The 72,089-nt window shown below is 41.6% G+C and overlaps 1 protein-coding gene across 1 annotated transcript; it reads right to left on the reverse strand.

The window, feature by feature from the left end:
- Positions 1-18,330: 18,330 nt before the first annotated feature.
- On the reverse strand, positions 18,331-60,392 carry si:zfos-911d5.4. The gene is made up of 7 exons (XM_034194333.1): positions 60,269-60,392; positions 59,832-59,944; positions 59,650-59,750; positions 57,923-58,071; positions 53,791-54,019; positions 53,404-53,624; positions 18,331-20,011 (listed from the first exon to the last, which is right to left on the reverse strand). The coding sequence occupies exons 2-7, from the start codon at positions 59,936-59,938 to the stop codon at positions 19,844-19,846; spliced, it is 975 nt and encodes a 324-aa protein (XP_034050224.1). The 5' UTR covers positions 59,939-59,944; positions 60,269-60,392; the 3' UTR covers positions 18,331-19,843.
- Between the last annotated feature and the right edge of the window lie 11,697 nt (positions 60,393-72,089).

A 72,089-nucleotide genomic window follows, 5' to 3' on the forward strand; every position in this document is an offset into this window, starting at 1 on the left:
CAATTTACATTTTGCATTTGAAGTGGCATAAACAAATTAAAATGTGTGAAATACCAAGGGGCCCAATACTTTTGGACGGCACTGTATAATGCTGTTCTATGTATATACAAGGGGCGATTGAGAAGTTTTGAGACACTCAGAAAAGTGGGGCCTGTTTCTCGAGACTGAAATTTTGACTCCCTGGGTGCAATGGTGAGAAATCTTGGTTTCTCAGAATGCAAAAAGGTGGAGAACCATACCCTTCTTTTTCTGGGTCGGGCTCAAACATTGTCACCCCTCGTACGTTTGGGGAAGAAAGAAGGTCCAAGTTTTAGGTTGCGCTCTTTCTCACTGTACCGCCACTGACCTAACATGACAACTGAATGCCTTTTGCTACTTGGTCCTTGGCTACTGCTGAAATGTGGTGAGGAATATCAGCTATGATATTTCGGCCATGTTGTGCATTTCTTTTGCCATATTTGAGCGCAGTGTTAAAGATCCCATTACAATCCCGGTGCATTCTTTACGGACAATTCCAAGGTCATGCAGATACAAAATTCTTGGAAATTGGCCAAAGCACCTGCAAGGAGTGGTAAATCTAGCAGCAATCTAACAGTGGACCAAGACCCTCTTTTTAGAAGGAGTTGAGACAGAGTAAAGCCTGCAAATAAAAGCCAAAGCAAGAGAATGGAATAAAAAGGAAATACTATGTACATTGTACTCAAGGGAAAAAAACAAAACATGCTCAGACGTGGAAAAGTGCACTGGAAGGGTTATTCAAGTCGGAATTCCAAGTTGGAAACTCAGGCAAGGTCTGTGTAGACTGAGCTCGTTGAGCTGATGTCACAGCAATATGGCAGCACTCTCAGTTGGCGGGAAAAGTAGTTACTGTTTCATTGTATTTTATGTTTATGCTGTATTTAATGGTGAGTTTTATGCAATAAACTTATCTGATGCGTTCTGACTTACGTTGTGGGTCACAAATCCATGACAATCCCTCTCAAGATGGCAGATGAAATTGGGCAGTGCAGTCTTGTTTGAGGGCGGGTGCTAAAGGGTTAAAAATAAAATATGACAATAATCCTACATCCAGGGACAGCCCTCTCTGAGTTTTTGGGCAAATTACACGGCAAACAAAGTGAAAATACTAAGAAAAAAGTGTTGATATGGTGGGAAGTGGACATGTGGTTTGTTTATGACCCAGAGCTCAAACATGTCAAGGCTGTTTTGCAGGCGAGAGAACGGAGCTACTCTGGTTAGCTGTGTAGTCTAACACTTATGGACACAACCTCTCCCATTTGCCTTATCTTCTCTTCTCCGCTGGGAGCTGAAAAAAAACAAAACCCTGCACTTTTCGCGACTGCTTCAGTGATTGCAGCCGAGAACAAAACAGTACACCTTCTTTCTGTGTGAAGTTATGCTGTGTATGTATTGTGCAACGGGGGCAGCTGTCCCCGTAAGTGGTCAAATCCTGCGATATCACGCAAGGGATCAAATGAGACTACACTGCCCTATTATCATGGAAGAAGCTCTGTTTCTAGTCATGAGTTTGCTGCAGGCAGCCATGTTTTTCTGAGGTGATGTGCTGGAGTGCAATACTAAAATTTCACTCAACATAAATACTGGAGCACATACTTCTATGGTTGGTCAATCTTATTGCAAAACAGCACAGCGAGCCATATTATCTTAGATATTTGGATTAAAATGATCAAAAAGGAGCTAGTGGCCTACAAGCAGCCTGCCGGTGGGTGCCTACCTGGATGTTAGCTGTCACTCAAATTAACCACAATTCAACCATACAGTTGTCATGAACGGGGAAACAAGCTATAGAGACCAAAACATTTTTTTCCCTACCAGGCTGTAAACATGTTTATTTCTACTGTAAAGTTTGAACATTTTTAACATGCACATCTATGGGGAGTGACTCCCTTTTGGAGCCAGCCTCAAGTGGTCATTTAAAGAACTGCAGGAGAATTTTGGTCCTTTGTTTCAGATATACGCTGATTAAACTTATACAACCCCTGGCAAAAATTATGGAATCACCGGCCTCGGAGGATGTTCATTCAGTTGTTTAATTTTGTAGAAAAAAAGCAGATCACAGACATGACGCAAAACTAAAGTCATTTCAAATGGCAACTTTCTGGCTTTAAGAAACACTATAAGAAATCAAGAAAAAAAATTGTGTCAGTCAGTAACGCTTACTTTTTTAGACCAAGCAGAGGGAAAAAAATATGGACTCACTCAATTCTGAGGAATAAATTATGGAATCACCCTGTAAATTTTCATCCCCAAAACTAACACCTGCATCAAATCAGATCTGCTCATTAGTCTGCATCTAAAAAGGAGTGATCACACCTTGTAGAGCTGTTGCACCAAGTGGACTGACATGAATCATGGCTCCAACACGAGAGATGTCAATTGAAACAAAGGAGAGGATTATCAAACTCTTAAAAGAGAGTAAATCATCACGCAATGTTGCAAAAGATGTGGGTTGTTCACAGTCAGCTGTGTCTAAATTCTGGACCAAATGCAAACATGGGAAGGTTGTTAAAGGCAAACATACTGGTAGATCAAGGAAGACATCAAAGCGTCAAGACAGAAAACTTAAAGCAGTATGTCTCAAAAATCGAAAATGCACAACAAAACAAATGAGGAACGAATGGGAGGAAACTGGAGTCAACGTCTGTGACCGAACTGTAAGAAACCGCCTAAAGGAAATGGGATGTACATACAGAAAAGCTAAGCGAAAGCCATCATTAACAGCTAAACAGAAAAAAAAACAAGGTTACAATGGGCTAAGGAAAAGCAATTGTGGACTGTGGATGACTGGATGAAAGTCATATTCAGTGATGAATCTTGAACCTGCATTGGGCAAGGTGATGATGCTGGAACTTTTGTTTGGTGCCGTTCCAATGAGATTTATAAAGATGACTGCCTGAAGAGAACATGTAAATTTCCACAGTCATTGATGATATGGGGCTGCATGTCAGGTAAAGGCACTGGAGAGATGGCTGTGATCTGCTTTTTTTCTACAAAATTAAACACACATTGAACAGACATGACACAAAACTAAAGTCATTTCAAATGGCAACTTTCTGGCTTTAAGAAACACTATAAGAAATCAAGAAAAAAAGATTGTGGCAGTCAGTAACCGTTACTTTTTTAGACCAAGCAGAGGAAAAAAATATGGACTCACTCAATTCTGAGGAAGAAATTATGGAATCGCCCTGTAAATTTCCATCCTCAAAACTAACACCTGCATCAAATCACATCTGCTCGTTGACATTAACCCTATGTCATGAAATTGACCCTATGTGTCTTTTTGCAAGGAATGTTTTCACAGTTTTTGCTCTATGGCAAGATGCATTATCTTCTTGAAAAATGATTTCATCATCCTTAAACATCAGAAAAGTGTCCAAAATATCAACGTAAACTTGTGCATTTATTGATGATGTAATGACAGCCATCTCCCCAGTGCCTTTACATGACATGCAGCCCCATATCATCAATGACTGTGGAAATATACATGTTCTCTTCAGGCAGTCACCTTTATAAATCTCATTGGAACGGCACCAAACAAAAGTTCCAGCATCATCACCTTGCCCAATGCAGATTCGAGATTCATCACTGAATATGACTTTCATCCAGTCATCCACAGTCCACGATTGCTTTTCTTTAGCCCATTGTAACCTTGTTTTTTTCTGTTTAGGTGTTAATGATGGCTTTCATTTAGCTTTTCTGTATGTAAATCCCATTTCCTTTAGGCGGTTTCTTACAGTTCGGTCACAGACGTTGACTCCAGTTTCCTCCCATTCGTTCCTCATTTGTTGTGCATTTTCGATTTTTGAGACATATTGCTTTAAGTTTTCTGTCTTGACGCTTTGATGTCTTCCTTGGTCTACCAGTATGTTTGCCTTTAACAACCTTCCCATGTTGTTTGTATTTGGTCCAGAGTTTAGACACAGCTGACAGTGAACAACCAACATCTTTTGCAACATTGCGTGATGATTTACCCTCTTTTAAGAGTTTGATAATCCTCTCCTTTGTTTCAATTGACATCTCTCGTGTTGGAGCCATGATTCATGTCAGTCCACTTGGTGCAACAGCTCTCCAAGGTGTGATCACTCCTTTTAAGATGCAGACTAACAAGCAGATGTGATATGATGCAGGTGTTAGTTTTGGGGATGAAAATTTACAGGGTGATTCCATAATTTATTCCTCAGAATTGAGTGAGTCCATATTTTTTTCCTCTGCTTGGTCTAAAAAAGTAACCGTTACTGACTGCCACAATCTTTTTTTCTTGATTTCTTATAGTGTTTCTTAAAGCCAGAAAGTTGCCATTTGAAATGACTTTAGTTTTGCGTCATGTCTGTGATCTGCTTTTTTTCTATAAAATTAAACAACTGAATGAACATCCTCCGAGGCCGGTGATTCTATAATTTTTGCCAGGGGTTGTAGCAGTATGAGGATTGTCTGTGCGTTCGTGTGAGGAATGGAATTATAGTGACACTCGTGCACACTCAGTGTGGCTTCCATTCATCTTGTTCTATACATGAAATGATTATTGATGGTTTTTGCCCTGCAGCATCTCCATTTGTTTTTCAGATTTATGACAGGCAGCAGGATGGCGGATGGAGGTTTATTCTGCATCCATGCCGGCAGCGTTGCACGCACACGGCATTGATTACTATACCTCACCGTAATGTGGTGCACGCCACATCTGACAGGACTGTGTGGAACAGGGCAAAGGGCGGGGCTAATTAAACAGAATGATGGATGCAGTGATCCTCAGCACTGACCTAACAGTCATAGGAGGCGGCATGTTTACTCAGACACATCAACTGTGCTGAATCGGCATCAAACTAAGAACCTGATCATTGAGGTGGTCCAAAAGATTGAACCGTGACAAAAATAAGACAAAATCAGCTTAAAGTGAAAAAACATTTGATGGAGTGGCAGTTTAATTTATCTAAAAATTTACAACAAAAATCATCATCATATAATTTGAGGTGTGTGTGTGCGTTTGTTTGTGTCAACTACAGAATTGCCCTTAAACTGTTTTAGCAAAGACAAAGGTAATTGGGGTCAAAGGTTAAAACTGGTCCCCTCCCCCCTCACTCATGTCCACCATACTTGAGATATATGTGAGTGAGTTCTGGGGCCTCATGTACAAAGCGTGCTTACGCACAAAAACCTGGCGTACATCCGTCTCCACACCAACGTTCAGATGTATCAAAAGTGAAATGACTGGGAATGTGCGGAGCATCGCCAAAAATCCTGGCTGGCGTACGCACGTTTCTACAGCTATTGTTCCACTGTGGACATGTAAAGGTGATGCTGGGAACCGTTAATAGTGTGAAAACAAGAAGTCATCAGAGTGATGTGCACATCAGTGACACAGTGATGAGCAATTAATGCACCTGTGTGTTTGTGTAAAATGGCACTAACAATGGCTGCGTAGCACCTTGCAAATAGTGCAATCCGGCAGGAGCATGTACTTGGGGAACGCGAGGATTTACTTACAAATGACGATAGTTGGCTCATAATGCGATTTCGTTTACCAAGGCCTCTATTAATGGAGTTGCGCACAGAACTGCGGCCGGCCCAGAGCGCAATACGGTGATGAGGCAGGGGTTGTCTGTGCGCACACAGGTGCTGACCGCGCTGGGCTTCCTGGCAACAGCGACATTCCAGCGTGAGCTGGCTGATCGGTCAGGCGTGTGCCAGTCAACATTGCACCGAGCCATGCCAGCTGTGTGGAACACAATCATCCAAATCTCATCCAGGTACATCACATTCCAACATTACAGCGCATTTTGCAGCTACAGCCTTTTTCCCTAATGTGATCAGAGCTACTAACTGTACACGTTGCTATGAAGGCGCCATCACATGATGAATTTGTTTTGGTTATTGGGAAACATTTTCATTCCTTCAATGTTCAAATTATGTGTGGTGCGCAAATGCTTACCAGGCACAGTGCGTGAGGGGGGTCTGCTTGGTGGTTAAATAATTTATCCATGTAATTGTTCCTAACGAAAACCAGCGTGGACACATTTTGACATGTGAGCATCCAAATGTTTTTTTTCTTTTATTATTATCATGTTTTCTTTTTCTTAATGGTGTAACTACAGAGCCTCTTAACGAGCCCCCGACTGAATAAAGTATTTGTCAATAAAAGTGTGTGTAATGTTAATGTCACACACTGTCAGCCGCCGTGCACCTAATACCTTTTTACTTCGATGTGTGTGCGCAGCTCAGTTCAGCATTTACACACAAATGTACTTTAATTTCCGTTTTACATGACAGCAACCTGAAAGAACAGCAATCTAACCACAGCTTTGGTTGTTTCTTTAATTTTTATACACAACAACACAGAGACAATGGCAGACGTCAACAAACATGCAACACTCCACACTTATGGTGCCGTCAGCATGACACAACCAAGCTATTTGAATACATTTGCATATTCAGATGGAGGCGTGGCCAGGGAGGAGTTTGGTGAGTGTGCCCATGTGCTGAATTCTACGTTCAGTGGGATGTACAAATCGAACGTCCGTGAATTCATGCCTATGCATAGTTTGAGACATCTGAATATATTTGTGCTTACGCCTGATTCAGGGTTTCAGCGTACGCCAACTTTCAGTAGAAAGTCAACGCAAGTCTTCGTACATGAGGCCCCTGGTGTTGCCTAGGCAATATCAAATTTACCAAATGTGAGTCATTGGGGTCAGTTGTCAAAATGTGCATGACACAGATGGAGGTGGATTCTGGAATTTCTCAACAAGGACAAATTTGCCAAAGGTCAAATCATTGAGGTGAAGGTCATATCTGCTGGATGATTGCATGTCACTGAAGTTTGACACCAAATTTTCCCTTTAAAAAAATTCAGCTTGGCAAAGGTCATGGTGTTTGATTTTCAATACAATTTGGACCAAATGTGGCAGACAGTCGAGGTCAGCCAGAGGTCAATCATTTAGGTCACGCTAAAGGTCATTGGGTCAAATCTCAGTTTGCTCTTACTGTCTTTATTCCCACAGGTACTTTTGTTTCGCTGCAGACAGTATGAACTGAAGATATTTCATGTTTTGTGTGGCCATCTTCATGTAATTTTTTAGTGCACATTCATTCTTGCATTTAAGGCCTACATCATATAAAAAATAAAATTATGATGCTAAGGCATTTACCACTTTTTAATGTTGCCATTCTTTCTCACAACACATTTTGGCACTGAGCATATCTAGCGATGAAGTGTTTCGAGTGTTATTTTATTTTGTCCCATTCTTCCTGTAAACACATCTTTAGGTGGGCAACAGTATGAGGTCCTCAGCATTTTTCATTTCAAAATTCTCCACACTCACTCACACTCTCTCTTGCTCTCTCACTCACACACACACACACACACACACACACACACTACCAGGGCTGTAGGCAAGCCAGTCCAGTAGTCATATCAGTCTTTTTTTTTTCTTCCAGCTATGCCTTTGTGTGTGCAGAATGTGGTTTTGCATTATCTTGTTGAAAAATCGGTGTCCCTGGAAACAATGTCATCTTCAAGGTACGATATGTTGGTTTAAAAACTCAATGTAGTTTTTTGTATTATTGCTGCCATTACAGAAGACTAAATTACCTTTGCTAACAACACTGATGAAACCCCATACTACAACCCCTGGCAAAAATTATGGAATCATCGGCCTCAGAGAATGTTCATTCAGTTGTTTAATTTTGTAGAAAAAAAGCAGATCACAGACATGACACAAAACTAAAGTCATTTCAAATGGCAACTTTCTGGCTTTAAGAAACACTATAAGAAATCAGGAAAAAAAATTGTGTCAGTCAGTAATGGTTACTTTTTTAGACCAAGCAGAGGTAAAAAAAAAAAAATGGACTCACTCAATTCTGAGGAATAAATTATGGGATCACCCTGTAAATTTTCATCCCCAAAACTAACACCTGCATCAAATCAGATCTGCTCGTTAGTCTGCATCTAAAAAGGAGTGATCGCACCTTGGAGAGCTGTTGCACCAAGTGGACTGACATGAATCATGGCTCCAACATGAGAGATGTCAATTGAAACAAAGGAGAGGATTATCAAACTCTTAAAAAGAGGGTAAATCATCACGCAATGTTGCAAAAGATGTTGGTTGTTCACTGTCAGCTGTGTCTAAACTCTGGACCAAATACAAACATGGGAAGGTTGTTAAAGGCAAACATACTGGTAGACCAAGGAAGACATCAAAGTGTCAAGACAGAAAACTTAAAGCAATATGTCTCAAAAATCGAAAATGCACAACAAAACAAATGAGGAACGAATGGGAGGAAACTGGAGTCAACGTCTGTGACCGAACTGTAAGAAACCGCCTAAAGGAAATGGGATTTACATACAGAAAAGCTAAACGAAAGCCATCATTAACACCTAAACAGAAAAAAACAAGGTTACAATGGGCTAAAGATAAGCAATCGTGGACTGTGGATGACTGGATGAAAGTCATATTCAGTGATGAATCTCGAATCTGCATTGGGCAAGGTGATGATGCTGGAACTTTTGTTTGGTGCCGTTCCAATGAGATTTATAAAGATGACTGCCTGAAGACAACATGTAAATTTCCACAGTCATTGATGATATGGGGCTGCATGTCAGGTAAAGGCACTGGGGAGATGGCTGTCATTACATCATCAATAAATGCACAAGTTTACATTGATATTTTGGACACTTTTCTTATCCCATCAATTGAAAGGATGTTTGGGGATGATGAAATCATTTTTCAAGATGATAATGCATCTTGCCATAGAGCAAAAACTGTGAAAACATTCCTTGCAAAAAGACATAGGGTCAATGTCATGGCCTGCAAATAGTCCGGATCTTAATCCAATTGAAAAATCTTTGGTGGAAGTTGAAGAAAATGGTCCATGACAAGGCTCCAACCTGCAAACCTGATCTGGCAACAGCAATCAGAGAAAGTTGGAGCCAGATTGATGAAGAGTACTGTTTGTCACTCATTAAGTCCATGCCTCAGAGACTGCAAGCTGTTATAAAAGCCAGAGGTGGTGCAACAAAATACTAGTGATGTGTTGGAGCGTTTTGTTTTTCATGATTCCATAATTTTTTCCTCAGAATTGAGTGATTCCATATTTTTTCCCCTCTGCTTGGTCTAAAAAAGTAACCGTTACTGACTGCCACAATTTTTTTTCCTGATTTCTTATAGTGTTTCTTAAAGCCAGAAAGTTGTCATTTGAAATTACTTTAGTTTTGTGTCATGTCTGTGATCTGCTTTTTTTCTACAAAATTAAACAACTGAATGAACATCCTCCGAGGCCGTTGATTCCATAATTTTTGCCAGGGGTTGTATGACAGGCCCTGGCTTTTGGATTTATTGTTGATAGTCTTGAACACACAGCATCCATTTCCTCAAAAAAAAAAAAAAAAGATCTGGAATATTAATTCGTCTGACCACAATACACATTTCCACTGTGTCATGGCCCAACTCCGACACCAAACTCAGAGAAGTTGATGCTGCTTCTGGACAAGGTTAACATAAGGCTTGTTCTATACACTGTAAAGTTTTAAATTGTATTTCTGAATGTAACTTGGTATTATCGTGCTTGCTTGACAAAGGTTCCTCAAAGTAACCCTTTGCTCATGTGGTTATATCTGCTATTGATGAATGACTGTTCTTAATGCATTGTCGTCTGAGGGATCAAAGCTAATGGGTATTCAGCTTAGGCTTGAGCCTTTGCCCTTTACGCACTGAAATATGTCCAGATTCCTTGAATTGTTTAATGATATTATGCACTGCAGAGGCAGAAATATGCAAATCCCTTGTAATCTTTCTTTGAGGATAATTATCTTTAAACAAACATACACACATACAGTAGTGTTCAGAATAATAGTAGTGCTATGTGACTAAAAAGATTAATTCAGGTTTTGAGTATATTTCTTATTGTTACATGGGAAACAAGGTACCAGTAGATTCTCACAAATCCAACAAGACCAAGCATTCATGATATGCACACTCTTAAGGCTATGAAATTGGGCTATTAGTAAAAAAAAAAGTAGAAAAGGGGGTGTTCACAATAATAGTAGCATCTGCTGTTGACGCTACAAAACTCAAAACTATTATTACTATTATGTTCAAACTGCTTTTTTAGCAATCCTGTGACTCACTAAACTAGTATTTAGTTGTGTAACCACAGTTTTTCATGATTTCTTCACATCTGCGAGGTATTAATTTTGTTGGTTTGGAACCAAGATTTTGCTCGTTTACTAGTGTGCTTGGGGTCATTGTCTTGTTGAAACACCCATTTCAAGGACATGACATCTTCAAGTATTTTGACATATCCAAACTGATCCATGTTACCTGGTATGCAATATATATAGGCCCAACACCATAGTAGGAGAAATATGCCTATATCATGATGCTTGCACCACCATGCTTCGCTGTCTTCACTGTGAACTGTGGCTTGAATTCAGAGTTTGGGGGTCGTCTCCCAAACTGTCTGCGGCCCTTGGACCCAAAAAGAACAATTTTACTCTCATCAGTCCACAAAATATTCCTCCATTTGTCTTTAGGCCAGTTGATGTGTTCTTTGGCAAATTGTAACCTCTTCTGCACGTCTTTTATTTAACAGAGGGACTTTGCGGGGGTTTCTTTGAAATAAATTAGCTTCACACAGGCGTCTTCTGTCACAGCACTTACAGGTAACTCCAGACTGTCTTTGATCATCCTGGAGCTGATCAATGGGTGAGTCTTTGTCATTCTGGTTATTCTTCTGTCCATTTTGATGGTTGTTTTCCATTTTCTTCCACGTCTCTTTTTTTTGTCCATTTTAAAGCATTGGAGATCATTGTAGATGAACAGCCTATAATTTTTTGCACCTGCGTATATTTTCCCCTCTCCAGTCAACTTTTTAATCAAACTACGCTGTTCTTCTGAACAATGTCTTGAACGTCCCATTTTCCTCAGGCTTTCAAAGAGAAAAGCATGTTCAACAGGTGCTGGCTTCATCCTTAAATAGGGGACACCTGATTCACACCTGTTTGTTCCACAAAATTGACGAACTCACTGACTGAATGCCACACTACTATTATTGTGAACACCCCCTTTTCTACTTTTTTTTTTATTTTTTTTTTTTACTAACAGCCCAATTTCATAGCCTTAAGAGTGTGCATATCATGAATGCTTGGTCTTGTTGGATTTGTGAGAATCTACTGGTACCTTGTTTCCCATGTAACAATAAGAAATATACTCAAAACCTGGATTAATCTTTTTAGTCACATAGCACTATTATTCTGAACACTACTGTATGTGTGTGTGTATATATAAGATGGATAAATAGTCAGTTTGGCTATGGAGTTTTAATGTAATTCACACCTCGAGCTGTTGTAGACACCACACCATGCTCAAAAGGGTTTACAATGATTTTACGAGAATTGTGCCATAGTTCCACCGTTGCACAGGAACTTGCGTTGGAGCACAGTGCTTGGACTGTTTTCTTTTCTTGTGTACAGCAGTGATAGAATAAGCAAATTGGGTGAGTTATATTGATCACTGGTTTGGTGATGGAATTTCAATTTTATAATACGATACACTTTGTCCCCAAGAACAAATTTGTCTTGGACTTCAAATGCTCTGCAGACATTTGTCTAATAAATAAATACAACAAACAGTACACTGCTTGCATGCTTACGGAAAATTCACCAGCATATTTCATGTTGCCAATAATCTAATATACAATTAAAACTGCATACAAGAAAAAGAAAATAAAGTTAAAGATAAAAAGAATGCTCAGTGGGAACAAGAGGCACCTGAGCTCAATTTTGAGCTTCATGGCAAAGGTTGTGAATACTTTTTTTTTTTTTTTTTTTTTTGAATTTGCAAAAATCTCAAAAGATCTTTGTTCATGTTGTCATTATGGGGGCAAAAACAATTTAATCAATTTATTATAAGTCTAACATAAAAAGTGGAAAAGGTGCAGTGCTGTGAATACTTTCCGAATATACTGTACATTTCTGTACAGTATATTCCCTTCACGCACATCCCAGTACCACCAGTATGTCCCACAAATCTTGCTCCTCAACACATCTAGCTACACTGGGGGGGAAAATGCCAATTAAAGTTACAAAACTGAGGGAGGGAATAAAGAGTCATCACAATACGTATTGTATATAGATGGGCATGGACCAGGTCATGGCCTGTGACCTCAATTAAAATTAAATCACTCTGTCCTTGACTAATCCCCAATCATTGCTTCAGTTATGGTCTAACTCAGATCCAAACTGTTTGACTTTTCGTCACACACACAGCTGTAACCAATAATGCCACATGCACTACTGTTGCTGTGCACAACACCAATAAAGAAACAGACTTTTTAAAATTTTTGATTAGACATCAAATATATAAAAGCCAAAGTCAGTGTGGACTTTTTGTTGGTGCTGTAAATGTTGAAATATTGTAACACTGAAGCTCGAATCTGGATGTATCATCTTGTGCAGTATCAAAGTTTAAGAATATAAATATGTTGCTGAAAGACATAAGTAGGATGCACCTGTAAGGAGGAACAGCGATCGGCCCCCTGACGGCCTTTCTTAGCTGCAGAATGGAGATAAAATGGATGTAGCACAGGGTTAAGAGCACTCACAAGAAGGAAATGCATTAATGTGACATTTTGTCAGAGTGAAAAGTCTTTTGATGCATTTTACAACACAGTAAAGTGTCGCCGTCGGGAACATATAATTGTGTGCTACATTTTACAGGCTTTTTCAGTGGCGACAGTGTGAGGATGAAAGGAACCAACCTTTATTCTGTTGCGCTTTCAGAGTGTGAGAGCCCAACAGTTCATGCAACGCTGGATGTTTTTTAATTAAGTACGCAAAAGTATCATCAAGAATCTATGAAAGGTTTTGTTATTAACACATCAGCATGCGTTTCAGTAAAAGAATGGATCTTTCAGTTGTGTATTCAGAAACGTAAAAAAGGGTGAATAGAAGCAAAAGTAGGGTTCTGCTGAACTCAGGCATTTTTTTTAAATCTTGAAAAAAAAAATCCCCTCTTCTAAAGCCACATGACAAACAAAAAAGAAAAAGGTATACAAGAATTAACAAAATGGAGCTTTGTTGCCAATTATGGTTGCAAATGAGGCTCCTGGGGAGCTTTTTGTGCTTCATGTCAGCTGAATGAATATTTAGTTGACTTAACAGCTGCAACAAATATACGGTGCAACCGGAAAGTATTCACAGCACTTCACTTTTTCCACATTTTGTTTTGTTACAGCCTTATTCCAAAATAGATGAAATATATATATATATATATATATATATATATATATATATATATATATATATATATATTTCCATCACAATTTCACACACAATACCCCATAATGAAAATGTGAATATAGTTCTGAGATTTTGGAAAATTTATTAAAAAAAAAAAAAAAAAAAAAAAAAATCACATGTACGTAAGTATTCACAGCCTTGGCCATGAAGCTCTAAACTGAGTGATCAAGGGAGAAGGGCCTTAGTCAGGGAGGTGACCAAGAACCTGATGGTCACTCTGTCAGAGCTCCACCATTCCTCTGTGGAAAGAAGAGAACCTTCCAGAAGGACAACCACCTCTGCAGCAATCCACCAATCAGGTCTGTATGGTATAGTGGCCACTCCTTAGTAAAAGGCACATGGCAACCCACCTGGAGTTTGCCAGAAGGCCCTTGAAGGACTCTCAGACCATGAGAAACAAAATTCTCTGGTCTGATGAGAAAGACTGAACTCCTTGATGTGAATGCTAGACGTCATGTTTAGCGGAAACCAGGCACCATCCCTACAGTGAAGCATGGTGGTGGCAGCATCATGCTGTGGGGATGTTTTTCAGTGGCAGGAACTAGGAAAACTAGTCAGGATTGTGGGAAAGATGAATGCAGCAATATACAGAAATATCCTGAATGAAAACCTGCTCCAGAGCGCTCTTGACCTCAGACTGGGGTGACAGTTTATCTTTCAGCAGGAAACTGACTCTAAACACACAGCCAAGATATCAAAGGAGTGGCTTCAGGACAAGTCTGTGTCCTTGAGTGGCCCAGCCAGAGCCCAGACCTGAATCTGATTAAACATCTCTGGAGAGATCTGAAAATGGCTGTGCACCGACGCTCCCCATCCAATCTGATGGAGCTTGAGAGGTGCTGCAAAGAGGAATGGACAAAACTGCCCAAAGATAGGTGCATCAAGCTTGTGGCATCATACCAAGAACACGTGAGGGTGTAATTGCTGCCAAAGGTGCATCAACCATATATTGAACAAAGGATGTGGGCATACTATGTATATGTGTTTTGTTTTTTTTGTTTTTTTAGTTTTTAAACATTTTTAATTAATTTGCAAAAAAATCCCCCCCAAAAAAACTTTTTTCATGTTGTCATTATGGGGTATTGTGGGTGGAATTTTGAGGGAAAAAAAATGAATTTACTCCATTTTGGAATAAGGCTGTAACATAAAAAGTGGAAAAAGTGAAATGCTATGAATACAATCTGGATGCACTGTAGACTTTCTGCTGCTTCACACTAAGGAAAACAGGAATGAGCACTGGTACCAGTGAGTCTCTAAACCTATGTGGGACTAAATTCACAGAGTGCAAACTTCATCTCCACAAAATCCCAAAACAGCTCATCCTGCAAGATTGGTCCCCAATCATACCATGACATTTATGCCAAATGAGATAAAAAACAGTTATTTTGTTCACACACTGACTAAAATACCAATAATAATCATAGAAATGAACCAGTTCAGTGCTCAGAACATAAATGCATCAGTGTGCTCAAGGACTCCCAACACATATGCAACAGCGATGTTCTTCACTGATAACTGTCCAGAAATGCCCATCCTTCACGTCCACACTGCCATATGCAGGTCCCCAAGTCCTCAAAAACAAAACAAAAAAGCCATCAGCTGACTTGCCAGCTCAGAGGTGGAGCTGAAAGGACAGAGGTCAGAGTTGGACACCTGGTTTGAGCACAGGCTTTAAGACCTCTGTTACTGCATGTTCGAACAGCTGACTGTTTCCGGATGTTCATGTCAAATCAGATCTGGAAGAAACATCACAAAATGACATGCACATCTTCAGTGTGCTTCTATTGTGTGAAGTTTTACTGAAATCCACTAGCCATTTTAGGAGGCTCTGTGCTCACAAAACTCAAGGACAGAGGGGACACGGCGATACCAATAAGGTTACATTTCCTAATTTACAGTTGCCTACACTGTGCTACGGATTTTCCCAAATTAAATACATGATCAGGTTTTAGTTTTAACAGAACCCTCATTGATTCAGTTTCGAGAGAAACTGCAGGCGGGATCGGTTTACCTTGTTACCTTGTCACAGTGTGTTCTGGTCTGATCACCGTGTCCATTTCCGCTCAGCTTCCCCTCCCAAACGCCACCACCCGGCCAAACAGAGTTCCCTTTGTCCCTGTTGCCAGTCATCCATCCCTAATCCCTGGTCTTCCACCACGCTGGAGACGTGCCGCATGCTCTTGGAGAGCACACTGCATTGTTGATGGATGACCTCCAGCTCCTCAGAAAGGCTTTGAAGAACCCCGAAGGCCCAGTAATGACAAACGATACCGAATATGAGGTCACAGCTCTTTTGCACTGTGCACATTTGGGGGGGAGGAAGATGAATCTACTGTTAATCAAGTAGGACTAAATACATATATAAATAAAATCAGGTTACTTTATTTCATTAAGTGCAATAAATCAGCTTTATTATGACACCAAACAATAAAAATACACACAAGCATAAAAATCCACAATGACAAACACAAACGCACTTAAATCATATCAGTTTAAATATTAACCATATGCATGTCAGTTTGATGTTTTACCCACATTACTGACAAACATTTTAAAATGTTCCAAGTCGAAAGGTGATATTTCAAACAGCTGAGTTAATTTTATTACACTATAAAAAAAACCCCAAAAACATCTTGGTGTTATGTTAAAACTTCTTGGGATCCATCACAGCAAACAAGACACTGGTTTCCTCTTACAACCCAAATTGTTGACATTTTAGTGCAATTAAAAGGTCAAATTGTCTGCATGTATTTCTTGGTGGTGTGTCTATGTGTTATTGTGAAGAACAAAGCAGCTCCCTATTCAGCTGCATAATGACATTCTGATTTAAGACAGAGGGTAACTGATTATCTCAAATGAATTTGTCTTTTTAAATTGGATTTGTTAGTTAATTATGTCTTCTCTGCAGCTGATTGCAAAACTGCTGTCATAAACAACATATTAACAAGGATGTCGTTTCAGGTACGGAACATTACGAGCAGTAGTACTGAGTGACAGACAGAACTCAGCAGTATTAGTTTATTGTAGTACTTAATTACCAGAGTGATGTCCGAAATGAGGGCACACTGCATTGTTGATGGATGACCTCCAGCGACTCAGAAAGGCTTTGAAGAACCCTGAAGGCCCGGTAATAACAAACAATACCGAACACAGGAAGAAATTTTGTGAGCAACATTCCAATTACACATTTAATCTCAGGTAAGGACTGTGACAGACCGCGTCAAGGTTACACTTAATTGAGTAAGCAGGGTATAGAAAATGGATGGATGGATCTCAGGTGAGGGAAAATAATATTCAAAACAATGAATTTTTTAAACAAATTCTTTTGTGCCCCACCCCAAAATTTTGTCCTATAGTCAGACTTAATGCACACATCCTGCTCAAAAATGTATCCAGGTAAGCTGGTGTCCTGATTTAACTGCACTAAAACAATAAAATTATGAAATTTGAGGAAAAAATTGACAAACGTCTCTTTCACGATGATTGATTATGAATTCCAAGAAGGTTTCAAGCGTGACACTTTACCTGCAGACTGAAAACTCAACCCAAATGCACCCAGGAAAAGTATGAAGAATGTTTTTAACTTTACCATTCAATTAAAATAAACAGTAACTTCTGCCAATTGCATATATTTATTGACATGGTACTTCAGCTTGGTTTGATATTGAAAGTGCTTTATATTTTGAACAGCGTAAATTTTTTTTAAAATAAATGTTAAACACATTACAGTACAACCAGCATAAACCTGCCACTTATTGGAATTATGTTTATAAAGTCCATAAACAGCTCAATCTGTACAAGATTTAGCAAATTAACACAGGTAACCAAGCAGCTTAAAAATAGATATTAAATTTGGTTTGGAAACTCAAGCTCTCCCCCCTCTCCCCCTTTGCAGAAACAACCTCTTTTTGTTCCTGTTGCTTTAAATGAAGAGGAACTGTACTTGCCACGCCCTCTCTGAGAATGGAGGCAGAGCTGTGGAAGTGTAAAAGTGTTACGTTGTTTCAGAAATGATCTTTGGGAACAGAAACAGACTTTGTACAGTCAGACTGTGAGGCTGTGTCCTCAGGTCAAAAACCTAGAGATTAAAGATGAGCTTGAGTACGGTGTAATGATGTTTCAGGTGGAGAGACACCACTCATACCACTGAAACAGAGCTTGTTCTATTGCATTAGCTAAAGGCACTAATATCTTGATGGAAATAACATAATTTTGGCTACTACCAGGCACACAAACACAATTGCTAGCTGTTAGCACAGCTGTATAAGCCTACTAACAGATGGAAGTGACTCCAACGCAGTTGTGAACAGTGCTGGTGGCTCTTGAATACGTCATCATCCCCTACGTGTGACAAAGAACATTAATAAAGAGCTGCACAGTTAGCCGGCCAAACAGGCCGCAAATCACTGCCCATTTAACCAACACAGGCAGCCGCATCCAGGCCCTCATAATGCAACAGGCCACCGGGCTTTAGCCACCACAATTAACACACTTCATACCTGAAGTGATTCGACACAATGAGCAACGGTAATGACTCGTTAATGGGTATTATAAACGGTGGACCAGCTCTAGACATTCAAAAACAAGGGAGAGAGCTAATCACGCTAACTGTTTGAGTCACCCCCATTAACACTCGTACACTGCCTATAAAAAGTACTCACCCTCAGCCGGCTTCTACGTTTTAAGTCTTACAACATCAAACTAGTAAAATTTAATTTTCTAAGTGGACAAAAATCTCAACATATTCAAGGAACAAGTACTTACTGTCTTTAGTACAACACACCTAAATCAGTACTTTTAAAGCAGGTTCATAACTATTTGGACAGGTGCACTTTTGTAATTTTGCATCTGTGCACCACATCAGTGGAGTTAAAATTAATTAGACAATATGTTCTTGCAATGTAGAGCTTTTAATTTTGTAGAGCTTTTAGCTTTAATTCAAGGGGTTAAACAAAAATATTGCATTAACCATTTAGGAATTACAGCCATTTTTACACAGGTACCTGATTTTAACAGGCCATAAGTAATTGGACTAACTAAATATCCATTTTTTTTTAAACACACATCATTACTTTTCTGTAGATAAGTCAGGGGATGAATACATGAACACAGAGTATGGTAAATCTGTCTGGAGTAGACTGTTCTCAAACGCCGAGTGACCATACAAGAAAGACTAGTGAGGGAAGCCACCAAATTGGGCAGTTTTTGTCTGTTGCACCAACGGTCACAGCTTCATAGTGGAGTGGAACAGAGTAGAATTTTAAGACAAGCAGAGAGATCAAATCTAGGGTTGAAACTCCCATGTGCCTTCTGTCAATCTGTAGCTGAATTTCACATCTTTTTAAGAAAACCATTATCTGTGCCACTCCACTGTCAAGCTGTGTAACCAGTAAAGCAACCAACAAAAGTGGAAGAAAGCAAAGCTTCTACAGTTACAGCCACAGAAGCATATTAACTCCTTCAGAGTTTTTATGGGTGTCTTGGTGGCTTCCCTCACTAGTGTCTTCTTAGAGGTTCATCCTGTTTTTGATTGGGGCCTAATCCATACAGATTTACCATACTGTTTACTGTAGCTACAGTATGGTGAATACATGTTCACATATCCATTCCCTGACTTGTCTCAAGAAAACATGCTGTAAAAGTGATTACTTTTATCAACAACCTTACATTAAATTTTTTTCCAATTATTTCTAGACTGAAAATGTAGGAGCTGTGGATAAAAATGGCTGTAATTCTGTGATATTTCATTCAAACCTCTCAAATTAAAGCTGAAAGTCTGCATTACAAGCACATCTTAGTTGTTTCAGTATAATTTCACTGTGGTGGTGCACAAAGATAAAATGATAAAAAAAAAAAAAAAAAAAATTGCATCCTGACTGGTGTACACAACAGCCATATGCAAATGTCTGATATTTTCACACTGCTTCTTCATCTGTCCATTAGCTTGATATCCCAGAAACAAATGAATGGATGTTAAATTAGTTTTTGGTGGAGAGATCAGCTATGATCATTTTTAACATATTTTTGTTAGTTTTTAACAATATATCCCATTGATTTCCTTCTGGTCATTATTTGGATTTGCTAAACAGCACCCCCACTATAAATCAGGTAAGGACATGATGGCCTTGGTGGAGGCATGTATACTGCCAATGTTTTGATGTCTTGTAGTTAAAAAAATAGACAAAGTTTCTTACATTTGAAATTATATATTGAGATTATTATTATTTTGATGTCATAAAACAATAATACATAACATATGTAAGCCTAAGAAGATGAGTATTTTTCTTACATGCCGGATGGAGGATTCAAATGTGGCTTGTATGCTCACATGCGGACATTAAACATGCAAGTTATTAGGATAATACACCCCCCCCCCCCCCACACACACACAAAAAACAGAAAAAAAAGCATTTAAGCAATATACATAATAAATATCCTGTAATCCAGGTTGAGCTGACTTTGTAGGACACACCTGTGATTAAGTCTGGTTCAGCTCTGTGGTGGAGACGTTTCTTTTCTACTCACACACCGTCATATGCTGAGTGTGATGCTTTCTATGCTGCTGGCTGGGATTTTGGAATCAGTTTCCTCCCCCCTGATCCGGAAAATCACACAGGTGTTGGCGGGTATGGTGGCGGTGGCGCTCGGGGTCTTACCGAGCCAGCCTTGAGCTCCACGCTTGTACATTTTAACAGTAACCTGTGGACGGGGAAGGCAGAAAAGGTCATTGAGACTATGCCTGTAATCGTCATCTGGAAATGCCTTTTGGCTACAAAAGTCTGAAAATGACACTTGCTGTTTTTGGTTGTTCTGGAGATGTGCTTGGGTCACAACCCTGACTGAGACCTCCTGACCTTTAACTGCTGCTAAAGAAACACGTCACTTTCACCTTTGGCCTCTTCATTTACAAGCTGCTGTGATCCTCTTCTGCCACAGAAAACCCTGGACTCAGTGAGGGAAAGTCCTACCACATGTCCGCCCACTAAACCAGCTGATTCTAATCAATTCAGCTCTTCAGGCAGGCAGACGAGCTAATCAGTGAAATCACCGTTTCAGGTGCACCGGTAGAAACAATACATGGCAGGACCTCTACTCACTGAAACCATTTCCACCTCTGCATGTAACTGACACAAGACCACTGTTGTTGAACTGTTCCAGCATGTTTCTCTTGAATGTTTTGGAAATATTTTTACGTAATTTTTCAGCAAATATGTGTTTAATATTAGTGCAATGATGAATGAATGTTCATAAGAGAATCTGATTGAAAAAAGGAAAAACAAAAAAGCTTCGTGTATGTGTGTTTCACAGAGACTCCATAACCTAGTTGCTGGGTACTGATATCAAAGTTATTTTCAAGAATCAAGAGGGTCTTAACTATCCAAATTATTCTTCTGTCTCACTTAGGCTCAGTTGGTTCCTGTTATTGCAGTCCAGTGGTCGAACTATTTTTTATGTTTTAGGACCATCTGTAGATGTTTGTGCCATGATGGTCCACATTAAGTTATTTTTAGGTCTTGGAATGTTCAGGGGAGCATCTCTCAGCTGGTTTATGGCATTATAGTCACTGATTATCCAAGTTCATTGTCAGTCTTGATGGTGGTAAAAGCTTGTTTTTTATCATTATGAATCCATTTAACTGACAGTTTTAGGTTTTGGGAGGGTCACATAGCTGGTTCCTGTTATGGTCCTGATTAACCAAGTTTGTTTTTGATCTTGGGAGAGAATATATTTAGCAGAATTAGAGTTTTCAGCACATTTTTGCTGTCCTGGAATACTTGCCTTCTCTTTGCTGTGTGGGTTTATTGCACTCACCTCTTTTTAACATATTTGAACGCTGTTTGTTCGGTGTAGTCACAGATTACCAGTGAATCACCAGCCAAGTTAATGGATACCAATATTGGTCCCAATTATCCAAGTTATGCCAGAAAACATTTTAAATCCTTAAAACCCTTTTCATCATATAACATTAAATGACAGGGATAATGCAAACAATAAGTAAATTCCACAATCGTGTCTGATCATTTTGATGGATATGCTGTTTGTTGGTCAGGATGAAAGACTGGTTATGTCACAGTTACCCATTGGTCTTGTTCTGGAAGCCTACATGGCCATGTAGGCCATGTAGGTTTTGATGTATTTTAATCAAAACCTAGTTCCCATTTGGGGTCACCACAGCAGATCAGTGTCCATCGCACTCTGTCCACCACATCTTCTGCTGTTACACCAACCACTTGCATCCTCCCTCATTATCTGCATAAACCTCCTCTTTGGCCTTCCTCTTCTCCTCCTGCCTAGCAGCTCCATCCTCAGCATCCTTCTCCCTGTATACCCTATGTCCCTCCTCTGCACATGTCCGAATCATCTTTTTTTTTCCCTCTCTGTCTTTGTCTCCATTTCCTTTGCTGTCCCTCTAATACGTTCCTTACAAATTCTGTTCATCCTCTTCATTTTTAAAGAAAATTGTAGCTTTTTCACCCTTTGAACCGCCTCCTTTTTGTTTGCCCCCCACACCTCTAAGCCATACAACATAGCTGGTCTCGCTACAATCCTGTAAACTTTCCTTTCCACTGTTACAGATATCTTACCACAAATCCCTCCTGTCACCTTTCTCCACCCACTCCACCCTGCCTGCACTCCCTTCCTCACCTCTCTACCAGACACGCCATATTATTTTTGGATAGTTGACTCCAAGTATTTAAAGTAATTTACCTTCAACACCTCTACTCTTTGGATCTGCATAATTCCACCATGGTCTCACACAAACACACGCGTACACGTAAATCATGCTCCAACTGACTTTCATTCCCTTTCTCTCCAGAGCATATCTTCACTGCTCCAAGCTCGTCTCAATCTGATCCCTTCTCTCACTACAAATCACAACATCATCTGCAAACATCATAGTCCACTTACAAAATTCCATGTTGCTGCAATATGGAAGTCAAGTCAAGCCTGGGAGCATGCACTGGTGCTGCGCTTTGCTGCATCCACAACACCACAGAACCACCTTAGGTCCTGGATGGTAACCACTCAGGCAGATAACTGGTCCATTCCTACATCTCTAAAATAACCATCTGTCTGCTGTTTGTAGCCAGGTGAAACATGGGCATTCCCTTGGCCTTCTCCAGCTACTGGTGTCATCAACAACTGTGTGCTGGATCATGCGCAGAGAAACAGGCAATGTGACCAAACTGTCCTATAGATATGGGTGATTCTTTAACTACAGGCACTATTGGCCTTGTAAATGTAATTTCCACCACACCATTGCCTTACATTATAAAGCGCCTTGGGGCAACTGTTTGTTGTAATTTGGCGCTATATACATGTGCTCTGATGTCACCGTTTATCTCCATAGAAACAACCCAAACAATCTTTCATACAAACTGTTTTTAGTTTATTCAGAGATATTTTAAAACATTAGAAAAAACGTTTCTTTACCATTCATTTTTATCATTGAAGATCAAAAGTCTGGGTGTGGGACAAGCACAAAACGGCAATATTTGCATATAATGATGCTGAAAAAAGGTGAAAAAGTCATCATAGACTACTAGAACAAATTTCTTAACACACTTTCATTGTAAACTATAAAAGTGTGAAATTTCCCCTTTTTTCTGTTTTTCATACAATATGATCAAAGAACATAATAAGTGCCCGTAGTCTAAGAATCACCCATATATAGAATACAATGTAGAAATATGGGAAATACTCAATATGGTGCAAACAATACTAATAGCTAACATTTATACATAAATAAAGAGACTGCGCAAACATTTTTCATGTTGAGAAAAAAACAAAACAAAATTTTAAAAACACATTGCCTTTAATTAGATCATCAACTTTTCTGGCTTCTAAGAATATTGCCAGTATTTTGGTAGAAAAGCAGTTACCATAAATAAAACATGAAAAGTCAAACAAAACAACATGCCCCCACCTCACCCCTAAAAAAGAATATTAAATGGTCGTTACTGTCACTGGGCGCTTTTCTAATTTAACTCATGAGCTCGAATGTTGTCATATTGTTTTTAATGTAGGCTGCAGGGCGTAATCCACTTAGATGACATCAAAAGTGTCTGTTTGAGCCTGACAGTGGAGCCTTAAATACATTTAGACATGCAGGTAATAGAAGCACATCTATTTAAAAAAAAAAAAGAACATCTGGCTGCACCTCGTTTGGCAGCATTTACAGGGGATAACAGAATATTACGGTGCCTTTTCACAGCTCCATTTTCTTTCACTTTAGCATTAGCCAATTTTTCAATTATTATTTTTTCCATGTTCTTTCATCCCCATAATGCCTGGGCCTTTTAGTTAATGGTAGCGACAGTCAGAGCCCAGTATATCGGCCCTTGTCCATTTTGTGGGTCATTGTGGAAGCCCAATAGGCCTTTTATTACGCAGACATCAAAAGGCAGATAAGCATTAGAGGTGGGGAAAATACCCTGCACGAGATATGTTCCCTCTTTCCTTTGTCTGCTATTGAAAGTGATCATTTTAATAGTGAAGAGGTTGGTGAGCTTTGGGGCTGATGGGAAGTGCGACACCCCTGACAACCTTCTAATACGAGCACGCCGATAACACAACACGAGTGCACTGCACATCCTCAGCACCTGCACACTCGTGCTGCTAATCCTAATTATCCGCAACAAAGGCTCCTGTGATTTCAGACGCACATCTTTCTACCATTTACTGACTTATTACTGTGCATTATAACAGGAGAGAAAGAGAGAAACTAAACAATTGAGTCTTGTATTGCAGCCCTGGCCGCATGCCACATGGCTTGTGTTACAATGGCATCAGGCACTTCAGAGTCACTGAGTGTCTATTAATTTAGGGCGCATTAAAAAAAAAGAAAAAGGGAAGCGTCGTGACAGCTGGTGGCAGACAAGCTTATAAACCAACACAAAGAAATGTGAGAAGAATTATTCTAACAAATCACAAACCAAATATAATCAGTAATTAACTAATTTAACGCCAGTTGCATGCATCCACCATTGTGGTGCTGCACAGATGCACATTACTAGGAAGGTATCAAATTCAAACCGAAACAAAAGTCAGAAAACTCTTTGACAAGAATAAATCTGATCTGTGCACAGCTTTCAAGCAGCAAAGTGATTAAAGATGGTAAAATAAAGCCAAACAACTCATTTTGCATCAACCTCCTTCAGGTTCACTTTCTCCCCCCAACAAATCAAATGAATAGTAAAACAAAAATTCATAACACGCACATGCTCCCATTATCTGAACCACAGACTGTGTAACACAAAATTGGATACAAGTGACTGAAGTGAGTGAATGGTACCCCCCCCCCCCCCCCCCCATGTAGCTTATTTATATTATAACAGCTAGGTGGCATCTGTGTGCATGTATGTGTGTGTGTGTGTGTGTGTGTGTGCGCGCGCATTTGGCTTCGATCACACAAAAACCGGGGAGAGCTGACATTTGCCATTTGGTATGCTTATGTATTTTGGGTCAAGGATGAACTCTGCAAAAGTGGAAAGTTGATAGGGCAAATATTTTTGGAGAAATTTACCATTTTAGCTAACCAATAATCAATGGATGCTGTACTGCAGTGCACCATGGGAGTTGTGGTTTATGTTAGTTTAACAGTGTTGTTAGTGTTATTGTTTTATTGTAGCTCAGTTGGTTTTATCAGCAATTACTATGAGTGAAATGTTTTGTGGTTTTAATGTCTTCAGCCACTGTCTGTTTATCAAATTAAAACCAACTGCTTACAGCAGCTCTGTGTGTGTGTGTGCGTGCGTGTGTGTGCGTGCGTGTGTGCAACTTTGATCAGGGACAAACAGGCAAATGTCACAGCTGACATTTGCCATTTGGTGCTTATGTATTTTGGGCCAAGGATGAATGGCACCAAAATGGAACGCCGATAGGACTAATAGTTTTGGAGAAGCTACAAATATTAGCCAACGTTGATAATTACATTTTGGACTTGCACGCCTTTCCAGCAAGGGGCAGGAAATCATCTTTATGTTAAAAACACGAGTGTAAGTTCATATAATTGTAAATATGTGTGTGTGCAACTTCGATCAGGGACAAAGAGAGCACATCTGGCATTTGCTGTTTGGTACACCACCCCATCTAGAGCCCGTGGATTCCCATGGGCAACATGCTACTTTATGTGTATGATGCAATTGTTTATTTTTTTTGCAAAGCAACCCTGAAGAAACTTTGCGTAAAACAATTTTTTGTAATGTTGGTTTTAGGAAGGGTTTGTTCTACATGAAATTAATCATCGGCGTCATCATCATAATTTTTCTTATTATTATTTATAACTAAATTTAATACAGTTGCAGTTCAAAATTAGTAAATGCTGTCATTGTGTAGCAGCACTGTTTCCTTATTTTAGTAAAGTTGTAGTCTCTATATAATATGTTGCATAATTAGCTTGGTGCCATTTTGGTGTCAGATGCGGTGTCAAGGACTTGACACAGCACCTAACGTTAGCATGAGCTAAAAAAGTAACACTTGTGGCTGAGGACCTATGTGACGGCAGTGTCTTAAAGCAGTGATTCACCATGGATTTAATCGTTTTCTGAAGAAAATGACATGACATATGTGTGGTTTTTGAGTTTGAACTAACATGCCTTGTTTCCACTGAGTGGTCCGGGTCGGCACAGCACGGCATGGAATGGTTAATCATGGCTTGGTTTACGTTTCCACTTTTGTTTGGTAGGTGGGGCATGTAGTCGTCGACATGCACATCATCGTGTAAGCTGTTGCGCGGCCCTGCCCCGTTCACATGGAAGCGGGCTTTAAGTCAGGTCAACTATAAACCATATGCATAGGTTTTGTATATTGTACTGGCATTTTGTCCATGTAATTGAACACCAAGACAATGTTTTTGTCTTGGTGGATCCTTAATGGGGATTTATTTTTTTTGTGAGCACAATGCTGAAGAGACTAGGGATGGCCGAATAAAAGGCGCTTTCAGCTTTTAAAATGTTATTTTTTCTTGTTGGTGGGTCAAAGCGCTGGTGTCCAAATACACCTGAAGCAGACAAACACAGAGTGACTTCTTTAAAAATGGTGTGTTTATTTGGTAATTTCCACAATAAACAAAGTACTTCCGGATGTCATCTTCCAAAACAAGGGCGCCTTATGTGGACAACAGTTTATGAGGCTGTGATGATGGACCCAGTTGAAATGACATCACAGGTAAGGTTAAGACTTTAAATTCACTCAGTGTGTGAATGATTTTAATATTTGAAACAGTTTAAGTCAGAACTGTATGGTCGCATGGGGACTTCACTCAAAAGAAATATAGAGTCTGTACATGTTATACTGCAACATCTTAAAAGTACTGCATCTCTCTTCGCTTACATCCATGGATGTCAGCTAATTCTGGGCATGCGCACTGACACATGCGATCCCCCTTTTGAAACATTTCACTGGCTGAATTCAAAGCAAGGAGCAGACTGGGGACTAATTAAGCCACGATACCTAGTCATCAATTGATAATGTTAGATATCAAGGTAGGATATCACTTAATTCAAAGCAAAGAATGCAGCTGAAGAGCACTGAAGATTTTGAAGCTTTGAATTTCACGCTTGTAGGCTGAATTCAAAACAAGAAGTAGGTAGTTATCAGCATGCAGTCAAACAACTTCAACAGCTTTATCAAATGGTGAGTTTTAAAGCATTTCCATGGTTCAAGTAAATTAGACACATTATGTAACCAAATCCCACTTCATGAAGTCGTGAAGGTGCCCCCTCTTAAAAATCTGTACCACCAGCTGCTACAGCTTACAAATTAAGAAAATGCTTTGTATTCTTTGTGTTGCAAGAATTTTCTTAATTTGCAAGACGTTTTTGACGTAATATGTTTTTCGCATTTGTGCTTCCTTCATTTCCTCAGATTGTGTTGTGGCCTTTCTCAGCCACCGTACCAGTGCTTGATTTCGCGCCATGTTCCACAGAAGTAGTAATGCTGCCACATTGGCATAAACTCAGTAACAGGTTCTGTGTGGTCTGGACGACGTGTCTACCAGGTGTTGCTGCAGAGACGGCGTGTCAGCTACAGGAAAGCGTCGCTGCTTGTTCTTGTCTCAAACACTTGAATGACCATAAAGCTGAAATGTATCTGATTTACAGCAAAAGATCAAAGCTGCTGGCTTAAAAGGAAAAAAAAAAGTCATTCAGAGTTCACTCTGTATCAGATACAGAAAATGTCACTGCGTTCAACGCAATCTACATTTACTAGAACCAACGAGTCACTTTTGTCAGTGTATTGTCCACAAAATCGTGACGTGCTCATCCTCAGATGGATCTAAATGTGAGTGTCTAACACTTCATGGTGAGGACAGGACCCTGAAGGCGAAAGCTGGGTGTCGCACAAAGGACTGGGAGCTCAGCTAACGATGTCTAGCCCCGATCCGCCTCTCACTTTCAGTGTCAGGAGGGGAGAGTCGTCTGAATGACAACACTTCTCACGTTTCAACAAGACAAACTTGGTGCTCTTATTTACCGTCTGTTAACAGCCATAAATCCAGCCTCTGGTTCGCTGTTGCCCTTTTACGCCCTTAAACTCAAGAAGATGGCTCACTCTCCTTTGAAGAAAGAAACATCTCATCACAAATGGGTGATAGTGATCTCTACGGCAAAATGGAACTGGTTCATCTTCCACCTGTATGAATGTTTACAGCAGAAATAAATACTATAAACTGTCGGTTTCCAGGTGGTCACAGACTCAATCTAAATGTCATTCTGAAAGTTTGACAGCGCTGATGAATGTTAATAATATAAAGAACGTTGCAATTGGGTATGAACATGTCACCACTTGTATGTATTGTCATTCATAGAGTTCAGATTCTTTTCTTGATAGAGTCAAAGAATCCCAGTGGGGTATCAGTCAGCGGGTGGTGTTACCTGGAGCCATGGTGCAGTGTTTCAGCTGAACTCTGAGTGAGCGTAACGCCACACCAGCTTCAGACGGCCGCCTCTTTGTTCCCCGCCGTGTCTCACCAGACACAGACGGGAAGGAACACAGAGTAACGCACTGCTGGTGTGCAGCATCTTTGTCAACGAGCCTAAACACGATGGAATTGGACCAAAAGTGGTTTTGCTGTCACTGGGGCCGGATATAATAAGGTAATTAGGTAAACACTGTGCTTTGGCTCACTGGATGAATGCATTAACAACCTGCTGCCGAAGCCATCAATCAATGGCTTATCAGCGTTTCAGTTCAGTTACAATCTCCAAGTTAATCATTTGATCACTATTTAATTTCTCAATTGACTGTTTGAATATAGAAACCATAACTCAATTTTATGATCATCATGACCGCACAGATTAATTCAATGAATACGCAGGTGAAGCATCAAAAGCAGGTTCATTATTTTCATTGGTGTGTGTCTGTATATATGTGGACATATATTGGTGGGAATATTAATGGAACAGACAAAGAGGTGATGAGATTTTAGAGTAGCTTGGTCAAAGGTCAAGATAAAGGAAAACATGGTCTGAAAAACCCCACCTTTTTTGTGTATTTCAACAACCAAGGAGCCTAGATGGATCAAACATGGTGGGAATATTACTTGGATAGATATCTAGAGGTGATTAGATGTTGTAGTTTGGTAAAAGGTTGAGGAAACTGTTCCGTCTGAAAAACACTTGCTTTCAGCTCATCCGGACCAAAGGTCCAGTGAGCTCATGTCATGTGAAGTACCCATCGTCCGACTGTCCTGTTGTTTGTCCACAATTCATAGAAAATGCTTCTTTTCCTTCAGGTCTTGATTCATTTTGTTCCCGTGGTTTTTGTTGATTCATCTAAGCACTGGTCACAATCCTTCATTTTACAAATGAGAAATACTGAATTTTGAGAAAAATATAGACTTTTGGTGGTTAACACACTGAAATTCCCTGAAAATAGGGCATGTTCCCAAAAAGCATGGTTCCTGAGGAAAAAAGAAAAGGAATTTTATTTATGTATACACAAATAAATAAATAAATAAAATAAAATAAAATACGTCTAGAAAATTTACACATTTTCATGAAGATTTGGAAGACAACCTCAAGTACCAGCAAAAAATATTTACAGCAGTGTGTAAATTACTATCCCAAGGTAGTGCTGCAAACATTTCACCTGGTAGCTCTTTGAAAATTTACAGCAAGTGGTACAGATTTTTATTTACATAATATCAACATTTTCTTCAACTGCATATTGCCTAGAAATATTTCGGAGAATAAAACTGGGTATGCGCTACATCACTGATGCTCTTATTTGTATATTTGTGAATGAATGGTATGAAGAACTTCACAGTGAAGTCATACATAGTCAAAAAAACACCACAACAGTACATACATACGTATGTATATTTAGGAGTATACTGTGGTGTGTAGAACGTGCAGGATATGCACCAGGCCTCTGATGCCTTTCTAATTTTAAATGGCAAACACCTCGAGTTTCTTTATATTAAAATGTGGTACAAATAAATTTACCTTGCATTTGTGCGTGTCATTGCAAACTATACATAAAACATTCAAGAGGAGGAGAGGCCTTCACTTTACTAAAACAGCCAAAGAAAACACTACAAAGACTGAAAATTCTAATAGCTCTAAATGTGAAATTTGTGAAAAATTCCACATAATAATAAAGAAATATCGCCTGCAGCCAGGTGAAATGTGAGCACCGCCATGAGCTTCTCCAGCCACTGGGGTCCTGAACACTGAGGCAACACTATGCTGGATCTCTCACACAAAGAGAAGCATCACATGGTCAAAATGTCATAGCTGATGTTTACTCAAAATGTTAGTGATACTCCTCATCTTAGTGTCCCCAAGTAGCCATTGATCTGGCACAAAGTCACTCTTGTGGAGCCTGGGGATCCTCCAAAGGGACAAAGTACCAAATAGAGACACTGGTTTGTGTCAAACTAATACATTAAGACAGGAAGCACCAGGGCCCAGCTCTAAAGACCTGGGCCCGTGTCCTAACTTAGCCTAAAACTTCCTGGCAAAGAATCCTAGCCTAAGAGAGATCCAAGAGGTGTCTTACAGCAACAATACAGAGACACCAATACACTGGTGTCGGGGGATCACCCAAGTAAACACTTATGCTAAATATGAATAAAATTGATAAACTGGTTCTTGAGATCACATTACTAGGGTGTCAATGGCAATAACTTGAATATCTCGCTGTGACCTTGAAATTGACCCCACGGTCACCGTATTACGCTGGTGCCGGGGGAATCACCCAAGTACACCCTTATGCCAACTATGAATGAAGTTGGTCAACTGGTTCTTGAGATATCATGCTAACAATTGAAAAAGGAAATAAGGACAGACATGCTGATCAGTATATCCCTTGTATTTCATACCATGGGGATAAAAATGCTGCACAGGAGAAAGTTCTTACAACTCAGTTTTATCTTTGGGATTATTGTGAAGTGATTCATGTCAGTTATCGATAAAGCAATAGAGATTCCATTTGATTACTGATGCACTGCCTCTTCAACAATTTTAACTGAAACACAAGTGCAAGTCATAAATTTTGACAGTCATACCCCGTAACATTTTTTCAGTAAGATACCAGTCCAAAAATCAATATCCATCATGCATGAAAACTGTCAAACATCACAAATAAACCTTTATGTGCTGATGATTTCCTCGACAGGCAGGTGCTAAAACCTTTGTTTGGTGACATCACAGTCCACCTTGGTAACTACATTCGCCCAAAGCCATGACCGCAAAAATCTCCTGATAAGTTCTCATTTCCTTTCAGTTTCCAACCAACCTGTCTCAGCTAACAGGAAGCCATTAGAGTCTTGCCAATAACCATTTACATCCATTCACCCAGCTCTGACTTTATTTCCACCCGTATAAGTGCATTTTCTGCGAAAGGTTAAAATATGAATCTCCCTCCTTTTTCCTCTTCAATGGGTCTGGTCGTCTGGCCGACTTGAGAGGGCACAATCTATGACTGATTTAATTTGCTCTTTACAAACATCTCTAATAGCATTACCCCCAGAGCATACACTGACTGCCCCCATCTGACTCCATTAACTCCCAAATCAGGTTTAAAGACCATATTGATGCTGTCCGTTATTAAGGGTGATTATCAAAACAACAGACAATGGGCCAAAGTGTCTGTTAACTAGTTTATCCTTAATTTCACATAACCGTAACAGATGGCAGGGCTGTCAATTACAGTATCCGCTGCACACGCTGTACACACAGGGGCCGCACTGTGTCTGGATATGCAGCAGATTAGTCTTCACATTAAAAGAATGATACAAAGACCAGCTATTTGTTCTCCTTTCACTGGTGGTCGGAGAACAAATCTACCACCGTCACACATGGACTGAGGGATATTAAATGTCTAACACAGACACAAAAACAGCAGTCATAAATTGTGATAATCTAAGATGAGGATTTTATAGTGAGAAATTGTACCATTTGCCCGTGTGGGCCTGATATCCATTTATATATATTTAAAAAAGGGGGGCTTATTTCACACATTGCCTGATGTTTATAAAACAGGAACACAAATTGTCATATATAAAATGTAGTTTACCAGAATGACCTGAGTGTGACTTGTTGAAAAAGTAACAGTAAACAAAGCCAAAGAGACCAAATTTAAGACATTACAGAATTACTGAGGCTTGTAAGACAACTTCACTGAGTGTTTATGACTTTCTGTCTGTCTGTCTTATTTGCTGAGCAATTTAAATGTCAGGTGAACACAGGTTACGTTTTCAGCTAATACATTAATTTCTGTTACTGATATGTCAAAAAAACTAACACAAACTTCCTGATGCAGTGCCACTTCCATTTTCACACATGTGGACAATGATTTCTATGACATCATCTTTACAAAGGATAACTGGAGGGATTATGGGAGCAATGACAAATATCAGAGGCTCACAGCACACTTCATTAATGTAACTCCACCACAGACGGTGGTTCTGCTATTACAGACACCTGTTTTATATGGTGCATAGTTTGAAAAGAACAGTTATAACGTACTGTAGAGCTGCATCAATTATTAGTCAGCTATTAAATGAATCAACTATTTTAACAATGGCTTCATCACGTTCAGTATATATATTTTTTTATTTCCAAATTCTTTAGTTTCAGCTGCGCAAATGTCAATATTTTCTAGTTTATTTTACAACCTGCTTTACTTCTATCTTGCAGTAAACTGAATATCTGTGGGCTGTGGACAAAGCAAGAGATTTAAAAACATCATCTTGGGGTTTGGATAATCACCATTTTTGACATTTTATGAACCCAACAACCAATCAAGAAAATTAATCAATTATGAAAATAATTTAGTTGCAGCCCGAATGGCCTGACATTTTACATATGCAGCACTCTACTCCAACTCATGCATGGAAATGACTGTCTTCCTTTTTTCCTCTTCCACTCCATCCTCTTTGTGCAGTCACTACATTCTTTTTTCCCCCGTCCATTGCCATCTGTTCATCCAGCATTTTTACGCAAGTACTAACATTAAACTGATCTTATTTGATCAAGTACTATTGTAGTTGTGAATGATGAATAAATTAAAAGTCTGGAGAATTCACGTCTTATAATTTAAAGCCATTTATTCAAATTAAAATATGATTTTAAACATACGTGTGTTTATTCTACATTCATTTGATGATTTAATTTATACATATATTTATGCCTATAATGTCAAAGGTGCGATTCTAAATGCAATTAATTACAGAAAATTATAAGTTAGTTAATTTTAATCACAGCGATACTCGCAAATGCATTTACATAAAAACATTCTGCTTTGTCTGACTTCACATTTTTACACAAGGCTGTCTTATCATGGTTTTAGTCCACAATGAAAATACAGAACTACAGTCAAAAAACTTGAAAATGATTCTTTACTGCGGCTGATAGTTCGAGCCATGTGACATTTTAGCTTCTATCAATCCTGAAATAAATGAAACAATCCCTTTATTACTCTCGAGCTATCTGCATGAAATTATCCACCTCAAATGATTAATTTAGTTCTACACTTCATATTAAATGGGTGAGACAAGCATTTTTATGACAATGATGAAAACTAATCTGCAGGGATAAGTATCTGTTCTCCAGTGTCCACAATTTTGACACTTCCTCGTTTCCTGCTTCCCCACTGTTCATAAATTTTATTTAAAGGGAATGTTCCGATAAGAGTACAATAATAAATGTTTGCTGCTGAGATTATTTTACAATTTAGTTTGCTGAAAATGTTCTTTGCCATTCTTTCTATGTATATGCAGTTTGATTAAAGCTGTAAAAAGTGGGACTGGATGCAGACAATTAAAAAATGTGCAGTTCATAAAAGCAGAGTCACATGCACACATGGCTTCATAAATATGAACAAACAAGTCTTTATACACAGTAAATCTCAAATCTGTGCAGACTGCAGAGTTTTATGTTAGGAACCTGGTGTTTCAGCTGACACCAAGGGTCATAGTGTATAAAAAAAAAAGAGGCCACAGATAAAATAATTCTAATGTTGCCATTCAGTCCACTTCACCACCTTTATTCTCCTCAATTAAAGAGAATGGCTTTTGAAACGGTAATTAAGTGTCTCAGCTGCACTCAGCCTCTTAATTATTCATGAGTCCCTATTGATCATATCTTACAGCACGTTGCAATATCCTGAATCCACACAATAAATGTAGCAGATGTTACAATGGTTAAAGTAACAAAAGAAATGTTTCAATTTATTATTAAATTTAGGTTAAATCCAGTACCTCAGAAAGTAGTATAAATCCAACATACTGGATTGCATTTGAACTTAATTAACAGGACGTTCCTGTATGAAACTACTGTCATCTGTTTAAATGTATATCAGTGAGAACAGCCACTTGGTTGCACCAAACAGCCAACACGTTGAAAAGTACGCTACTTTGCTCCTACACTGTTAAACCGAACACTCCAAGCGTCTCTCACACTGTGCATGTGCAAACACTGGAGAGAGCATAAACAGTGATCATCTCTTTGGGAGAGCAGCTTCTGTTTCTTTTTTCCCCATTATTCTTCAAGTCATTTAATGATGTCTCCCATCGAGAGTTTTTGTAAAAGTAAGACATGTAAATAAAGTTTGAAAAAAAAGAAAAAAGAAAGAAAAAAAAAAGCTTCTGTTTACGTTTTGCTTCTGGAAACAAGTCTGACGTGTGGTTTTTGAATGTACAATGTGAGCAGTCAGATTGCATCAGAGCATCGGGCAGTGTGAGAACATTAATCATGCGCTCTGAGCTTTTACACCCTGCGGTTTTGTCGCACAGTTTGAGCTGGAGCCAAGTACCACGATTAAAAATATCATACAGTGTCTGCCCAGCTTTAGCAAGCTAGTATGCTGCAGTTTTTACCTGCAGCACGGTTAGACAGTTATACACAGTTTTAATGCAATGTTGTGCTGAGCTACAGGGAATGTGTCAGAAAACAATTTGCACCTGTCAGAGCATTTTTTGCTTCAATACTAAGGATGGAACACAAATAACCTAGACTACCGTGTAGCAATACATTGCATTATGAGTAATGACAAAATACTGAAATTCTGTAAAGTATAAGAAGAATGAGGCTGGCAAAAAATGGCAGAGTCACATAGGAAGAAAGTAGACAGGAGTACAAAATACAGTATAAAGTCAAGATGGCTGGCAAAGACTAGGGAAAAACCATAGGGTAAGCTGTACGTGAAGCTGAACACTAAAGGACAAAAAGACTTTTACTGATTGGCCAGAAAAAGGAAGTGAACTGGAAAGGATATTTAGCAGATTGGGGTATGAAGGCATCAGAAGAAATGTATTGACAAGTGAAGAGGGTGTGTTGAGAAGGTGGAGTGAGTACTTTGAGGAGCTAATGAACAAAGAAAATGAGAGGGAGAGAAGTCTGGATGATGTGGAGAGAGGGACTCAGAAAATGTGACTAACAAGGTGAGGAATGGAAAGGTTGTTTATCCAGACGACATACAAATGAAGGCATGGAGATGGTAGTGACGTTTTTAAACCAGATTGTTTAATAAAATCTTGGTAAGTAAGAATATGACTGAGGTGTGGAGGAGAAATGTACTGATTTTTAAGAATAAGGGTGATGTGCAGAGCTATAGTGATTACAGAGGCATAAAACTGATCAGCCACAGCATGAAGCTATGGGAAAGACAGGTGAAGATCAGCAAGCAGCAATATGGTATAATGCAATAAAAGAGCACTACAGATTCAATTTTTGCATTAGAGTGCTGATGGAGGAGCATAGAAAAGGCGAGATGTGTTGCACTGCATGAGGGAAATGGTGGTCACGCCAGATACTGACTGACTTTCTGATCCCACCCCCAGACTCCACAATAAAGCAAAACTGCACATTTCAGAGTGGCCTGTTACTGTGGCCAGCCTAAGGCACACCTGTGCAATAATCATGCAATCTAATCAGCATTTGATATGCCACACCTGTGAGGTGGGATGGATTATCTCAAAGGATAAGTGCTCATTAGCACAGATTTAGACAGATTTATGAAAACTATTTGAGAGAAATAGGTCTCTCTCTCTCTCCCCCTCCCTCCCTCTCTCTCCCTCCCTCCCTCCCTGAGGTCTGTTAGAAAACTATCCGACCTTTGTATTTTTTGCAAAAACCATATGGATTTGAATCACGTGTGAATCAGCCAAGCTTGAACCTTCGTGCGCATGCGTGAGTTTTTTTTTTTCACGCCTGTCGGTTGCGTCATTCACCTGTGAGCACGCTTTGAGTGAGCAGTGGTCCACCCCCCCTTGTCGGATTTTTATTGCGAGTAAAATGTCTGAACGATTTGGAGCTTTGCTGCGTCAAATTTTTCCAGAAACTGTGAGAGACAGCCAGGTGGACACCATTCGGAAAATTCAGATGGCTTTCAGGAACGATTTTATGGGGATTACACAGATTAAGGAGTGTTACAGCCGGTTTAAAGACCGCCCACAGCGGCTGAGGGCGTGCCGCGCTCCGAGCGGCGATCGACAGGCTGAAACGACCAGATCATTTCCAAAGTGAAGGCTGTGTTGATCCGGGACATCGTCTGACTACCACAGAAATGGCAGAAGACGTGGACATCAGCACTTTTTCGGCACATTCCACTGTTACAGGAGTTTCTGTCATGGAAAGAGGAGCGGAGGAATGCGCCACAGAGCCGCGAATGGTGCGGGACAAAAGCACCTCCGTGTTGGTCTCACAGGACGGCTTTCGGTGGCTTTTCAGTCGTGTGACTATCCGAGAAATTGTGGATGAGCTGGACATGCCAGAACATGTCCTGTGAGGCTTCATCACGGCATTGCTTTGCGCCATGCGGCTCCGTCCCGACGCGCGAATTCCTCCGCACGTCTGTCTCAATGTGCCGAAAAAGTGCTGATGTCCACGTCTTCTGCAATTTCTCTGGTAGTCAGACGACGTCCCGGATCAATGTTCGGCGTTCAGTTTGGAAATGAATGGCGCATTCCACTGTTACAGGAGTTTTTGTCATGGAAAGAGAAGCGGAGGAATTTGCGCGTCAGGACGGCGCCGCATGGCGCAAAGCAACGCCGTGATGAAGCCTCACAGGACATGTTCTGGCATCCGTCCTGTGAGGCCAACACAGAGGTGCTTTTGTCCCGCGCCATTCACGGCTCTGTGGCGCATTCCTCCGCTCCTCCTTCCATGACAAAAATGGAATGTGCCGAAAAAGTGCTGATGTCCACGTCTTCTGCCATTTCTGTGGTAGTCAGACGACGTCCCGGATCAACACAGCCTTCACTTTAGAAATGATCTGGTTGTTTCAGCCTGTCGATCACCGCTCGGAGCACGACGCGCCCTCAGCCGCTGTGGGCAGTCTTTAAACCGGCTGTAACACTCCTTAATCTGTGTGATCCCCATAAAATCATCCCTGAAAGCCATCTGAATTTTCCGAATGGTGTCCACCTGGCTGTCTCTCACAGTTTCTGGAAAAATCTGATGCAGCAAAGCTGCAAATCGTTCAGACATTTTACTTGAAATAAAAATCCGACAAGGGGGGTGGACCACTGCTCACTCAAAGCGTGCTCACAGGTGAATGATGCAACCGACAGGCGTGAAAAAAACTCATGCATGCGCACGAAGGTTCAAGCTTGGCTGATGCAATCACACGTAATTCAAATCCATATGTTTTTGCAAAAAATAAAAAGGTCGGATAGTTTTCTAACAGACTTCGTATATATATATCTCAAAGCGCTTCACAAGAAATGGTAAAAATAAAATCATATCAAACTACATGAAACACAATAAAGCAACATAAAACAAGCCTAGCTGAAAGTATAATACTGTCTTCAGCTTGAGTAGAGATAGTGAAGGCAGATGAGTTTAAATACTTGAGGTCAACTGTTCAAAATAATGGAGAGTGTGGCAGAGGTGAAGAAGAGGGTGCAGGTTGGGTGGAGAAGAGAGGGATGGAAAGTTTTTTGTTTTTTTGCTACAGGGGTATCTGTAAGAGCAAGAAGTAAAGTTTACAAGATGGCAGTGAGCGAAGCTATGCTGTATGGCTTAGAGGTGACAGTGATAACAAAAAGACAGGAGGAGGCTGAGCCAGTGGAGGAAGAGCTGAAGATGCTGCAAAGTTTTGCTTAGAGAAATGAGGACGCATATCAGAGTGACAGTGTAAGACGCTTGGAGAAAAAGTCAGTGCATCGACATTGACACGGTTTGGGTATGTGCAGAAGAGGGATATGGGCAGAAGGAGAAAGAATATATATATATATATATATATATATATATATATATATATATATATAAAAATCATAAAATCCCTTAAAAGAAATTTGTTTAAATTGATTTATAAATATAGACTTAGTAGTTTTTTCTTCAGGCTGCACACATACACAAAGTATATGTGGACACCTCAAAAAGAGGTTGAAAACACATTACCAATGAGTAAATGCACAGCTTGCCCATTTCACATTCAAATAAATTATTTTGGAATGAATATTGATAATTTGATGCTTTTAAAAAAACATATTCAAATTTTCTGGAACATAATTTCCATTGTTGTAAAGTAGGAATGTGTAAAACATGAACTCCAGCGGGTGGTGTTTAACTACATTAACAAGAGCACTTACAAGGGCCCTTTAAAATGACTGCTGCATCAGACTGGCTGATGAATTTTGAAGAAAATCATCTAGTCACCTTGAAAGTGGCAGGTATAGAATCTCTACAGGACTCTTCACTGCAGCTTGGTGCTTGAGTGGGAAAAAATAAATTTTACCAAGTTTAATCACACGCGATTACAAAGTAGCTTTTATCACCACCTTCCACTGCATAAGTGCTGGTGTCTTCGTGAGTTCATTACAGACACTTGCGCTTCTGCAGCACTCTTCTCATGTGTAATTGCATGGTTGGCTTTCTCTATAGTTTCCTACGCACTCAGCTGCAAATTATTTCCAGTTTCAGCTTCCTTTCAAGAGCAATGCAGCAATTATAGAAATCTGAATATACTGCAGTGTAATTTACACAATTTTCAGTTTTGATGAAAAATGCAATGTGCAGATGTTTCTGACAGTTCTTCAGAAAGCACTCCCTGTGTGCATAATGAACTAAATAAACTAAAATCATTGTCCTATCAGCTTACCTGATAAAAATGTACATATACATCTCTACTTTACATTTTCTTCATTATCACCTTCCCTCAGTATTAAATAACTAGACAGGTGTGCTTAGCCAATAACCCTTTGCTAATCGTGTAGACACAGCAGAGAGAGAGATATACGAGGGCTGTCAATAAAGTAACGGTCCTTTTTATTTTTTTCAAAAACTATATGGATTTCATTCATATGTTTTTATGTCAGACATGCTTGAACCCTCGTGCGCATGCGTGAGTTTTTCCACACCTGTCGGTGACGTCATTCGCCTGCGAGCACTCCTTGTGGGAGGAGTTGTCCAGCCCCTCGTCGGAATTCCTTTGTCTGAGAAGTTGCTGAGAGACTGGCGCGTTGTTTGATCAAAATTTTTTCTAAACCTGTGAGACACATCGAAGTGGACACGGTTCAAAAAATTAAGCTGGTTTTCAGTGAAAATTTTAACGGCTGATGAGAGATTTTGAGGTGATTGTCGCTTTAAGGACTTCCCACGGTGTGAGACATCGCTCAGCGCTCTCAGCCGCCGTCGTCAGCCTGTTCGAGCTGAAAACCTCCACATTTCAGGTTCTATTGATCCAGGACGTCGTGAGAGAACAGAGAAGTTTCAGAAGAAGTCGGTTTCAGCATTTTATCCGGATATTCCACTGTTAAAGGAGATTTTTTTAATGAAAGACGTGCGGACGGGTCCGCGCGTCGGGACGCAGCCGCCGCGACGCTCCGCCACAGGAAAAACACCTCTGTTGAAAGCCTTAAGGACAAGTTGGAACATGTCCTGCCTGTTAAACAATTTCTCATATACTCACTCCACTGAAAGCCATCAAAAGCCGCCTGGATTTTACAAATGGTTATCAACACGGAGGTGTTTTTCCTGTGCCGCCGCACCGCGTCGGCTGCGTCCCGACGCGCGGATCCGTCCGCACGTCTTTCAGTAAAAAAATCTCCTTTAACAGTGGAATATCCGGATAAAATGCTGAAACCGACTTCTTCTGAAACTTCTCTGTTCTCTCACGACGTCCTGGATCAATAGAGCCTGAAATGTGGAGGTTTTCAGCTTGAACAGGCTGATGACGCCGCCTGAGAGCGCTGCACGACGTCTCGCACCGTGAAAAGTCCTTAAAGCGACAGAATCACCTCAAAATCTCTCATCAGCCGTTAAAATCTCTCCAGGAGATGTTCAATCAGATTCAGGTCTGGGCTCTGGCTGGGTCACTCAAGGACATTCACAGAGTTGTCCTGAAGCCACTTCTTTGATATCTTAGCTGTGTGCTTAGGGTCACTGTCCTGCTGAAAGATGAACAGGCACCCCATTCACTCTGGAGCAGGTTTTCATCCAGGATGTCTCTGTACATTTCTGCATTCATCTTTCCCTCAATCCTGACTAGTCTCCCAGTTCCTACCACTGAAAAACATACACACAGCATGATGCTGCCACTACAATTCTTCACTGTAGGGATGGTGCCTGGTTTCCTCCAGACATGACACCCGGCATTCACACCAAGAGTTCAATCTTTGTCTAATCAGACCAGAGAATTTTGTTTTCCATGATCTGAAAGGCCTTCAGGTGCCTTTTGGCAAACTCCAGGTGGGCTGCCATGTGCCTTTTAAGGAGTGGCTTCCCTCTGGCCACTCTACCATACAGGCCTGATTGGTGGATTGCTGCAGAGATGGTTATCCTTCTGGAAGGTTCTGTGCTCTCCACAGAGGAATGCTGGAGCTCTGACAGAGTGACCATCAGTGCTCTGACATGCACTGTCAACTGTGGGACCTTATATATAGACAGGTGTGTGTCTTTCCAAATCATGTCCAATCAACAGAATTTACCCTAGGTGGAGTCCAATTAAGCTGTAGAAACATCTCAATGAGTTTGGTCTAGTGGTTAAGGTGTTGGGCTTGAGATCAGAAGATCCTCAGTTCAAATCCCAGCCTGACAGGAAAATTACTAAAGGCCCTTGGGCAAGGCCTTTAATCCCCTATTGCTCCCGATGTGTGGTGAGCGCCTTGTATGGCAGCACCCTCACATCGGGGTGAATGTGGGGCATTATTTCTAAAGCGCTTTGAGCGTCTGATGCAGATGGAAAAGCGCTATATATATATATGCAGTCCACTATAGTTCTCACACTAACTAGTGGCCTAAGATGGAGTGACCGTGGTTAAGTGTGGTTATTTAGGGAGATCCAGATGAAAAGTATCAGTAACATTCTGAGGGCCAGTCAGCGACAATATTTTGGCCTTGTCCCATGTTTCTGTGGGCATGGTCCAGTACGCAGGTGCCTCAGTATGGAAGACCCCAGTGTCTGGAGAAGGCCAAGGGGACATCCACGTTTCACCTGATTGTGGTAGATAGATGGATACTATTGAGAGGTGGAGAGGAGCCGGTTGTTTATGTGATACTATCTGACTATCATCTTCTTTGAATAGTAGGCAAGTGCTCCCTTATTTCATAACCCTTATGTACCTTCCTGTGCACTGAGTTTTCAAAATGCAGTAGTACTTTATATCCAAAGATTAAAACTAAGTCAGCAGGATATAAGGCTTTCTCTACTTCCGTTCTCTGGAACAGCTTGCCAGTTGACCTAACAGTCTGATTCTGTGGAGTTTTTTTCAACCAGAATTAAAACAAGTCATCTGTTGTTGTTGTTAATTGATAATTAGCTGTTGGGCAACGATTGGCCATTTGTTGTTGCCTCCATTTGCTTTAACTGTGACAGTGTTCATCCGTCTATACAGTTCTCATTCTATGAAATTCAAATAAATGAAATGAAGGTATGGTATGGTGTGGTGTGCAAAATTGAAAGCCCACACAGATATTTTGAGATCTTCCACTGCATATTTATAATTGAACCAAATGGAGTATATCAGCATCTGCAGTGTATGCCAGATAGTGTAACAGAGGTTTCAGGAATCAGATTCCACTACTGTATGACACATCCTTCACAGTTATTTCACAGAATTACCTGTGTTGGCTAATACGTAATTCATTTTAACTGCAACCATACCAGAGCCCTAATTGTAGTTAAACCCAGTTCTTGTGAATGGACAAACATTCTACACAACAGCTACACAGCTTCATGTAAACCTGACCCAACACATTTGAATAAGTTTTTGCGTACAACAATAATGCTTGTAAACCTACACTCTGAAATAGTTTTGCACCCCCAGGAAGGGACTCTCCATCCAGTTTGGGAGCCACTGATATACTCCAGGATGTTTATTTTGGGACATTAAAATAATTAGTCGTGAATACAGTAGGGAAACGCAGCTGCTATGAGTGAGATGAAGATATTTTGTATGGTCTACAAAATTTATAATTTAAGACTGGTATTCATACGAGCATATAGTAAAGCAGTAAATACAGAATATTTTCTTTGGAAGACAAAATTCTTTTTTCCCTCTCTACTATATAAGAAGAAGCCAAACAGCAACAATGAGGAGCCCATATTTTAGAATTTGCCAGCTTTATAAAAGGGCAACTCCTGGCCTTTTGTGTGTTTCTGTTCATTACCACCACAAAGCGGGTGAGGTCTCGCTTCTCAGCAGCTTGTCCATCCTAGGCCTGTCGAGCATGCAGCCTGGGAGATGCCAGTGTAGAGTTCAATTAACAAATTACATCTGTGGGTAAACTGCAGCAGATCAGGGAACTGAAATGTATCTCTGGCAACTGAGGCTCGATTGTGTGAATCGTACCTCAGAGAGATGTGCAGTGAATTTGCAGCTTTTCTCGTGCTGGCTTTGCATCACATATTCAAATGACAGGCTGCGGTGGAGTAATGGTAGAAGAAAACTCAAGTATGCAGTTAGTAAGCGCTCTATTCTGACTGCAAATCAAGAGACTTTTTGTAAAATTTCTGTTTAATAAAAAAAATGCTCATGAACAGCTACAGAAATATGAGAAACTAAAACGCCAAAAAATCTTGTGCAGTGATCCAGAAGGGCAATCGCAGTGTTCGTCCATTCATTTATTCAAATTCTGAATTCACCTCAGATCTGCTGTGGCGATGACCTGGGTGAAACAAGGGAGAAGCTGAAGGGACTTATTACTAATGAAAATATTACATTTCAACTGGTGCCACATATCACCACATCCTCAACAACCACTCTGGGTCCTGGATGGCAACAACCGGTCCATCCTCACTTCTCACAAGTAGTCATCTTTATCCATCTATTACAGCCAGAAGCATTATACATGCTTCCCTTAGGCAGTATTATTAGATGGCATTGCTTAAATTTTCATTGTTACGCAGATGATACCCAGCTTTATTTATCCATGAAGCCAGAGGATACACACCAATTAGCTAAACTGCAGGATTGTCTTACAGACATAAAGACATGGATGACCTCTAATTTCCTGCTTTTAAACTCAGATAAAACTGAAGTTATTGTACTTGGCCCCACAAATCTTAGAAGCATGGTGTCTAACCAGATCGTTACTCTGGATGGCATTTCCCTGATCTCTAGTAATACTGTGAGAAATCTTGGAGTCATTTTTGATCAGGATATGTCATTCAAAGCGCATATTAAACAAATATGTAGGACTGCCTTTTTGCATTTACGCAATATCTCTAAAATCAGAAAGGTCTTGTCTCAGAGTGATGCTGAAAAACTAATTCATGCATTTATTTCCTCTAGGCTGGACTACTGTAATTCATTATTATCAGGTTGTCCTAAAAGTTCCCTAAAAAGCCTTCAGTTGGTTCAGAATGCTGAAGCTAGAGTACTGACGGGGACTAGCAAGAGAGAGCATATCTCACCCGTGTTGGCCTCTCTTCATTGGCTTCCTGTTAATTCTAGAATAGAATTTAAAATTCTTCTTCTTACTTATAAGGTTTTGAATAATCAGATCCCATCTTATCTTAGGGACCTCGTAGTACCATATTACCCCATTAGAGCGCTTCGCTCTCAGACTGCGGGCTTACTTGTAGTTCCTAGGGTTTGTAAGAGTAGAATGGGAGGCAGAGCCTTCAGCTTTCAGGCTCCTCTCCTGTGGAACCAGCTCCCAATTCAGATCAGGGAGACAGATACCCTCTCTACTTTTAAGATTAGGCTTAAAACTTTCCTTTTCGCTAAGGCTTATAGTTAGGGCTGGATCGGGTGACCCTGGACCATCCCTTGGTTATGTTGCTTTAGACGTAGACTGTGGGGGGTTCCCCATGATGCACTGTTTCTTTCTCTTTTTGCTCCGTATGCATCACTCTGCATTTAATCATTAGTGATCGATCTCTGCCCCCCTTCTCGGCATGTCTTTTTTCTGGTTCTTTCCCTCAGCCCCAACCAGTCTCAGCAGAAGACTGCCCCTCCCTGAGCCTGGTTCTGCTGGAGGTTTCTTCCTGTTAAAAGGGAGTTTTTCCTTCCCACTGTGGCCAAGTGCTTGCTCATAGGGGGTCGTTTTGACCGTTGGGGTTTTTCATAATTATTGTATGGCCTTGCCTTACAATATGGAGCGCCTTGGGGCAACTGTTTGTTGTGATTTGGCGCTATATAAGAAAAAAGTTGATTGATTGATGATACACAGGTCTCATCCAGTTGCTGAGGGCTTCGACACAGATGTCTGCATTCTGGATCATGCTCAGAGAAATGGACCAGATGTTATAATTGACATCCCATCATATTTGAAGTGTATGCCTCATCTCAGTCTCCCCAACTTACATGTCATTTCACACAGTCATTCCAGTTTTACCAAAGGAGCCTCTAAAATGGCCTAGTAAAGACCTACAAGGTTGGCCTCAGGTTGCTAGTTAGCATCCAAGTTTCTAAAATGTACAGTAAGCACCAGGATCCTAAAGACGTGGAACGTCGTTGTGCTACAAAGGTATCAGCATCGTGGCCTCGTGACTACACAAGCTCTTCCCAGGTATCTCTCATGGTCAAAGGCTGACGACCCACAGCTATGAACGTCACTACAGAAATACGTGAATCTTATTTTATTACAATGTTAGCACTTTTACTGGGAAAAGATACATTTATGATGCCTCAGACAAAAATGGCATAGAAAGCCTGAAGCTTAGTCTTGATCCAGGAAAATGGCAAATTCAGGCACCCCAACCCCTCATTGAGCTATTCAAGTGTTGCAATCAGAGTGTCCTTTGATTTTGCAAAGCTCACAGCATCATCTGCATAATCAAGGTTAAGAAAATTTTTCTTGCCAACAAATGCACCAAATTAAGCTGCTGGGCTCCACAACCTTCCCAAACATCCAGTCTATGCAAGCACAAAACAGGGGCACACTTGCATGATATGCTGATAAGTATGAACAGACAAGATCACATAGGGACCGGCCAGCCACGTCTGAGCGCACACAGCACAGCAAGGCGCCTCTCAGCTGATCGCCAACCAGCCACACACTGACAGCTGGAAATGACGGCTCAGTGCACACAACGTGTTAAATTAAAAACAGAGATTACAGCCAGGAAAGTATATAAATAAACACTACAATAACTACATACATAATTACATAATCACAGAACACAGAAACAGAGAGTGACACTTTTTTCTGTGTGCTAATTGACAAGGTGGGCGTGGTCGCAAATAGCCGCTGCTATTGAGATCTCTGCACCCGCAAGTCACAGCTGGAGAACACGCGCCATGTTATGAAGGACATGACTTTACAACTGTCCACCATGCTGTCCGTGTGCGTGTGCCTGCTGTTCTCACATGGAAAAACATATCGCTTTTGCAACAGGCTGGAGCGACCGTGTCAGTGCGCACATCGGCAGGCTTTGGCAGGTGAAAAGGACCGTCTGATCATGTGTACACTCAGCTGGTGAGCTGAATGTCACGTCACCCATGTCAGCTCTGGCCCACATGATGCACTGTCCTTCGGCACGCCACTCTGTGGACGTGCGCGGGGCCAGATGTGGACTGCTTCATTCATGTCATTTCATAACTTGATGTCTATGACCACAGGTCATATACAGAGGAACAGAAGGATCACACTTGTATTTTCTGCTCGATAAGAGGGATTAAATTGCGGTGTTTTTGGTGTGTGTGTGTTCTCCCCCACAGCAGCGCAATGTGGTGCAACACATTCCAGCTGCTCACACTGTGTTCGTTCATGTGCACGAGCGTGCACAAAACAGTTGCCACTGTATCGTGCATGCCTGTCCGACCATGTGTCCCTGCCGACAGCAGGTGGAATGTTTTGCGGTTCCCCATTTCATTTTTTGTTCACGGATTTTCTTCCTGTTTCTGCTTCTTTCGCCCAATGCCATGTTATGTGTGAAGGGGCCATTAACTATGTAACGTTGATGTTAGAATGCAGAAAGAGACAACAATCAGCCTTCTTTGTTTTGAATGAGGGAAACTTCAGTCAGCTTCTCCTGTCTTTGTGGAATCAGACAACAAGAAGATGAACATCATAAGTATCTTACACTTTAAATTATGACTGGAATGGATTTTTAGCTCCTTCTCTCTCTCTCTTCCTAACACACACTGTAATTACCCCTCAATCCATACAAATTGAATGAAGCCAGAACTGCGGTCTAAGAATATAGACCATAATTAATAAATTACAGCCACTCTACTCAATCATTCTCCACTTTGGGGAGAGGTAGTCCTCCCATTCTCCACAGTATAACTAACTGAGGTCACAAAAAAACAACAACAAAAAAAAACAAAACACATCGAGCGGTGCCACGGTGGCTTTGTGGATACTTCTGGGGCAGTTTCAACCAAACAGAAGCCTGAATGAAACTGTAGGTCATAGTGCATCATACACTCAACAAAAATATAAACGCAACACTTTTGGTTTTGCTCCCATTTTGTATGAGATGAACTCAAAGATCTAAAACTTTTTCCACATACACAATATCACCATTTGACTCAAATATTGTTCACAAACCAGTCTAAATCTGTGATAGTGAGCACTTCTCCTTTGCTGAGATAATCCATCCCACCTCACAGGTGTGCCATATCAAGATGCTGATTAGACACCATGATTAGTGCACAGGTGTGCCTTAGACTGCCCACAATAAAAGGCCACTCTGAAAGGTGCAGTTTTATCACACAGCACAATGCCACAGATGTCGCAAGATTTGAGGGAGCGTGCAATTGGCATGCTGACAGCAGGAATGTCAACCAGAGCTGTTGCTCGTGTATTGAATGTTCATTTCTCTACCATAAGCCGTCTCCAAAGGAGTTTCAGAGAATTTGGCAGTACATCCAACCAGCCTCACAACCACAGACCACGTGTAACCACACCAGCCCAGGACCTCCACATCCAGCATGTTCACCTCCAAGATCGTCTGAGACCAGCCACTCAGACAGCTGCTGAAACAATCGGTTTGCATAACCAAAGAATTTCTGCACAAACTGTCAGAAACCGTCTCAGGGAAGCTCATCTGCATGCTCGTCGTCCTCATCGGGGTCTCGACCTTACTCCAGTTCGTCGTTGTAACCGACTTGAGTGGGCAAATGCTCACATTCGCTGGTGTTTGGCACATTGGAGAAGTGTTCTCTTCACGGATGAATCCCGGTTCACACTGTCCAGGGAAGATGGCAGACAGTGTGTGGCGTCATGTGGGTGAGCGGTTTTCTGATGTCAATGTTGTGGATCGAGTGGCCCATGGTGGCGGTGGGGTCATGGTATGCGCAGGCGTCTGTTATGGACGAAGAACACAGGTGCATTTTATTGATGGCATTTTGAATGCACAGAGATACCGTGACGAGATCCTGAGGCCCATTGTTGTGCCACATCCAGGAACATCACCTCATGTTGCAGCAGGATAATGCACGGCCCCATGTTGCAAGGATCTGTACACAATTCTTGGAAGCTGAAAATGTCCCAGTTCTTGCATGGCCGGCATACTCACCGGACATGTCACCCATTGAGCATGTTTGGGATGCTCTGGACCAGCGTATACGACAGCGTGTACCAGTTCCTGCCAATATCCAGCAACTTCGCACAGCCATTGAAGAGGAGTGGATCAACATTCCACAAGCCACAATTGACAACCTGATCAACTCTATGCGAAGGAGATGTGTTGCACTGCATGAGGCAAATGGTGGTCACACCAGATACTGACTGGTATCCCCCCCAATAAAACAAAACTGCACCTTTCAGAGTGGCCTTTTATTGTGGGCAGTCTAAGGCACACCTGTGCACTAATCATGGTGTCTAATCAGCATCTTGATATGGCACACCTGTGAGGTGGGATGGATTATCTCAGCAAAGGAGAAGTGCTCACTATCACAGATTTAGACTGGTTTGTGAACAATATTTGAGGGAGATGGTGATATTGTGTATGTGGAAAAAGTTTTAGATCTTTGAGTTCATCTCATACAAAATGGGAGCAAAACCAAAAGTGTTGCATTTATATTTTGTTGAGTGTAGATCTTCTAGTCTGTGTGTTTACAAAAAACAAATCAAAAGCCTGCATTATTTCTGTTCTGTGAAAGATGCCTGAGGGAACTTTCAAGTATCTTTGTCACCCCCAGACGGCTATTGCCGTCAGCAAAGACATTTTTTTCTGAAGACTGAGCTCAAACAAATGAAATATGAAAAAGTATTATTTTGTTCATCATAAATTTACTGCTGTGGAGTTGAAAGAACAATAATTGTTATTATGGTTGTTGTGACACATTTTCATATTCAGGTAATATTTTACATCAAGAAAAATACCAAACTGTACAAATTTTATGTATCTAAAATATTTTAAAATAAGAGAAACTTGATAAATATGTAATATTAATATCTAAATGTAAATGTACAAGATGTGTCACCATGTTTCACCTAAAAAGCATAATTTTCTTCTAAGTTATGTATTTTAAAAGTTTAAAATACATAACAAGGAAGAAAATTATGCTTTTAATTAGATTTTAATAATAGCTTTATTACTGAGTAATCTTCAGTAACTATTGTTTTGCCATGTACTGGGCAGTGCAGCTACAAAGATAAAGTGTTTTATTTTATTTTAAATTTGTGAATTTGAAAACTGTAGTTTATAACGACAATTTTTTATTTCATTTTTGTTACAACAGGAATGTAAAAAAAAAAAGAGGCAAATTTGATGGTCACTCAGTGATGAAGAAAAAACATCAAATGCTACAATTTTAGCAAAATTATAGGCCTATATTGCTTTACAGTACACTCCAGTACTTTTCCACTGTAGTACATAATTACTATAAATATACAATAGTCAGTTTTTATAGTGTTGCAGAGACCAAAGAATTGCTTTGGGTTATGGAAAAAATGTGATACAAATTTTGTATAATTATTATTATTTAGCTATATTTTGAGAGCCATTTAATCATTTAAAAAACTGACACATAATAGATACTGAAAATAATTAGTAGCAACTTTATCCAGTAATAATATTTAGTGTATTTCTAATGTTCCTGATAATTATTACAGACAAATCAAGGATTTTACATCTTATACGAGTTATCAAAAAATATATTGCTCTATTATCACACATTTGAAATGTTTTTGTTAAATTTGTGATTAAACAGCTACATATTTAACCACGTTCTGAGCGTATTTCTGTGTGAAACAGGAGGCGGTCCACCTCAAACAACCTACATTTGGCTATTCCTCTGAAAGTAATGCATTTTGTTGCTGCAGTGTTTGTCCCCTACGGCTAGAAAAGGGCTCGCTGGAGACCGTCTAATGATTGTAGAGTCATGTATCAAACACACAGCAGCCAGAGGGGAGAGTACAGTCTGTGTGGTGGGGGAGAGTCTGTAAGGAAAGCCCAGAACGAGCGCAGAGGTAAGTGCTAATCTGGACGAGATTCTCAGCAGAGATCGGTGCATTTATTAATTCCTTCAGTTAATTAAAAGATGGTGTGTGCCTATTGATAAATATAATACAACTACTATTTTAAGCAGTGATGCATTTTAAATTAAAATATTAACAAGCCATAGTGAGATAAAATTTGGCCTTGTGCCACCTTATGTAATTACTGAAATCCTTTTTATCACCATGCAATAAAATAAACAATAATAACCTCAAACAGTCAATCTGAACAATCAGCATGAAGAGGCTGAAATGATGCTTGTACACTGTCCAGCTGTGCTAAACCAGGCTCTCATTAAAAGTTAATCACTCCAGTTTCCACCCCAATTCCATAAATGAGGAAATTAAATACAATAGCAGGAAAACTTTGTGCTTCCTACTATAATTATTATTATTATTGCAAGCTACACCATAGTACAGAAGAGTCCCATGACACAAATGCTTGTATGCATGTACCAGTCCACGCGATACCCCTGTGGTTATTACCACACTTTTTCACAAAGTTAAACTGTATCTGTTAACATCTCAAAAATGTCTTCTGTTGAAGAATTCAACACGCTTTTCATGGGAATTGTATTATAGATTTATGTTGCAGAGGAGAATCCGGAGGCTTCCACTCACAGAACAGTCGGTCCTTATCAGTGCACACTGTACCGGCATGTACACCATTGCCTCCTTTTACCATATAGATATCATACACGTGTATGAGAGCTATGCTTTTGCCACAGAAATGAGCAGAGTGGTGCGGATCGGTCATGGAGCTGTGTACTCCCCCTCACACAGCCATCGCAAAACGCTGTGCTCATGATTGCTCTCCGCTACAGTCATTTTCACCCAACTCTGATTAAATCGCTGATCGCTGGCTCAAAAAGAATAAAATAATAATCTGCAGTGTATTTTAATTTTAGCTTGAAATATAGCCTGCCATTAAAATAACTGAGTAGTCAAATCCACATTCAAGTAGAAATGATTTATTTCAAGATGCAAGTTGTGCGCGATGTATTTCAGGCTTGATAGACCAGTTTATTCAAACATTTCACACCCCCTTCTCACGAAAAACCAGTCCTCTCTGCTCCACCCACATACCTGGACCTTTCTAAATGTTACCCCCATCTGCACAAATTACATCAGATTATTCACATTTTGAGGATCACAATGTGTCCCGTAGTCACAAATTTTAAGACATGTTTAAAATATTCCAGATTGTTCATAGCATTCTACAACACTACTTTTACTACAGATAACACCGATTTTCAGTCCCTGATTTCGTATCCAATTTTTCCCCCTTTTTAAACTTGAGAAAGAATTTCTGTCTTCCAGTCAGAATATGTTGGGGTCTCACACAGGTTGCAGACTGGATCATTGGCTAAATCTCAGAGCAAGGTGGAGTCCATATATGGACTGCCACGACATACTCCTGGGCTTTAGAAATGCCCAGGCGTAGACCTTGTAAAATGCATTCAGTGAATAAACAAGTCTATTCACTAACTTAAAAACAATAAATGCCATCATCTTCAAAGTTGCTAAATTAAAAGGTCATATTGATGACAATAAACAAAATCAATGTTGGTTAACTTAGATAAACCAGATAATTCCTAAATGTAACTTTGTTAAGCTTATGTAATACACCATAGACCTGTTTGCCACCTGTTGAACAGTGTCACCTGCTGGCTGGTTGGTGGATGCTGCAAATAAGGAGCAGGTGTGGTTAAACTAAGAAGCTCATCTTTATCCATCTATTACAGCCAGATGATACATAGGTCTCATCCAGTTGCTGATGTCTGCATTCTGGATCATGCTCAGAGAAATGGACCAGATGACCAAAATGTTATAATTGACATCCCCTCATATTTGAAGTGTATGCCTCATCTCAGTCTCCCCAACTTACATGTCATTTCACACAGTCATTCCAGTTTTACCAAAGGAGCCTCTAAAATGGCCTAGTAAAGACCTACAAGGTTGGCCTCAAGTTGCTAGTTAGCATCCAAGTTTCTCAAATGTACAGTAAGCACCAGGATCCTAAAGACGTGGAACGTCATTGCGCTACAAAGGTATCAGCATTGTGGCCTCATGACTACACAAGCTCTTCCCAGGTATCTCTCATGGTCAAAGGCTGACGACCCACAGCTATGAACGTCACTACAGAAATACGTGAATCTTATTTTATTACAATGTTAGCACTTTTACTGGGAAAAGATAGCTCACAGAAAGCTCACAGCATCATCTGCATAATCAAGGTTAAGAAAATTTTTCTTGCCAACAAATGCACCAAATTAAGCTGCTGGGCTCCACAACCTTCCCAAACATCCAGTCTATGCAAGCACAAAACAGGGGCACACTTGCATGATATGTTGATAAGTATGAACAGACAAGATCACATAGGGACCAGCCAGCCATGTCTGAGCGCACACAGCACAGCAAGGCGCCTCTCAACTGAAGAAGCTGCTTGTCTGCCACCTGAAGTACATGTCTGGAATTACAGGGAATAACTTGATCACATGCATGATGGAAATTAGGAGCAGGTGTGGCTGAAGTAACAAGTATCTTGACATGAGCCCATCTGTCAGTTTCTTTCATTCCCAAAGCCTCTATGTCATGACCATCAAGGCACCACAGACTGTCACAGCAGCGTAAGATGACCAGTTAATATTCGGTTCATGATGTAATTGTTCTATAGCTACAGGCACAGAACTATGGGGCTTTATCAATGTTCACCATGGAATTCCAAACATATTTACCATCAAAAGTAGATTAAAATAGATTTTATACAATAAATTCTTCCCAAGACAATAACTAGAAGGTGCACTTTAGAAGTACCTACTGCCCAACCGTTATTACCTCCACCAGATGACAGAAGAGCAGTCTTATAGTTGGGTGTATGAGTCTTTGTGATGTCATAAGGCCGGTTCTTGAAATACAAGTAAAGACATAAAAGTAAAGGAAAAAAAATCTTCACTGATTAAAGAGCCATCCATCCAAAAAAATTCATTTCAATCCAGTTTGTTTTGTGAATTGTCATTATAATAGAGACAGACAGCTGGATGAACAGACAGACAATCACATAACCTCCACCCCTCCTCCACAGCTAATCAAAATCAGGACTGTAATTAGAAATGTTCTGAGAGTACACAGGGATAGAAGCAAATATACATAAATACCCAATTTTTTTTTCTTATTGCAGAATATTTAAAAGATTTTGTGTGATGGAAAAACACTTAAATAATGCTAAATCCTAACATGAATAAACTGCCCAATTGTTTGGCTTTATTATTCCGTTTTTTGTAATAACTGAAAAATAAAGGGTGGGCCAATAAAATGTTACCACTTTTGATGTTACCACACAGTTTTTTGAAATGAGAACTTATTCGAAAATTTTATTTACAGACTTGTAACAGAAGCATCAAATTAACATTTGATACCAAAGGTTTCTTGTTTTCCGCACAGTTCAATAATTGATGACATGTTCAATCCACGCTCCTCTTCTTTGGATTATAAAAGTGGTAACATTTTATTGGCCCACCCTGTACATAAAATTTTCTCTATCTAAATATATGGAGCCCACTAAATAGTAAACACATTACAGTAAATATAATATTACACAGATATTATCTAATGAAAAGAACTATTTTTAAATTTTCAAATAAATAGTAAAACTGTAATCTGTCATAAATGAGCCCCTTTTGTACAATTCTCTGCAGTTTTGAGATCATAACTTACAGTAATACTGCCACCTGCTGGTGGTTAATGTTGGATTTATTATCAGACGGTACCTCTCTTCCCGTGCCACTGCAGCGGACTGACCTGAGGAACGTGTCCCAGCAGGGCCCACAGTGAATCAGCCGACAGCGTCTTAACTCTGGAGAATTCCAGTGTGTCCGTTTCCTGGCGTTTGAGGGCGATGTACTGACAACTCTGGTAATCTCCCCTCAGCTGCTCGCCACAGTGGAGCCTCACCACATCCCATGTTCCCACCTGCCTCAGGACCTGCCGGACTGCCTCCATCTGCCTGTATGACAGATGTCCTTCAGGGACAAAATGAAACCTGCTTCAATAGATTTTCAGCACACCACAATAACTTGCACTCATACTGATCAATCTGCTTCAAGCGCCGAGAATACGCTTTATTTTCCTGTGCAGTGTGTTACAATCGTTCAACCCTTACTGGTGCATCTGTTAGATTCTGCTCACCAGAGACCCAAGACGGAGTCAGTGCATCCGATATCCAGGACAGGTAGCCCTCCCTGAACAATCTGAGGAAGTCGTCTATCTGGCTGTGAGACACCAGCTCCTTCCTCTTCCTCAGCTCCTCATCCAGCTCACAGTGCGGCGAGAGGAAGATCACTCTGGGGACGAAGAGCTTTGGTCTCACAGACACTCCGCTCCTCCTCAAATGGTGACACAAGTTAGCCGCCTTGATCTGGAAGATGAAGATAATTTCAGAGCTGCAGCTGAGGTTTATTTAAGTTATTCATTTATTAATCAATTACTTTTTTTTTTACTTTTTTTAATTAAATGATTAATTGTTCGGTCTCAAAGATGACAGAAAAGGCTGAAAAATTTACCATCCCAATTTACCAGAACTCAAAGGGTCACATTTAAGTGGCTTCTTCAATCCCATCAGCAGTCCAAAAAAGTCCAGTTACTCAACTTAAAATTATGAGAAAGGGTGGGTGGGTGGGTGGGTGGGGGGGTGGGGGTGGGGATCTGAAACAAAAAAAAAAAAATTGAGGGAAAAACAACCACCTGCAATATTTGAGAGGCTGGAATCAGGTAGTGTAACATTTTCTTTTCTTTCAGTTTTTCAAATGACCAACAGTTATTTGGTCCACTGATGAACTGAATTGTGTTTCAGTCTAAATTAAAGGTTTAAGCAACCTGGAGCGTGTATCTCTCATACGTTTGTGTGTGTGTGCAACCCAAAATCACCAAAGGCATTCAAGCTGCATTTATTTTATGTATATCACTGATGCCAACACATACACTTATGTAAGAAACACGCAATCATCTAAAAGTCATAGCTTGAAGGATATTCAGTGGTAAAATACTGCCAAACTATAACTGAGATATAATATGACTGAAGCGAGTGGGTCATTTAATTGGGATAAAAGGATACACAAAGGCATTTGGGGTTGTTGCCATTTAAAAAAAATAGCTCACTAAATTAACAACAAACTTAGTGTCTCTGAGTAATTTATTCTCAAAATCTGCTTTGTGGCCTCTGGTTACTGAGAAATATTGGCAGTGATTTCATTGGGGTTATTGGGTAAGGTCTAGATCTTACTCATTTGTTGTGCTTTGATGTGACTAATGATTTTGTATGAGATAAATACGTGCAATTCCACGGTGACTGACATTGCATTCAGAGAGGAAGCGGGCCTTTTGAAGTGACCAGTACTTAAAACATACAGCCCCTGAGTGTTTCTCTCTTGTGGAATAATAGGGACAAGATCTACTTGGCAGGGGAAGGAAACTTTTTTGGTGATTAGTACAAGTTGGTGGTACTCAATACTATGGGCGTGACTGTTACAAAAAAACAAAAACAGCCATTAAGAAAATTGCTAAACTTTATTGCAACTTTGTCTTCAAACTATACAGGGTTAACAACTCTTTTTATTCTAGGACATAAGGTTGCAAGCAACTGTCATTCTGCTACCTTGTCATGTTAGAAATCAAAAGGCATAAACTGAATGATTGCAATATTATGTGTGACTGGTGTTACGTGACTAACGTTACAGTATGTCATTATATTTAAAGTGACAAAAAACAAATTTCTGCTGATAAAACAATGAACTCTGACTGCCAATTGCCATATTCTAGAATTTGACAGCTTAATAATCAGTTAGGTGCGCATGCGTGAGTTTTTTCATGCCTGTCGGTTGCGTCATTTGCCTGTGAGCAGGCTTTGAGTGAGGTGTGGTCCACCCCTCTCGTCTATTTTTTATTGCGAATAAATGTCTGAACGATTTGCAGCTTTGCTGCATCAATTTTTTTCCAGAAACTGTGAGAGACCTCCAGGTGGACACCGTTCGAAAAATTAATATGGCTTTCAGGGACGATTTTATGGGGATTAAACAGATTACGGGGTGTTACTGCCGCTTTAAGGACGGCCCACAACTGCTGAGAGCGCGGCGCGCTCCCAGCCCCCATCGACAGGCTGACACCCCGCTGGAACAACCAGATCATTTCCAACGTGAAAGCTTTGTTGATCCGGGACGTCGTCTGACTTTCACAAAAAGGCAGAATAGGTAGACATCAGCAATTTTTATGGCACATTCCACTGTTACAGGAATTTTTTTCATGGAAAGAGAAGTGGAGGGACGCGCCATGGCTCCGTTCATTACGCGGGACAAAACCACCTTGGTGTTGGTCTCTCAGGACAGCTTTCAGGTGGATTTCAGACGGATTCCGGTTGCTTTCCAGTCGTGTGAATATCCGATTGTGATTGTGCATGAGCTGGACATGCCAGAACATGTCCCGTGAGGCTTCATCATGGCATTGCTTTGCGCCGAGCGGCTGCACGTGACGCGCGGTGGAGCAGCTTCTCTTTCCATGACAAAAACTCCTGTAACAGTGAAATGTGCTGTTCATTTTTAAACTGGACGCTGTCTTGATCCCGTATGTCATCTGTCTAGCACAGGAATTGTGAAAAGACGTGGACATCGGAGTTCCGCGCGTCGCGGAGCAGCCGCTCGGCGCAAAGCAACGCCGTGATGAAGCCTCACAGGACATGTTCTGGCATGTCCAGCTCATGCACAATCACAATCGGATATTCACACGACTGGAAAGCAACCGGAATCTGTCTGAAATCCACCTGAAAGCTGTCCTGAGAGACCAACACCGAGGTGGTTTTGTCCCGCGTAATGAACGGAGTCGTGGCGCATCCCTCCGCTTTTCTTTCCATGAAAAAAACTCCTGTAATGGTGGAATGTGCCGGAAAAAGTGCTGATGTCCATGCCTTATGCCTTTTTGTGAAAGTCAGACGAGATGATCTGGTTGTTCCAGCGGGGTGTCAGCCTGTCGATGGGGGCTGGGAGCGCGCCGCGCGCTCAGCAGTTGTGGGCCATCCTTAAAGCGGCAGTAACACCCCGTAATCTGTTTAATCCCCATAAAATCGTCCCTGAAAGCCATATTAATTTTTCGAACGGTGTCCACCTGGAGGTCTCTCACAGTTTCTGGAAAAAAATTGATGCAGCAAAGCTCCAAATCGTTCAGACATTTATTCGCAATAAAAAATAGATGAGAGGGGTGGACCACACCTCACTCAAAGCCTGCTCACAGGCGAATGACGCAACCGACAGGCATGAAAAAAAAACTCACATGCGCACGAGGGTTTAAGCTTGTCTGACGCAATCACACGTGATTCAAATCCATATGGTTTTTAAAAAAAATAATAAGGTCGGATACTTTTCTAACAGACCTCATATACTGTAACTGAAATTATTTTCTTTCTGCACAAGTGAATGTTTGCTCTTGCAAATTTCAAAAACTATTCACAATTTCTAAAAAAAAAAAAAAAAAAAAAAAAAAAAGGCTTTGGCCTGTGAGCTTCTATAACATGGAATTTCCCATAGCTTAAATTAAAAGTTTATACATGAAGTTCTAGCAATTTTCAGGAAAGATGTTTAATTGGTGCAAATAGAATCTTGGTATTTCAAAGTAATTTAAGTCCAAAATACATTCTCTAGCTTCAGTGGTTTCAGAGATCAGAGTAGTGGGTCAATTTAGTTGTTTTTGGCTTTTACTATGGCAACACTTTACATACTGACAAAAATTTTCCATTAGCACCTATAGACACATATCTTGCATGCAGTTTGCCACCAAAATTATATGTAGGACCTATTAGCTCCTCCGATATGGCATATGTCCACACACATATGCACTCATGGATGGAGAGGCATAATATAGTGCAGCAAGAAGTGATTGTTGGGGGTTGGTACGCAGGTCGGGCAACTTTTTCAGTAATGTTGTGCATGTTTGCCATCGGACTCTATAATTGGGAATCTATACAGATGAATGACTCTCAACAAACACAAAAGGTGACAGCTGTGTTTTGGCACCTGCCTGCTTTCAGCCCCTCTGTGAACGTAATTGTGGTGTTTCAAATGAAGAGCACCCACTTGAGGAGTCAAGGAAGCCCCACTGCTGTGTTTGAAATTAACATATAAAATGTCACAATCACACAGGATCTCTCATCCCGACTGGAGTATGGATGAAAACAATTCGCTGGACAATTGGTTGGACCTTGGAAATAAGTGTGGTAGCTTGACGTTTAGGTTTTCATGAGGATGTTTCAACATGTCAGCTAAATCAGGCATTTTACCGTGATGGCTCTGAGGGGATCTTCAATCTGCTCAATGTGGGTGTTGGTAAAATTGTGGTCCTTTATTTTTACCATCACGTGCCAGTTCTGGTCGTGAGCAGAGACAGCACCACCCCAGTTTTTTACATCCAGGCAGAATATCCCTTGGCCTATGTGAAGAGGGAAAACAGTTTATTTACACACTGTTCCATTCAGCCCATCCACACCTGCTTTTTCAAAAACACAGATTTGTCAACAATTCACATTTATGTTTGTATTGTAAATTATTTTAATCAGATCTGACTGTTCATACGCTAGTCACATGGGCATAGATGAGATACAGATCAAATCTGAATCAGATACAGGACCAAATGTGGTGTTCACATTTCCAGCTGAAGTGGCCTGAATCTGCTTAATCTGAGACCCATCTGATCTTTTTGTGGTGTGTGAACAGATGATGTCACGTCAGGGATCAACCTCAATTCACTGCCTCTGTGACCAGTACAGAATGTAGACTTCTTGTTTGGAAAAGTGTCTGCCATGGTTCACGTTCCACTCTAGGATTATCAGGACATACATGGGATTAATGGAATCAGTCACAGAGTCTACAATAATACCACTGTACCATTTGCCTTTGTGTTTCATTTACTGTGCAATAGTTCTTTTTAGCATGCAATTTTGGTACTATATGAATTGTGCTATTGCACGCTCCAACCACCGTGCATGCTTACACTACTGGGGCCGCATTTAGCTAAACATAGCGGAGTTCGTTTTGCTGGCGGATGATGATTTGAAGGAGCTAACTGATGGTGCTAATTCTTATAACACAAAAAACAAATGCACTACGCTGTAAGCTGTCTGGAGGCATGAAGAGCTGTTAGGATGAAAAGGATGAAGTTAGGATGATAAGATGGAGAAATTTCTGACGCAATTTTTCACTGGAGTGACGAAAGTAGACAGCAGTCTGTACTGAATTTGGCACAGCAGCATCACAGACCACATCGTTAGGATTGTTTTTCTTTCAAGTTGGCTGAGAACAATTTTGGACTCCTATTTAAAGTTTGTGTTGGACTGTTGACGTCACCTGTGACAAACACCAAAACGCAAGTCCCTTTTATAAATTAATAAAATATAAAATGACATGGATCTATTTTCGCTGTTATATATAACAAATAAATGTTTTTTTCCATTGTTTCAATGGAACAAATATTTCATGTGTTGAAATATTTGTACCACTGAACTCAAACATTCATTATTTGTATAATATTAATTTAATAAGAATGCTGGCACAGTGGGACAAGTCTTAGCTTATTCTAGCAGACTCACGTAAAATGTTTTTTATGTAAAATGATTTATTGCTTGTTGCTAATCATGTGGTCCTGGTGGCCACTAAGGCCACAGTTGCCTGTTGCATAATAAGTCCCCTCTCAACATACAACATGGCTGTTGATATGGTACCATACTCTACCCAATAAGAAACCACATTGATTATCATGAGATAAAGAGGGAACTCATGGTGTTGAAGGTGTACAGGAGGGAAATGATGAATTCAAGCTCAAAACCGTGATGTTGGGTAGTTCAAATTTCCCCGAGGGCTGCATTAATAGTAATTTGAGGATTATGTACGAGACCGTATCAATAACATGGCCTTAAACATGAAATGTAGATGGACTTCCCAAATGCCTCAGCCCAAATACACAAAATGCATGATAAGAAATATGTAAAGCAATTTGATTGCTGGTACCCACCTGTGAGTATAACAATGTTGATGTCATCTTTAACCGTCTCAAACTGATCAGGGATACGCAGATTGCAGAAAACATCTTGTTTTTTCAGCCAGGTAAGTTTCCTACAGCAGCAAGATGATTAATGTAAACAAATAGATAAATAAAAAAGTAAAAGTTAGAATTTTATGCCAAAGAAAACTTGCCTGACACGCTGTAAAAAGTCACAAAGTGTTGGTTGCTGGTTTTGAACAGTATCTGGCGCTCTTGAGCTGAGCTGAAACTGGGCCAGGCGGCTTCCAAACTGAAGCATGTTTACCTGCATACACACGACGAAATCTCATTAATTCAGTTTGCTTTAAAGGAATCGCGACACGTTGCAAAAGAGAGTTATTTCTCAAAGTTTTTGGCTGTGGTTAAACTAAATTACATGCTGTCGTCGTTTCACAAACGTTTGTGGTTAAAATCAAACCTTAAAGTTAGCTGCAAAGGCTGTTCTCGAACGCGTGAACTGACTGCTGTTAATTTGTTGTTGTCGACGCTCGAAATTGAGAAGCTGTGAAGTCAGAGAACAAAGAGAAGCCGACAAGCCCCGCCCCGCGCGCCTGAAGTCGCACGAGCTCAGAAACAAAACAATACCTACTGTAGAGGTCTCGAGCTGCTCAAAAAGTCTTCAAAGTGAGATATAAAACAAAAACCAAGCGGACGTTGTCGGCGTACGAGCCTTTTCCAAATCCCGAGCGCCGTCACTTCATCCAAGAAAGCTGTTTCACAACTTTACGTCAGCGCGTGCGTTCCTGGGAGAAGTAAACAACAAACCACGTGCACCACCGGTGGCATCACATTTCAGCCTGTGAGGCATGACGTCATGTGACGTCATTAATATTAAGATGAACTCTGTATTAATAGTTTTAAACTTTAATGCGAATGTCAATGTATTTCAACTGAATCGAAGTACTTTATTGTGAGGCTTATCTGAAAAATATATTTAATGATGTGGTGGTTCCAGAAGCTTTATGCAGGGGGGGTTATTTAGTGGCTGGGCAATTTAATTTATGGGTAAAAATATGCATTTAAACTTAGATATCCAATGTCTGCTACACATATATTGTTGAGGATGTTGGAGCTCTGTGTCCATATTTTGCTTCCTGTTTGAATTTGAATGTAACCCCGTCAAGTCTTCACTCAACACGCACACTGTATTGCACATCTAGGTACTTCGTGTTCTTCTTTGGTAATGGCGGCCTTCCGCCCATGTAGGCATGGCAGCATTACATTAGCAGTCTAGGGAGTGTGAACGCTAGTTTCACTATCCAACTCTATGGGAAAGTCACACATTTTGCACTGTGTTGTGAATTGTCCCGTGCATTCATGCACAGTTCAGAAACAACATCTCTGCAGTGTTATGAAAACTGTAGCCATCTTCCGGCGTAGGCGATGCACATTACACCTGCGTTCGGTGGCCATTTTGTAACGTGATATGGTGGGAATTCCCACTGGTCACGCCTTGCAACACCACAAATGTGAGACAAAGTAGCCTGCTTCTGGCGTAGGAGAAAGCCCCTGATGTCATAAGTTATGCACCAATCAGAGCTCAGAGCTCTCAACCAATCATAGTAGGGGAGGAGACCCGTGGTACCTGGCTCTTTTGAGCCACTTCAGGCTATGAAAACTGGGGCCACTAAATGACCAGATTGGCCAGAGGATTGTGGAGCTGGTGAGAAACAGAGGCTGAAAACAGCATTTGGAATTGCAAATGTCAGTTTTGTGATGGGGATATGATGAGGCTACTGAAGTGTGTCACCCAGTCAAGCTTAGAACAGTCTATGGTTTGAGTGAGTAGTGTCTCCTTTTCACTTACCATCATTATTTATAAGTTGATTTATAAGTTGAGTTGAGTCTTCTGAGTTTTCCAGAACTGTTTCAGCAAACTGTAATATGGTCTTTTTTGTTTTATAGATGAATCATGCACAGGGAAACGCGCTACATGGTCAAAATGTCGAAGCTGACATTTCCTCACAATGCAATTGATATGCCTCATCTTAGTTTCTCTAAGTGACCTCTCATTTGATGCAAAGTCATTTCAGAGGTTCCCAAGGACTTAGTACAAAAGACACCCAGTCATCGCCCGAGGTCAATGGTTAGTGTCAAAGTCTCACAACCATACAGCAAGGCAGGTAGCATCAGGACTGTAAAGACTTGGGCATTTGTTCTCCTACAAAGATATCAGCATCGCTATACACTGAATCAAGTGACCTTGCAACTCCATAAGCTCTTCCCAGGTGCCTCTCAGTCTCAAAGGCCAATAACCCAGAGACATGTGTTTCACTGCCAAAAATAAAGTGAATGTCTCTACAAGTTCAACACTTTCACCACCTTATGATGGCTGAGTCCAGGAAGTCGTTAAATGCCTGAATCTTAGTCCTGATCCAGAACAATCACAAATCACAAACCCAGAACACAGTTTCCTTTCTCAGCTTCTCAAGTGCTGCAAGTATCTGATTAAGCAACGATCACAACGTTGTCTGCACCTAGTCCATGCACCCAGGACCCAGTCCCTGCAAGCATTGAACAGTGTAGGTGCCAGAACACACCCCTGACGAATGCCAGTTTTCAGTGGGGAAAAACACAGAGCCCTTGCTTGCACTCCTTACAACATGGTCAATATTCACACTTGCATTGTAGGAATACTCACAGGGTCAGAATGCGGTCGATGATTGACTTCCTGGGTGTGAAGCCAGACTGCTCTGGTCACTGAGCAGCAAGTAGCTGGAACTGAAACTGATTAAGAATAATGCTTGCAAGCACCTTTCCCAGCACAGAGAGCAGTGTTATAGCCTTATGATTGTTACGATGCATATGATTACCCTTTCCTTTCCAGATTAGGATAATATGTACTTTCCTCCAATCTGTAGGGATGATACCTATCTCCCAAACTGAAACAAAGTGTTGGGAAAGTGTAAGTACATGGACCAACAACAGGGGCGCAAATGAACGGACAATGAAGAAAGTCAAATAACAAAGCTTTACTGTTGTGAACACGCACAACAAACACAACAAATTACAATTTTGGTCACAAGTCTAATTCCAACGGTGTCGTGTGGGCAGGCTCGACGATAGGAGACGTCTGTCCAAGTCGAACCGGAACCACCCGATTTCCTCCGCCACCGAACCCCGGGAATACTGGAGCCGCCAAGTCCCGAACTCCCAGGTGATCACTGCCTCCGCTCGTCGGATCCGGTACTGCTGGCGAGGAACAGAAACAGTCAGATTTGGGTGCGGCTGCACCCAACAACACGTGGGGTGGAAAACACCACCTCCACCTCTAATCAGAAACAACACTGTAATGTGGGAATAAGAGTACTTATCCAAATATGTCCTTTTCAGTCTTCAGTCGTTTTACACACAAGCAACAAGGGATTAATCCGTATGGCTGGCTGAGTTCGTTACCTCCTTGGTAGAGCGATATCTCGGCAATGAGGTGGAGATGCCGTCCAGCTGATATACCCCTCTGCTGATGGATGTCAGCTGTCTCAGTTGATAGATGACGGCTGTCACCTTGGCTGCTCCTGTGAGGCGGCAGCGCCCTCTGGTGCCTGGAGCCCGCACTCCAGGCAGGGCACCCTCTGGTGGTGGTGGGCCAGCAGTACCTCCTCTTCAGCGGCCCACACAACAGGACCCCCCCCCAACGGGCGCCTCCTGGCGCCCGACCGGGCTTGTCCGGGTGGCGGCGGTAGAAGTCGGCCAGGAGGGCCGGGTCCAGGATGAAGCCCTTTTTCACCCAGGAGCGTTCTTCGGGGCCGTACCCCTCCCAGTCCACCAGGTATTGAAAGCCCCGGCAAAAGCTCCTCCAGACTTGCGAGGAGAACTGGGGACCGCGATCGGAGACGATGTCTGATGGTATCCCATGCAGCCGGACGACGTGGTGGACCAGGAGGTCCGCTGTCTCCTGGGCCGTGGGGAGCTTCGGGAGGGCCACGAAGTGGGCCGCCTTGGAGAATCGGTCCACTATCGTGAGGATGACGGTGTTTCCCTGGGACGGCGGGAGGCCCGTGACAAAATCCAGGCCGATGTGGGACCAGGGGCGATGAGGTACGGGCAGCGGCTGTAGCAATCCCGAGGACTTGCGGTGGTCGGCTTTGCCCCTGGCGCAGGTGGTACAGGCCTGGATATAGTCCCGGACGTCGGTCTCCAGGGATGCCCACCAGAAGCGCTGCCGGACGACTGCCACGGTTCTTCGCACCCCAGGATGACAGGAGAGCTTAGAACCGTGACAGAAGTCCAGGACCGCAGCCCTTGCTTCTGGTGGGACGTAGAGTCTATTCTTCGGCCCGGTTCCGGGGTCCGGGTTTCGTGCCAGGGCCTCCCGGACGGTCTTCTCCACGTCCCAGGTGAGGGCGGCCACGATAGCGGACTCCGGGATGATGGGATCCGGGGGATCCGACGACTCCGTTCTGACTTCGTCTTCATGTACCCGGGACAAAGCATCCGATCTTTGATTTTTGGTCCCGGGACGGTAGGTGATCCGGAAGTCAAAACGGCCGAAGAACAGTGACCAGCGGGCTTGCCTGGGATTCAGCCGCTTGGCGGTCCTGATATACTCCAGGTTCCGGTGGTCAGTGAAAACCGTGAATGGCACGGACGTTCCCTCCAACAGATGTCTCCACTCCTCAAGAGCCTCTTTCACCGCAAGGAGTTCTCGATTGCCGACGTCATAGTTCCGTTCGGCCGGGGTCAACCTGCGGGAAAAATAGGCACACGGGTGAAGGACCTTATTGGTCTTTCTGCTCTGGGACAGCACGGCTCCTATCCCTGAGTCCGAGGCGTCCACTTCAACCACTAACTGGCGACTAGGATCGGGCTGCACCAGAACGGGTGCAGACGAGAAGCGCCGTTTCAACTCCTTGAACGCGGCATCGCAACGATCCGACCAGGTGAAGGGAACTTTTGGCGAGGTCAGGGCTGTCAGGGGGCTAACTACCTGACTGTAGCCCTTAATGAACCTCCTGTAGAAATTAGCAAAGCCGAGGAACTGTTGCAGCTTCCTACGGCTTGTGGGTTGGGGCCAGTCTCTCACCGCCGCAACCTTGGCCGGATCAGGAGCGACGGAGTTGGAGGAGATGATGAACCCCAGGAAGGACAAAGACGTGCGGTGAAACTCACACTTCTCGCCCTTCACAAACAGCCGGTTCTCCAACAACCGCTGTAGGACCTGACGTACATGCTTAACATGGGTCTCAGGGTCCGGAGAAAAGATGAGTATATCGTCTAGGTATACGAAGACGAACCGGTGCAGGAAATCCCGCAAGACATCGTTAACCAACGCTTGGAAAGTCACGGGAGCGTTTGTGAGACCGAACGGCATGACCAGGTACTCAAAGTGACCTAAGGGGGTATTAAATGCCGTCTTCCACTCGTCTCCCTTCCGGATCCGAACCAGGTGATACGCATTTCTAAGATCGAGCTTGGTGAAAATTCGGGCTCCATGCAGGGGTGTGAACACAGAATCCAACAGGGGCAACGGGTATCGATTGCGAACCGTGATTTCGTTCAGTCCCCTGTAATCAATGCATGGACGAAGTCCGCCGTCTTTTTTACCCACAAAAAAGAAACCTGCACCCATCGGGGAGGTGGAATTCCGGATCAACCCGGCGGCTAAAGAGTCCCGGATGTAGGTCTCCATTGATTCTCGCTCAGGCCGTGAGAGGTTGTACAGCCTGCTGGACGGGAACTCACTGCCCGGAACCAAATCAATGGCACAATCATAAGGACGGTGGGGGGGAAGGGTGAGCGCCAGATCCTTGCTGAACACGTCGACAAGGTCATGGTACTCCACCGGCACCGTCCCCAGATTGGGCGGGACTCTGACCTCCTCCTTAGTCTGGGAGCCGGGAGGAACCGAGGAACCTAAACACACCCGATGGCAGGTCTCGCTCCACTGAACCACTACCCCGGACGGCCAATCGATCCGGGGATTGTGTTTTAACATCCAGGGGAACCCTAAAACCACTCGGGAGGTAGCAGGAGTCACAAAAAACTCGATCTCCTCCCGGTGATTTCCTGACACCACCAGAGTTACAGGTGGTGTCTTATGTGTGATTGGAGGGAGTAGGGAGCCATCTAGTGCTCGAACCTGCACAGGCGAGGTAAGTGCCACCAGAGGGAGCCCTATCTCCCTGGCCCATCTGCTGTCTAACAGATTCCCTTCAGAGCCCGTGTCCACCAGTGCTGGGGCCTTCAGGGTTGAGTCCTCATAAAGGATCGTAACTGGGAGTCGTGTGGCGATGTGGGTGTGTCCCACGTGAATGTCTCGGCCCACCTCTAGCCCAGTCTCTAGGGGCGGGCGTTGGTGTTTAACCGCTCGGGGCAGTCTCTCACTTGGTGCTCTATCGAGCCACAAACAAAACATACCCCGTGGGCCCGCCTCCTCTGTGCATCTGGTGCCCTAAATGTTGCCCTGCTCGTGTCCATAGCTTCGTCAGCAGGGGGAGCTGTAGCCACACGGAGCGCAGGGGCCGTGGAGCGTGGGGAAGGCGGAGTGCAGTCGGAACCGGAAGGGAGAGGGACGGCGCGTGCCCGGCCACGCCCTTCGTCACGTTCCCGCCGACGTTCTTCTAACCGGTTGTCTAACCGTATGACAAGATCAATGAGCCCATCTAAATCCCGCGGTTCGTCCTTAGCCACCAGGTGCTCCTTAAGAACCAATGACAGTCTGTTTACAAAGGCGGCGCGGAGGGCAGTGCTATTCCAGCCGGACTTCGCAGCCGCGATGCGGAAGTCGACTGCATAGGCAGCTGCGCTCCGACGCCCCTGTCTCATTGACAGTAGCACGGCTGAAGCGGTCTCTCCTCTATTAGGGTGATCGAACACGGTTCTGAACTCCCTCACAAACCCATCATATGTGTGGAGGAGCCGTGAATTCTGCTCCCAGAGTGCTGTAGCCCAAGCGCGTGCCTCGCCGCGAAGCAGGTTTACTACATAAGCTACCTTGCTAGCATCGGTCGCATACATAACAGGACGTTGTGCGAAGACGAGCGAACACTGCATAAGGAAATCCGCGCACGTCTTCACACAACCTCCGTACGGCTCTGGAGGGCTTATGTATGCTTCCGGGGAAGGTGGGGGGGGGGTCATTGAACGACCTGTGGAACGTCAATATTATGCACAGGGTCGACAGGAGGGGGAGCTGCAGCAGCGCCCTGGGGGCGCGCCTCCACCTGCGCGGCGAGAGCCTCCACCCTGCGGTTAAGGAGGACGTTCTGCTCAGTCATAAGATCCAACCGAGCTGTGAAAGTAGTGAGGATCCGCTGCAACTCCCCGATCACTCCTCCTGCGGGCGCCTGTGCGCCCTGTTCTTCCATTGGCCGTTCAACAGCCGGTTGACGCCCCTCGGGATCCATGACGTTGGCCGAGATATCCTGTTGGGAAAGTGTAAGTACACGGACAGGGGGCGCAAATGAACGGACAATGAAGAAAGTCAAATAACAAAGCTTTACTGTTGTGAACACGCACAACAAACACAACAAATTACAATTTTGGTCACAAGTCTAATTCCAACGGTGTCGTGTGGGCAGGCTCGACGATAGGAGACGTCTGTCCAAGTCGAACCGGAACCACCCGATTTCCTCCGCCACCGAACCCCGGGAATACTGGAGCCGCCAAGTCCCGAACTCCCAGGTGATCACTGCCTCCGCTCGTCGGATCCGGTACTGCTGGCGAGGAACAGAAACAGTCAGATTTGGGTGCGGCTGCACCCAACAACACGTGGGGTGGAAAACACCACCTCTAATCAGAAACAACACTGTAATGTGGGAATAAGAGTACTTATCCAAATATGTCCTTTTCAGTCTTCAGTCGTTTTACACACAAGCAACAAGGGATTAATCCGTATGGCTGGCTGAGTTCGTTACCTCCTTGGTAGAGCGATATCTCGGCAATGAGGTGGAGATGCCGTCCAGCTGATATACCCCTCTGCTGATGGATGTCAGCTGTCTCAGTTGATAGATGACGGCTGTCACCTTGGCTGCTCCTGTGAGGCGGCAGCGCCCTCTGGTGCCTGGAGCCCGCACTCCAGGCAGGGCGCCCTCTGGTGGTGGTGGGCCAGCAGTACCTCCTCTTCAGCGGCCCACACAACACAAAGATTGTTTGCCATGCCAGGAGAACAGCATCTCCACCGCCGGGAAGAGCTTAGCTCCAATGCCATAGATCCCTGGAGCATTTCCCCGCCCTCAACTGTTTCACAGCCTATGTGATCTCACCAAGATTTGGTTGTTCACAATTGACTGGAGAATCAGCTATAAGAACCCTGGTGCCAGAAATGTCTAACATCCCAGCAGGAGGGTCAGCCTTATACAAGTGCTCCAAATAGCTGGCCCAGTGTACCAGTAAAGCAGAGACATTTATCAGGACTGAACCATCTGCTACCATAACTGCAGTGGTACTAGGTATAGGCTTGGAGGAACAAAGTGCTTTGATTCCTCTGTAAGCAGGTTGTGTGTCACTAGGCCACAGATGGTGTGGTCAGATGGTGTCATTTGATCGCAGATTCCTCTAACAAATGCTTCCTTGTCATTCTCAGGGCCATCACAACAATCATCCTTAGCTCCCTGTATAGCCTAAGATTGGCATCAAGCCATGCAGTACGACTCCTCTGTATATTATTTAGTGTTCCCATATATGAAACACCTCTTCCTATGGACACTAGTGGCTCCAATACAGTCCTAAGGGTCTGGTTGTGGTTGAACTCCTACAACATGTTCAGATCATTAGTGTGTCCATGTCTGCAAGTCCTGCAGCCAAATTGCATACAAATTCATGAGAAAGAGTATGATCTTGAAATCTGGCCAGATTTAATCTTGGGCACTGAGCAAACAGTACCCCGCAAGACTTCAACTGAACTCTAAAACAAGTGAAAACAATCTGCACTTTTGACAGGAAAGTTTGTTATTTCCTGATAAGTTACCATGAAAATTCAGTAAGGTATGTCTTCTATATTACATTCCAATTCTAAGGTAGAACTCTACCAGCATTACTGTATGTGTATACTAAGGTATATCTAAATATCTTAAAAAAGAGAAAGTAGAATAGAGTATAGCCACTTAAATGCCTTGTCTTGAGAACCAGGGATGTTTTTTTGCAGATTAAAATTTATCTAAATTATCAGCGTTGGTAATTTGCGTTGGCAGGTAGCTAAGTGGGGCACAAGGCGGATTACTAATATATTAACCTGGATTTGATTCCTGGTCAGGCTACCTTGTCAGGATTTGGATTTTTGCTTTGTGTTTAGCCTGTCTTGCTTCGTTTTGTAATTTTTTTTATTGGTTTTGGTGTATGTTAGTTCTCTTGCTGGTCTTTTTCCTGCTTGGGTTTTCTCTGTCTCTATCTCTCTTGTCTCTCTCTTGGTGCTGGGTGGTGGGCGTTTCCCTCTGTCTGGTCACACCCCTTTTCTGGAGCTTTCCACACACACACCTGTTTCTAATCTGCAGCTCATCACCTGGGTGTATTTAAGGTTCACTGTTTGCACTTGTCCCCCGCCAGATCGATGCGCCCTTTGCCTTCACTTCTAGCTCTGTTCCTTGTGTTTCCTCATCCTGCTAGCCTCCTTATGTGTATGATCACCTGCCTGTTAACTCGACCACATGTAAGCCTGATGTTAGTTGTACTTTTGCTCTTGTTGGACTGCTTTTTTGAGTACTGGACCCAGCTTACTGTTTCAGTAAACCGTTTCTACATACAGAGCTACTTGTCAGGGTGCTGCATTTGTGTCCAGCCATTTCTGACCACCAAGCCTGATATACCTGTGCTTTTGGAAAAGATGCTTTTAATCTGTGTTGTCTCAGTTCACCCACCCTGGCTGGGGAAGTAAGCTGATGTACTGGTATCCCATCCACAGGGAGTTATAGACTCGCATCCACTTTATGCTATGATGCATGGGGAAAGGCATCAGGGGCTTTATCGGACTTTGCTTCTTTTACCAGAATTGGTATTAAGAAGATGGGGTGGCAGTTTTACCTCCATCAAAGAGTTTTTTTTGTCATTTGATGATGAGTTTAAAAATAACATCATGTAGTGCTTTCTCAGAAATCAAAGTGCTTAACAGAAATAATGCTAATAAGAAAAAACTCAACAATAAAAAGATAAGAAAAAAAAATCACAATCATGTACCCTAAGTTATTACAAACAGCAGAAAAATGTTATATTAAAATTTCAGCATTTTCAGCCTGTTTTTCAGGTTTTAGAGTTCTCCCATTTGTGGTTAGCGGCTACCTGTAGCTTCGGCTACAAGTTTTAGCATTAGCATTATCACAATGAACTTGTCAGTTAGCAGAGATTAGTGCTTATTAAAGCAAATTTTTTAAGTTAGTAGTTGGTAGGTGGTAAGACTCCTATAAAATGATATAGAAACGTAAACTTTAGTATGCTGCATGTGGTTTGTTTTATGATATTGCAGTACTTGTGGAAAGTGAACATTTACTTTTCTAAAACCAATTTTGGTGGCCTGTGGGAACTCGTAGAGCACCTTTCTATCACGATAACAGAGTTGGCTGAAGATAATAAGATTTTGCATTTCAGACTACATGCATGAAGGAGACGAGTGAAATATAGAAAACTGTGTTTGGACAGATAATCTATAAAAGGACACAACCAAAAGGATTCTTCCATCATACTTCAGCCTGCTGAGAGGATATTACAAAAGTGATGAAGAATATTTAATTCAGCAGTAAATACACAGCGAATATCTCAATGTGGTGATAAACAATATCCGGATAGCACAAAATACCATGAAAGAGCTTAATATCAAGAGCAGATAGCCAAATCAGCTCATATGGGCTCAATGAAAGCCAATAAACAGGCACTCCGCTTCTCCTGACCTTCACTTCTGGTTTAGATCGGAGCGATAACACAGGCGCAACCTCAATAAAATCCAGACAAAGGAGTAAAATAAATAGATATTAAATTAAAGCAGAGGCAATACTGGCTGAACTGCTGCAGGAATTCGAGAACAAAAGCTTCTTTGTGATGTTTAATATTGTCTACAATCATCACCACATGATACATATTTTCATCTTTGGGCCTATGTTATCAGCACCAAGAATCATGTTGTATTGGAACTTGCAAATGATGTGTTTGAGCAGCCACATTTATGTATTAAATATCAGGAAATTAAATATATTTACAAGGGTTACATCATCAGTGTTGGAGGTGAATGCAGTTACATTTTGTAAAACAGGGCTTAATTTATAGGTTGCGGGATTTTCTGCACACAAGCACAACATACCTCTCACTGCTCTGGTGGTGACTGAACCAGAGTAAAGGCCATGTTATAACATGTGTGTTTGTAGGTGCACACGTGTTGGTAGACATGGGTCTCCAGGTTGTTGCAAGTGTGCATGTGTTTGCTCCTGGAATTTGCATTTGTATAATTTATGTGAAAAAGAGCACAAAGGCAAATATCTTCCACCTCTTGGAGAAAACCGGTACAGCTTGAAGATATAAATTTATGTATAAACTAGAAGCACTCAGAGAGTGCAAATCTCCGCCAAGGCCATGGGGTCACTGACGCCATAACATCTACACGCCGTGGAATCATTGAACCTAAAAAAAGTCTAACATTGATGTTTGCTCAGTAGTAAAAACAGTTTCATCTGCTGTGACTGGACAGCATGTATCCTTAGCGCTTGGCATCACAGTTTATTGCAACTTGCACCTTTCCCAGAAGCTACTGTCATCTGAGCACTGATATTGATATTGCATGTGCTTATAGACAAAAACAAATAAGAGACAAAATTCAATTTATTATTCAACTAAACTGCAAATATATGAATTTTTTTACATTTATGAAACACTTCTCTAAACAAGGCCATAGGGTCACTGACCCTAAAGAGATTACCTCCTTGGCACAGTGATCTATTTCTTTTTGTCTCTTTCTCTAAAATTGTATATAATAATCATTAGATTATTAATATATAAATAAAAATAAATTTAAGAAATATTACAATTTGAAAACAAATGACAGCTGCAACTGCTTAATGCTAACTTTTAACATTGAAAATGCCATAGACATGCTAACGCGTTAGCATCGGGATCCGGATCGTGATCCGGATCACCACTAAAATTTAATCACTTGTTCCTCGTCATTTCCAACCACTCCACAAAATTTCATCAAAATCCGTTCAAAACTTTTTGAGTTATCCTGCTGACAGACAGACAAACAAACAAACAAACGCGACCGAAAACATAACCTCCTTGGCAGAGGTAATAATTATTTAGATACACCCTTTCAGGCACATGGGTACATTGTTAAACTAGTTTCTTTATGAGTTTTGTTTACTATTTTGAGTCTGTGTGTGCCGAATACATTCATTCATTCATTCATTCAGAATATGAATTAGCTGTGAGGAAAAATTAATGTGTTATTCCTGTTGTTTCCTATCTTCTTTATTTCTTTTAAATAGCGGGTCACA

Source organism: Thalassophryne amazonica, chromosome 18 (assembly GCF_902500255.1).
Source record: "Thalassophryne amazonica chromosome 18, fThaAma1.1, whole genome shotgun sequence".
NCBI classification, from domain to species: domain Eukaryota; kingdom Metazoa; phylum Chordata; class Actinopteri; order Batrachoidiformes; family Batrachoididae; genus Thalassophryne; species Thalassophryne amazonica.

What these genes read in the sequence shown, in the direction of transcription:
- si:zfos-911d5.4 (XM_034194333.1), bottom strand. Translation starts at nt 59,938, where the DNA reads ATGCTTCAGTTTGGAAGCCGCCTGGCCCAGTTTCAGCTCAGCTCAAGA. An exon ending in GACTTTTTACAGCGTGTCAG is followed by an intron (nt 59,751 to 59,831) that starts GCAAGTTTTCTT and finishes TTGCTGCTGTAG; the next exon opens with GAAACTTACCTGGCTGAAAA. An exon ending in CAACATTGTTATACTCACAG is followed by an intron (nt 58,072 to 59,649) that starts GTGGGTACCAGC and finishes CTCTTCACATAG; the next exon opens with GCCAAGGGATATTCTGCCTG.